The 50,631-nt window shown below is 34.2% G+C and overlaps 4 protein-coding genes across 8 annotated transcripts; 1 reads left to right on the top strand and 3 right to left on the bottom strand.

Moving 5' to 3' along the window:
• Positions 1-5,955: 5,955 nt before the first annotated feature.
• On the bottom strand, positions 5,956-10,536 carry LOC109153326. 5 transcript variants are annotated; one of them, XM_019301225.1, is made up of 7 exons: positions 10,229-10,536; positions 9,727-9,976; positions 9,047-9,546; positions 8,377-8,520; positions 8,055-8,295; positions 6,770-7,270; positions 5,956-6,690 (listed from the first exon to the last, which is right to left on the bottom strand). In XM_019301225.1, the coding sequence occupies exons 3-7, from the start codon at positions 9,518-9,520 to the stop codon at positions 6,347-6,349; spliced, it is 1,704 nt and encodes a 567-aa protein (XP_019156770.1). In that variant the 5' UTR covers positions 9,521-9,546; positions 9,727-9,976; positions 10,229-10,536; the 3' UTR covers positions 5,956-6,346. The 5 variants fall into 5 exon arrangements, with proteins under 5 accessions (XP_019156770.1, XP_019156769.1, XP_019156768.1 ...); XM_019301224.1 differs by having other exon boundaries at positions 9,047-9,520; positions 10,229-10,535; XM_019301223.1 differs by having other exon boundaries at positions 9,047-9,523; positions 10,229-10,534.
• An 11,918-nt stretch (positions 10,537-22,454) lies between these two features.
• LOC109152830 (lectin-like) lies at positions 22,455-25,065 on the top strand. Its single transcript, XM_019300488.1, has 3 exons — positions 22,455-22,797; positions 22,932-23,050; positions 24,600-25,065. Exons 1-3 carry the CDS (start codon positions 22,564-22,566, stop codon positions 24,973-24,975), a joined length of 729 nt encoding a protein of 242 aa, XP_019156033.1. The 5' UTR covers positions 22,455-22,563; the 3' UTR covers positions 24,976-25,065.
• Positions 25,066-26,809: 1,744 nt separating this feature from the next.
• On the bottom strand, positions 26,810-27,949 carry LOC109152673 (protein PHLOEM PROTEIN 2-LIKE A9-like). The gene is made up of 3 exons (XM_019300323.1): positions 27,812-27,949; positions 27,607-27,713; positions 26,810-27,355 (listed from the first exon to the last, which is right to left on the bottom strand). Exons 1-3 carry the CDS (start codon positions 27,866-27,868, stop codon positions 26,983-26,985), a joined length of 537 nt encoding a protein of 178 aa, XP_019155868.1. The 5' UTR covers positions 27,869-27,949; the 3' UTR covers positions 26,810-26,982.
• Positions 27,950-43,560: 15,611 nt separating this feature from the next.
• On the bottom strand, positions 43,561-44,347 carry LOC109152858 (probable BOI-related E3 ubiquitin-protein ligase 3). The gene is made up of 2 exons (XM_019300527.1): positions 44,021-44,347; positions 43,561-43,925 (listed from the first exon to the last, which is right to left on the bottom strand). The coding sequence occupies exons 1-2, from the start codon at positions 44,285-44,287 to the stop codon at positions 43,614-43,616; spliced, it is 579 nt and encodes a 192-aa protein (XP_019156072.1). The 5' UTR covers positions 44,288-44,347; the 3' UTR covers positions 43,561-43,613.
• Positions 44,348-50,631: the final 6,284 nt, after the last annotated feature.

Genomic DNA, 50,631 nt, shown 5'->3' with positions numbered 1-50,631 from the left:
GATCCGTCGAACGTGGCTTGCTCCGGGAACTTAAAGTCGCCCGGTAACTTAAAGGCCATGATCTTAGCGGAGAAGGGTAACGCGGTTAGCAGTGCTCGTCCGGGGGCCTTGGTCCTTCCTTCTACCTGCTCTTTCAGATTTTTCACCTCTTGGGCTAGGTTGGCCATTTCGACCCTCTCTTGGGTGTGGTTTCCTGTCGATTCCGCGCTTTCGCTAACCCCTGACTCGGCGGGTTGATCGTGGTCTCGGGCGGGCTGCCCCACGCGGCGAGCCACCGTCCGGCCTTTCCCCGCACGGTTACGCTCACGTGTGCTCTGCCGACCGTGAGTTTCTACCGGAGCGCGGAGGGGTTCTCTTCGTCCCAGCCGTTCTCTCGCCGACCGTCGCTCGACACCGGGGCCTAGCCGAGAATGAACGGACTGGACGGGTTGACTCACCGCCCGGCGGGTTGACTGTCGATTGTCCGGCCTTCGCGGCGGCGGGGGGTCTTGTTGCGGTATCCGAGTAGCGGATTGCTCCCGTATTCCCCGACTTGCCTCGGCAAAAGCGCGTCCTATCGCGTGTAGTTGATCCGGGGTGAGTGGTACCGCAGTCGGCTGTGTATTTACCTGCGGTGTTGGTGGTGGTGTTGCGTCGTCTTCCCGGCTTCGGGTGCTTCTTCGATTCAATTGATCTCTTAGGTCGGCTCCTAGCCCATTGCGTTGGCTCAATTGCTCTTGGCTTCCTGTCATGGTAAAGTCTTTCAATTCCCCACGCCCAGGACTCTTCTTGATGATCTCTGGGACCCGCTTTGCTCAGAAGGCACGCGACTCTTGGTTCGATCCCCACAGACGGCGCCAGTGATGGTTTTTGGGTTTTCGAGCCCAAGGAGGTCCAACACAACCTTAAGCTGGAGGATACACCTTTCACAAAAAGTCTAGATCTTTAGTGAAGTATGATGCTCAATAGTGCTTTCTATTTCCCTCTCCGGGTTCTCCAATCTGCCTCTTACAAGGGTGGAGGAGCCCTCTTTATAGTGGCTCCTCCTCTACTGACTTAAAGGCTCATGATGGCCGACTTAAAGATTACATTCAATGCGCCGAGCCGTTGGGCGACGTTACGGACTCTGCCAACGGCTCTCTCTGGCTAGTAACTGGCGGACCGAGTCCGACTTTTAATGCCTCAACGGCTCCTTGCCTTGACTGCTCTGAAGGCTCCCTCAACGGCTTTCCGGACCGAGTCTTCCCCTGGGCCGGGCCTGGACCGACTCCTCGTCCCCGTTTGGCATTGGGCCGTCCTTCCGGGCTCTGAGCTGGGCCTCCCTCTTTGGACCTGGGCCGAGTCCTGGACTCGGCCCATGCATTCTTTCTGGGCCTCTTTTCTTGGGCCGGGGTTCTCACCCCATCAGGGAGTTTCCAATTTTAGTCCACCTTATTTTTTTTTGCCACTTTATAACTACTATTATTGAATGTGTTACACTTTTAGTCCCACCATTAGTATTTCCATCAAGATGCCGTGTAATCTAGGGGTATTTTGACCTTTCTTTTCATCCATGTTTGACTAAAGAAATGAGAACATTAAACCTAAAACCTAAGAAACCTCGCCGGTCCATGTTGGAACGAACGAAACGATGTAGCTTTGACTTCCCATTCTTATTGTTCGAAGAGCCATCTTCGAATATCGGAGTACGAGGACGAAGCGCCTGGATTAAAAGAGAAGAGACAAACATAAAAGACCAAAATACCCTCTGATTATACGGCCTCTTGATGAAAATATTAACGGTGGACTAAAAGTGAAACACATTCAATAACAGTGATTGTAAAGTGGCAAAAAATTAAAGTAGATTGAAGTTGGAAACGCCCGTAGAACCAAAAATGAAATTTACTCAAAAAAACAGATATAAAATAAATAAAATCTTGCGTGTTTAACAAAATAGTATATTAGTATTCCGTAGTACAGTAATTAGAAAGAACTAAAAAAAAAAAAAAATTACAAATAATGTTTCGATGGGGAAACAGTAAAAACACAGGTAGTTACAGGGGTATAAAGGGGTTTTCACTTTTGATCACGGCGGCTGATGAGACGCGATGCAGACGGAGAGGGCAAGCTCGGCTTCACGGCACTGGTGGCGCTTGAGGGCGGTGCCGCCGCTGGAACAGAGGCTGCGGACGGCGTCCGACTCGTCGGGACAAGCCTCTGCCACAAGACACTGGGCCAGCGATCGGTTCAGGTGGCGGCACGCTATATCGCGGTCCAGGCTCCCCCGTATGCGGCGGTGGCAATCCGTTAAGGCTTTCAATAGCTGATCGCATTTTTTTAGGTTAAATCCGCTGGCCGGCGATGCTGAGCCTGAGCCACCGGCTGCGAACGACATGGCGGATTGGGAGAATTTTTAACACTTTCTGTTCTAATGCTCCAAACAACACAGACATTCACGAGATCCCTTCTTCAGCTTTCCCTTTTATTTTTTCTTTTGCAATCATAAAGTCGATAGACATAATTAAACACAAAAAGTTATTTATGACTAAATTAAGTATTAATTCTGATAATAACTTTTTTTATCAAACTAATAAAAAGAGTTAATTTCATTTTTGGTTTTAGATTTTTATGTGACAATCTACTTTTAGTCTTTTTTTTTTTAATTAAAATATTATCTTTTAATCTTAGTATTATTTTTACATTACCAATTTTGATCATCTATCAAAAAATTTATTGAAATTTAGTTAAATACAAGTACATTTTGATTAGAAATGTCAAATGGGCCAACCCGCTAAGTTTTGGACTAGCCCTACAGGATTTGTGGACTTGTTGGCTTGGGCTAAATGATTTTTTATTTTTTATTTTTGAGTTGAGTTGACCCTAACCCTACATCGAGCGCAAATTATGCTGTGCAACCGAATGCACCTTGCAAGGTGCATACGGTTGCAAAACGGCGCCGTTTTGGTTAAAAAAACGCGCGTCCCACTTAAAGAAGAAATCAGGTTCGATTCCCGGCAATAGCATTTTTATATATCCAGAAATTCATAACTATATATCCATAATTTCATAACTATATATCCACAATTTCATAACTATATATCCACAGTGAATGAATGAAGTAAAAATCCACAATGAATGAATGAATGAAGTAAAAATCCACAATGAATGAATGAATGAAGTAAAAATCCACAATGAATGAATGAATGAAGTAAAAATCCACAATGAATGAACTAAATATCCACAATATATGATTGAACTAAATATCCACAATGAATGAACTAAATATCCATAATTTCATAACTATATAACCACAATTTCATAACTATATATCCATAATTTCATAACTATATATCCACAGTGAATGAATGAAGTAAAAATCCACAATGAATGAATGAATGAGGTAAAAATCCACAATGAATGAATGAATGAAGTAAAAATCCACAATGAATGAACTAAATATCAACAATATATGATTGAACTAAATATCCACAACGAATGAACTAAATATCCATAATTTCATAACTATATAACCACAATTTCATAACTATATATCCACAATTTCATAACTATATATCCACAATAATGCTATTACTGAGAGTCGAACCTGATTTTTTTTTTTTAAGTGGGACGCGCGTTTTTAATCAAAACGACGTCGTTTTGAACCGTATGCACCATGCGCATGGTACATTCGGTTGCACAGCATAACTATTGCTACATCGAGTTGTTGGGCTAATCCAACGGGCTAAATCACTAAACAAACATTCTATTACAAATAGAGTAGGTTCACACACACACACTATATATATAATGTGTGTGCAGTATATATATATATATATATATATATATATATATATATATATATATATATATATATAGTCTGTGTGTGTGTACAGTGTGTGTATATACAGTGTGTGTATATAATGTTCGTAGTGTATAAAAGTACATTATTTTATATATATTATCAAATAATGTACCTTCAATACACAAATAATGTACATTTAGTATATTAAATATGTACTCTATATTCATGGTCCAAACAAGTTGTATAGACTATGGTCCATCCAATAATTATTGGATATTACACGGGCCAGCTCAACAATTCATGAGTTGGCGCAACTCAATACAATAACCCAATAGGGCCAACCCAATAAGCTTACTTTTTTATTGGATTGATCTTTTTGGATTTTAGCCCTGCAATTTTTAGGGCTTATTGGGCCAGCCCATTTGTTCAGCGCTAAATTGACATCCCTAATTTTGATCTTCAATTATGATTTTTTTTAATAAAATAAACATAAAAATATAATAAGTCAATGCACTTTGTATTAAAAAGATCAAAATATCATTCTATTTAACAAAATTTCAACGATTTTGTTGATAGAGGACTAAAATTGGTCATGTCACAATAGGATCAAAATAGGATGTTCTAATAAAAAAAGACTAAAAGTAGACTGCCACCTATAAATCTAGGACCAAGAATGAAATTAACTCCTAATAAAAATATAAAATTAGTAAAACCCTGTAAACTTTTCCAAAATCTAGGTTTATTTTTGTTTTGAGTTCTACTACATACACTCCTAAAATTATACTTCATTTATACTCTCTAAAATGACAAATCAGAATTAGTTATTTTATCATGTATATCCACCAAAAAAACATTTACATAAAAAACATGTGAAAGAAAATACAAATTAAGAGTTTAACCTGCGGATTTCTAGAGACGCAAATCTAGAAAGATGCTAGGGGATGCCTTCTGTCGAGGGGATTAGGTTCCTTTTTTGTTGTTTTGCTTTCTGGGGCGTAGCCTTCCTTAGTACCCAAAAAAGATAAAAATAAATCTTAGTAAAAGTACAAGAGTGTATTTTACTATCCTTGAAATTATTCTAGTCCGTTTACATATCAACCACTAATAATTAATAATTTTTTTACTACATTTTCCCAAAAAATAAAAATAAAATTTTAATATATGCATTCTCAAATCTTACTCCCTCAAATTCACTCTATAATGTGACGAGCATTAATAAACTATTTTCATCATATAGACTCGGCTTAAATGTCTTAGGACAAAGGAATTTAAACATTATTCCTCGTTAGACAAATAAATCAGTTAAGTAATTTTTGTTTTGTTTTTTTTTTTTAATCAATCCTCCTCTTATGGGTTGTTTGGTAGACATGAATTGCATTGCAATTCCACCATAATTCTTTAGCCATTCCAATACAATGTTTTGTTGGAAGAATTACGACTCCCTCTTTTTGTTGAATTGCAATTCATGGAAGTACCAGAGTACTGTCAAAGTGGGCCGATCCGCCCCACGCGGGTTGGCGGCCCCGTGAGCCGGCGTGTGATTTTTTTTTTTTTTTTTTTTTTTTGTTGAATTTAAAGTTCAAAAAAATATGCAAAATCTACAAATACTAACATTGAATTTGCCATCCAATTTTAAAGTCTAACAAAAATTAATATTAATTCAAATTTCAAGAAAATAAGTAAAGTCTACAAATAATATTAATTTTTGTGTTTACAAATTAAAATAAAATTACATTAAAAAATAAAAATAAATAAATAAATATATATATATATATATATAGGGCTTGACCCACAACCCGCGCGGGCCGCGAGTCTTAGCGGGCTATCTTTTTTGCGGCCCTAACGCACCCCACAGTAAGGCGGGTGCGAGCCAACTCGCGGGTCTCGATCCACTTTGACAGTAAGTACTATGGCCCCATGAATTGCAATTCAATAGTTGTAGAAAAAGAAAAAATAGATGAAATGACGTTACTACCTTTGGTTGTTATTACTATTATTATTATTACATAAGGGTATTTTAGTCTTTATACCATTTCTTTCCTTCTCAATTCCAATAATTATATTCTTCAGTTCTTCCCTATTTGAATTCCTACTTTATTTCCCCTTATTCTTTTTCCACCAAATTACAATTCCTTTTCCTCATAATTCTTTCCTTCCAACCAAACACAAGAATGCTAAGAAAAAAAAGAAGAAAATGTGTAAACTTTGTGGGATATTTCCTTGCATAAATAAACCAATATAAAAGATTCATATAATAGAACCATAATAATGCCTATACAGAATTGAAGCACAATACAGTGAATCGCATTGAGCAGAGCATAATACTGAATAAAATGTCTGCAATTTCCCTATGAGAGAGAGATCATTTACAGACTCTTAAACTGCTGAAATATCATCACATATCACAGTCCAATTGACTCCAATGCAGTTATGGTGGATCCATACAATTACAGGTACCCCTACCTACTTCCCTTCCAAATAATGCTTCTCATGCATATTATACATCTTACGCGATTTACAGAATAACAGAGCGGGATATGGTACGATGAGAATGCAGTTCGATCTCCAAAAAATTTGCTTGAGAAATCATGCCTGGGGTTCATTATGCTTCCTTCGTTTCGGCCCAGGTTCGCCCAGCTGCAGAGACACGGAAATTTGATCGTCCATCGCGTTTCTGATCACGCAGAGGTTGATTCGTTCGGTGCTTTCCCCTTGTTTCTTCCCTCGGGAAAATAGGGACGTGGCGGAGCCATTCGGAGCGTGCCGGTCGGATTCACTTTCTCCCCGGGGAATGTGGAATTCTTTGTGCCGGCCCAGATGAAGGTCACCGTCAATGGGGACTTGTTGGATGTTTAGATTAAGCGGCTCCAAGTTTACCCCGATAGAACCAATTCCCCCTTGCGATGCAGCCGTCTGATCTTTTAACGCATCTATTTTGATCAACGGGAGAAAAAATTCAGAAAAAAGGAAACGGTGAAATGAAACAAGACGAGGATGAGGGAAACGGACCTTGAAGACCTTGATCGGATGTTATGAGATCGAGTTCCAAGAGATCGAGGAGACGGCCCAAGTCCACTCCACTCGTCCAATTCTCAGGAGGTTGACCAGCTTTCAGTTTTAGCCGCCCTCGATTAGCCGTGCCGCCCCAGATGATCCCAACAGGTTGTGGCTTCTCTCCGTTTTTGCGAGTTAAAAGAATGAGACTACCACTATCACCTTCTAGATCAAACGTCTGTTGGTTCTCACCAACAACGAGGAAGTCGGTGAAGAAACATATTTCTTTTTCGTCGTTGTATTCTAGGGCATACGCCATTACGGTCCCGGTAGTCAACCCCGAGCTCCTTCCAACTTTCACCACTTGCCTGCCGATGAGGCTGGCAATGGGAGACTGCAAGTCTATTTTATACACATCGCCTATTTCACCTACGCCTCTCACGGATGTAGTTACGTTGGACATGTCAAAATCTTCGGCAAAAGGAATAAAAGCTCCATCTGCTCGAACATATGTTTCTGTGGAACACAAGACATGCATGAATATCAAAACCTCATCAGAAAACCTTTTTTTTAAGGTTAAGTCATCCAGGCAATTAAGACAGACCAGAAAGTGTTGCTTTCTTATTATGTTCACTAATCGGATAATAAGCTTGGAGGGTGATAGATTTTCTATTTAGGATACGGTGGAAAACAAATGATTTTTCAAAACCTCAAATTAGACACTTCTACTGAATCTAATTTTGTGGTCGCTTTCTAATTATACATTGACAGTTCACAATCAAGATTCAAGAGACAACTTCTTAGCAATTGACACGGAGATGGGTAGGGAGAGAAAGATCCAACTTTTGGGTGGTTAAAGTTACGAGATTAAGAAGAGAAGAGAAATTAAAGAATGGACACAGTTAGTAGGGCATTTAACAAATTGGCTCACAAGTTTTTTTTTTTTTTTTTTTTTTTGTCAGACCACGAGGTGTCCTGAGCAGACCCTAACTGTAGGAGGCACCTTTAAGCCCGTATCATACTCAGACTAATCCCCGTTCGCACCGGACCGGCCCAATTAAGGGGCAAGTGCTGGCCAGATTGGTTTTTCCATACGAGAGGGGGTTCGAACTCCCGACCTCTCTTAAGGGACGAGAATGCACGGCCACTCACGCCAACCAAGCTAGTTACTCACAAGGGTATATTATTGAATGGCATTTCAGAGTTCACACATTCCTAAAACTAGGACTTTCTCTCCTAAAATAAGGGAGATCCCTTCTATCCCAAAATTTAAAAATTAAAACTTTCGAAATTCCTTTACCTGGGTTTTTTCCGGCAAAGATTCCGTACCAAAGATCATCAGTTATAAACGAGGTTGCTCTCTCCACGGCACCCAAATACACGCTAGGTCCAAGGTTTGGTGGCAAGGGATGAAACATTTTCTGGCTCGGATAATCCAAATTGACAGCAACATGGCGATTAGTAAGAAAACCAACTTGGCGGCTTCCTGTCTGGCTTCTTACAATAGCACCCAAGGTTCCATAAGTCTCTTGATTTGCCACCTAGCAGCGTATACAATGGTCAAGTTTATCAAGACAACATTTTCGAGAATATAAATCAAAACAAATCCCCCGAGCAATTACCTGGGACCCAGAACCAATGCACGAATCGCTTCCACGCAGGCCATCAGCAAGTTCTGTGTACAATTGTTCCTTTGGTGTTGCTGCAGGTGCACCATAGTATGAGAATTCAACAACGTCAATATCACACCATATGCCCCCTGGTCCCTACTCAAATAAGTATTCAATATACTCAACCCTCAAAGCATACACAAAGGATGGATTATTTCAACTCTTTTTAACACACACAAAATAAAATTCTATATGCATTCTAATGTTATCTAATCTACCGAGGCTAAATCCACATGAAACAAGGAACATCCATATAATATATAATTAACATTGTTAAGAGTCTGACATTGAAAATATATGGGTTTATAAGGCCATCGGTTAGATTAGCAAATTGATCAGATTATCTTTTAGTGTGATTTGGCACATACTTATAACATGTTGAGTGACATTGGCCCAATCATAGATTATAACATGTTGAGTGACATTGGCCCAATCTTAGATTATAACATGGTATCAGAGCATTTTCGATGCACTTTGTGAGTGCAGTTCCAGTTGAGTGATCTTAGCCCAATCTTAGATTATAAGAATGAAAACCTTTATTCATCAGCACTATTTTTCAAAAATGCAATCATGTTATTATAGTAGTATTACAAAAGCGGAGACAGAACCAGATAGCTTATACCTGAAGAGCAGCTGGTAGACATTGAAGACGACTGAGCCATTGTCTATGGAGTTTTCTGGCAACAAAGACGAGAATAGCAGGTATATCAGTCAAAACGCCTTTCCTGATGCGAAATCCAACCGCAGTGCCAAGACTAAACTGGCGTAACATATGGCTATGAAATGCCCTGATGGTCATAAGTTCAAGCAAGGTTGAAGCTCGCTGGCCCGACGGAAGCCTCCCAATAGTCTCCGGTAAAACCCCCTTCTGAAGGTTTCCAAAGTAATTCTCTCTGTCCTCGGCTACATCTAACCTGCTCGGCCACGAAAAGTAAGCTGCATTGCTCTCGTAGAGTTGACCACCCGAGGCAAAAATTTGTAGCGGTGGAGAGCTTGACGAAAACTGATTGCAACAATTTCTCTCCAGATCCAACAATGTTTCCTCCGATTGCTTAGATCTAGAGTTGAACCTTAAATCAATCCCCGCCCTGTCCATCTTCTAGAACCAACAGAAACTTTATGTTAGAACAACAAAACAGCATATCATTCCTTCTATAGCTCGGGATTTTACTTCTTAAACAATAACACCACTCGTAATAACGCTTGACAAAGAAAATTACATCCTATAAATGATCCAGAAAAAACCAATCCTGAACATCATAATACAATGAAGATAGATTATACAATATAATTGGTTCTCACCATATGCAATCAAGAAGATGCACCAGGAATTTACAGAAACAGAACTTCTGGTCTCCATTGAATAAAACTGGAGCCTTTAACCATTGCTAAGAATCCAAGAAACATAGTTGAACAAAAGCAGCAATGTCCAAGAACCAATAAATATAGCTCCTTCAGGGGAGATTCAAGAGAGAAAAATGTGCAGTGGCAAATGAATGGGGCCCCGGATTGGACAAACTACAAACGAAGGTATGCCCAAGTACTGGATATTCTGAAATAAAAAGACAAGAAAGGCAACTGTTATACAAATCAATATAGATATATAAAAATAAAGATAAAACAAGGGAGCAATTCAGAGGCTGTCACAGTTTAAAACTATGAACTGAACAAAACCCAAATTAGAAATCAGCAATGGAGTTCAATCCCATCATACAAACACTAGCAATACTACGAACTGGGCAAAATTCATAACCCAAATCCCATAAAAAATGAATCTTTGAATGAAATTCACCGGAAAACTCACCAGTCGGCAATGGAGTTGTTGAGAGCCCCCCAGAGATTTTCATGCCCTAAGCAGGCAGGGATGGAGCTGTGAAGAAGACCCATTTGATCAATCAGTGAAAAATGGGTCTCTCGATCGTTAGGCCCATTATTGGCGGTCGGCAGTGAATCAAGAAACAGCCATTTTATATATGATTAAAAAAGTTTCTGTTAAGGATTTTGCCAGTGGTCTATTCTCCGGATCTTCTATAGTTTCATAATTAATAATAAAATAATTTCTTCTATAATTAATTGCGTTTTCTATGTCTAATTTTCTTTTCTTCTTTCTCCCTTTTCTGGTCTCACTTTCCAGTCTCGGCCCCTCACATTTGTCACCCCAGAATATGAGTGAGTGATAACTACTGCACCCACATAATAACCTTTTGATATGAGCACTGCCCATTCCCAATTGTGATTTTTTCAGATAAACATAACTTATGTGGAAGAGAGAGAAGAAATAAACTCCTCTGTAAAGTTGATTTGTCGTGAGGTATGTCAGGAGAGAAAAAAAAAAATGAGAATCGCAATTATGTGAGTGGACTCAACATACCGGGCCCAGTCGGGCTCGTGCAATGCAAGCGCACGCTGGCGCTTCAGTTCATTTTTTTTTGTGTCAGACTTTCGTATTTTTTCTCTTTTTTTCTTATTATTAGGCATCTTACAAATCACAAAAAGATTATTATTATTGGATGGAAAAATTTGAACTTAAAATTTTTTAAAAATATTTTAATTTAATTAAAAATGTAAACAGGATTATACATTTAATATTTATTCTAGACAAGCGGAGTAGTGACAAAAAATTATTATTTTAGGATTGGTAAATTGTGAAGAGTTGTGGGTCCAATCATTTAATGTGTGAGGTGGTGATAAGGTGATTGACTTTTCTACTCTGATGCATTGCCAGCTTTTTTGTCGATATTTGTATCACTGTTTTTAAATTTATGCTGACCGTGATTGTTCATTAAGATTTTGTACCTGAGAATTTTTTGAAATTGCAAAGTTTTTAGAGTGAGTAATAAAAATGGAGAAAGTATGTATGATCAGATATTATATATACTAATAGAGTTAATAATATTTAAAAATAAGTTTTTAAAATGAGTAATAGTATATTTATTTTTATTTTTTATTTCTTGCTAAGATGTCATATTTTGATTTTTTTTTTAAATTGGTTATTAATTTTATTTAATTATTTTTTTATTTAATAAAATTTGTATGGTAAAAATTTATGTGAGACTGTCTTACGGATTCTTGTCCGTGAGACAGTCGGGTTAAGATGAAATATAATACTAAATTAGAAATAAGATGTTTATTACTTATATGAAAAAATGTAATACTTTTAAAAAAAATATAATACTTTTACATTTTGATATAAAAGTATTACATTTTCTTTTATAAGTGCAACATTACTTATAAGGAAAAATATAATACTTTTGATGAAAAAAGTAATACTTTTACATCAAAATATAAAAGTATTACATTGTCATCAAAAGTATTATGTTTTCCTTTATAAACTAAGTAACAAATATTTTATTCATGATTTAGTATTACATTTGCATATTGACTCGACCTGGCTTAACCCGTCTCACACAAGTGTGACCCAATTTGTATATATTACGAGAATTATACTCCATAGAAATACATCTATTGTTTTTCTTTTGTAAGATATTTTCATCATTTCAATCAAAATAAAATATTATGTGTGCAATATACTAAACACATTTATAAAGAATGGAGTGGTTTGTAAAACGGGGGAAGAAAATAATGGAGAGATTTGCGAATGAAGGGAATAAAAAGGTTGTAGTCTTATTCTAAAAAAATATTACGAGTATTTGTAATTCATTTTCCACGTAATTTTCTCCCTCCAACCAAACGCCCTGTGAAAGTTAGTATTGACGCCCTTGAGAGAGTATTGATGCCATGACTAGTGCACTTGTAAAAAAGGACATAAAAAATCTTACCAAATTGTATTGCAATCTTTATAGCATGAATCAGGGTTGTCCTTAGGGTTGGGGTTCAACCTTGGAAGAATGAATTAGGATTCCAGTGCACTATGGACATTGGTTCATGTGTTTGTATTTTGTGTTATGACTTTTTATATCTTGCGTGATGAAATATTTTACTTTATGAGTATGAATTCTGCACATGGAACAAATTAGTAATTGTGTCTTATGTTATGAATTTTTGTGTCTTGTGTTGTGAAATTGTGCCTATGAACACAAATTATGTACATAAATCATATTTGAAAAATAAGTAAATATATAACATGTGTATGTGTCTTGTGTTATGATTTTTGTATCTTGTGTTATGAAATTATGTACCTTACGAGTATGAATTATGTACCTCATCTTTTCAATACAGCTATGTGTCTTGTGTTGTGATTTTTTGTGTTTTCTGTTATGAAATTTTGTACCTTAAGAGTGAATTATGTATCTAATTGTTTCAATCCATGGTCCATAATGATATATGGACACTAGTCTATGATATAAATTGTCATTGTGATGTGCATGGTTTCCTAGAGTGTGTTTGGAAACATGGAATTTTCAAGACCCAGTGTTTGGGTAAAGAGTGAAAAATGTGAGTCAAAGAAAACAAGTTCTGAAAAAATACTATCATTTTCTTGAAAAATAACCTCCCCTCACTTTTGGGAAGCCATTGTCGCAGCCGCCGCCACGACGTACCGCCATCACACCACCACCCCACCACTACCACCACCACCACCACTCCCACCACCGCCAGCGCCAACACCATACCACCGCCGCCAGCGCCAACACCATACCACCGCCGCCACTGCCACTACCACCACCACCACCATCACTACCACTACCACCACCACCATTTATATTATTATTATTATTATTATTATTATTATTATTATTATTATAAATGTTGTTGTATTCTAAATAAACAAAACAATTAAAATGTCTAATTATACAATTTTGTTCTTTTTCCAAAAAATAATCAAACACATGCACCAAAAAAGTTTTCAAAAATGCAAAAAGCACTAGAAATGAAAATGTCTGTCCCTTCAGGGACATTCGATAAAATTAAGACTAAAAATAAAAATAACTTATTTTTCAAAAAAATATTTTTCAAAAGTCATTTTTCTTGTTTTCAAAGTCAGCCTAAGTCACACATTCTTCACTAAAAGTGTCACTACTCTCTTTACACTACTCTCTTTTCATCTCATTTTAGACTTTAGTTTAATTAATAATGGTTGGTCTGGTCCTTAACGATTGTGTTAACTTCGTTAGTCAATTTAGATATTGGACTATTTCTTTTGTTCGTAGGTCTGCCAATTAGCTTGCCCATGTTTTCATTAAGGTATGCCCGCATGGGTAGCTCAACTGGTCATAGAGGTGAAACTTTGGAAGAATGACCAGGGATCGAGTCTCACCAGCGATAGTGTGGGAGCAACCCCTCAAAGTGAGAGGGGTTCCTTGTGCGCAGTGCGCACCGGTCTAGCCTCTGTGGTTCATATTCAGTCAAGTCACCATGAGAGTGTGGGGGGCCCTTAGGGTTGGGGTTCAGCCTTTTGGAAGAATATTTTCATTAAGGCAGTTGGTAATCAATCTAGTAGTCCTATATACTGGGATTCGTTTACCCCTTTGTGTATTTTGCATCTTCTTTATTAATATATTTCGTCGGTTAAGAAAAAACGTAAATTTTAATTTTAGTCTTCCATAATAATGATATATCCACATTTAATTCCATCATTTCAATTGGACCACTTTACATCTTTGATTTCAAATTTTTTGCCATATATACTTAGAACTAGGAAGTAAACCTAGCAACAAGAAAATAAAAATAAAACTACAAATGGTAAGATTAAATTTGGCAAAAAAAATTATAAAATATATTGAAACAAAAAGATACCATGTGCTCAAATTTAGAAAGTATAATACTTCGTATAGTCAAAAATTAAAATTGAAATTAACTCTAGCTTAGTATTAATATATAAAATTTATATATTTAAAAACTATATTCAATGTATAACTAAACACAGAAAAATGACATTTGTAATTTACTTTAAAAACCAAAGAAAAAAAAAAAGAACCATTAGTTTATATGATGGATTATAAACAACATAAAATAGGATAAAGAAAGCATTATATGTTGGGGACAACACACTCAAGTTGGTCAGACAGTTAGTTTGATAATCACGTACAAATGTTTCAAGTTCGATTCTTTATAGAAATTGACGATTAGTTTTCTTGGGAAAAAACCTTATCTGTTTTACTTATATTTTTGACATAACAATAAATTATTATTTCACTAATAGATCAAATATTTTTTTCCTCTTTAATTATTATTATTATTTTTTTTTTTGGTCCCCAATTAGTGAAAGATTATTACTAGAGTTTGAAACATTTTTCATTAGCAATAGCATTGATAGAAAAGTAGAGGGTAAAAACAGGCCCCATACTTATTTGCTCCCCCAAAGGTTGCACTACACAATCATTCATCAAGTAATTCATTTTCCACTTGTCAGCATTTGGGGGTGGGGGCCTTATCTGTACTCTTTCATATGCATGTATGCTCAAAATGCCATATATATCTTGATATTTTTCATTTCTGCACTGTGATGACAAGAAATTGGTCACCCAATATTGCATTCTGGACCTTTTTGATCATGCCAAGGAAAAGGCAAAAGAGCTGCATTATCATATTTTTTATTAAATCAATGGATGGATGTAACCACACCTTTTTTTAGTTTATGCATGGTGGTAAGTACCATTGTACCATACAAGTTGCAGCTTTAATTTGTTTGTATTTTTCATGAAATTCTTCTAATGTTATGATGGAACCCATTTCTTCTTTGATATTTGATGGGGTTATACGGATAAGCATGTTTGTTTTTCTCACCATATAACGGATTCTCTAGCTGACTTTTTGAGTGTTTGGCGACCATTCGAAGCGTCTAACAATCTCATCTCTCAGCAGTAACTCTACGAGCGTCATATATCAATCTATCCCATCTGTCTCAATCAACTCAATATAAATGCATGTGGCACGAACAACCTGATCGCCTAGTGCTTGGAGGTCACATGTTGTCCAATGACGAATTCTTTCCATATGTCCCCAAGGGATCGGATATCCTATAAAGGGTAGCACACAACTAGTGTGAGGATGTCGATCACATGTTGTCCAATGACGAATTCCTGTCATATTTCTTAAGGGGTATCCTATAAAGGCCAGCGCGCACCTCAGTAGAAGAGACATTTAAATTTGGAACTTTCTTAGTATTCTTGTTAGGTTCCCAACCTAGCTTAGAAAATCATTCATCAATATAATCTTTTTATTTACTATCTTTCGCATTACTCATTAGTATAATCCATGTATACAGTAATTTACATTATTAATATTCTTTCTATTCATAGATGAAATTAAAACTCTAAATAATTAAAGAACAAAAATGAAGGCATAAATGCCCCTATTACTCCATCGTTTCATATATTCTAATGCCAACTTAAAAAAAAAATAAATTATTTAGACTAGTGGGAGAGGAAGACCTAGTGCAAGACTCATCAACACCTCACATACATTATGGTATCTTGGTATTGGAATACCCAACCAATCATGCATCCAACATAACTTGTTGCATGTAATGAGGGAGGAATTGAATTTCACTCTATTCAACTTAGATACTCGTAATACCAATTTATTCGTCATAAACCTCTCTTATCTCGTCATAAATCCTACTTTCCACCATTATTAGTGGCCAACTCCTCCATGATAGACACACCAATAGTTTGACACCCGCATCTGCAGCTCAATTGATCAAGTTTTTTACATTTTTAGTCCCACGACTATGGTGTCACTAACAATTTCGATCCACGATTTTTAAAACTTGTAGAATTGATCCACGACTATGACTTTCTTAGCAAATTTGATCATTCCAATGCATTTTCCGTTCAATTTTTGTTGAAAAATTTTACTCCTCATTTTAACATGGGTAATATTATTTTTTCTATCTCACAAACTAATGTCATAAATAAATAAACAAATAAACGCAGCCAGTGGTATGATGACTGAAATTAAAAGTCGTGAATCAAAGTTGTTAGTGACACTATAGTCGTGGGACCAAAAGTGTAAAAAACTCTCAATTGACCATAGGGGTGAAGTTTGGAAAGACCGAATAGTTCCACCATTAATGCTTCATTACTCCACTCCCTAAATTGCACATACTCAAGAAATCAAAAGTGGACTTAAAACAATAAATTACAATCGGATCCCGCGGCGAGAAAATTTAACCTCTTGTAGACAAAACACTAAATTACAATAACCTCCCTTCAAACAAATTTATAATTTTAATTTTAAAGATAATTATTATATTTTTCCCCAAGTTTTTCATACCTAACATTACCCAATAAATTCACTCAATAAGCATGTACAGATAAAAAATTTAGCAACAATATAATATCCACACTCATCATATAACACAACATAAAATTTTAGACTTAAAATCTGGACGTAACTATGACAATAATGAACCTCGATATCAACTCATCAGCCACATAAGTTTCGACAACGCAATAAATGCTAATTGACAAAATAAATATTAATTAAAACACATAACAAACATGAGTCGAAGTCAACAACATCATTAGATATGTACCTAATAAGAAGAAAAGATTGTAGCTAGTGATGTTATTGGCACATACAATGAATTGAAATGGCATCAGCATGTTGTGAATGGTGGAGGGGTAGGAATTGAAATTGAAGAAAAGTAGTGGAAATGGCATTAATTATGGTATATTTTGAGGCTTGTCCCCCTCTACATTGCTCTCATTTTGTCTGAATATATTCATTAAAAAAAAAAAAAAAAAAAAAAGTAGAGCAGGGTGGTAGAAAAATTCACAGCTTTTTAATTTTGTGTTTGTATCTCCCCCTCAGCCCACAGCTCTGTCATATCACCTTTATTTATCCCAACGCAGCAATGCAAGCAGCATTTAATTGCCACTGTCTTTTCATTATCGTTATGTATCTTTCAATCATCAAATCATCATCCCTGTGGCCTGCCTCTGCTTCCCAACAAACGTGTAATGCCACATAAATATTGCCAAATGTAATGCCTGCACTGTTGCTTATAAATTTAATATTAATAAATCACACTATTATCGTTTTCTCCTCATATTGTAACAGTAGATGCTGCATTATATATATTGTAGGTCACACTGTCCTAATACAACCATATATTCACCGCTAGGTCTACCCTATAAATGTCTCACTACAATTATTGACCATATACCCAATCATTAACATCAAACTTCGTTTAATTTTGAACATAATTTCCATACTGCCGGTCTGACGGTCTCTTATTCCCAAAAGGTATGTAAGTCATGGTAACTCAACTAAATACAGATGCTAGACCTTTGCTTATTGGGCACAAGGAGTCCCTTCCTTTGAGAGGTTGCTTCACACTATCGTTGGTGAGATTCGATCACCCCCTGTGACCAACTGATGAGCTGCCCATGCGGACAATCGAACCTTGATCTCTTCTCCCAAATATTGCTTACTGAACTATTAAGTTAAGCTCGTGTGGGCATATTTTACTTATCTTGATAAGGTGGAAATGAGATGTTTGGTAAATGATGAATTCATCTATTTTTTTCTATATTTAATTAATTTTACAATATAAAGTCATTCACACTATGCTAAAAGAGTGTTTGTGATCAATTTGATTGGTTGCGTTTATATGTGAAATTTATAAAACATATTGTAATTTATGTGCCTAAAAACATACACATATAATATGATATAAAGATATGCAAGTCATATTGTAAGAGTTTAATTTGCATGCAATATTAATTACTCATAAATTCGAATATATTCAAGCTGCATATACACTAGCCATGTAGACATGTAGTAATTCATAACATGCATGCTAACGCTTTATCCACCAATAGTTTGCTTTTTGTAAAACGAAGAAATTGTTTTTACCAAATATATAAAAATATTTTGTAAAAAAAATAAATAAATTTCAGTTTGATTCTCTTAAATATGACTATAATTAAATTCAAATGTTTCAAATGAGAATCAAAACATACAAAAGGAGGAGTGATCTAAACCTTATTAATTAGTGATCATCTTCATCATCAAAAGAGAAGAGTACGTCTATTCGGGTTAAATTCGAAATAATCCTATACTAGTAAAGAAACGCTGGATGTTGTATTTTTTTTTATATATATATAAAAAAAAAAACAAACAAACAAAGAAAATGCGTCTGATTTTCAGCAATTATACTGTGGACCATGGTCCAAAACGACAGACACAATAGTGTATCTAAACTGACATTGTCTCACGTATTATTTTTATTATATTATCAAATGAAACTGCAATTGAATTGAAATGAAATGTAGTTGTGTTGAAATGAAACTGCAGTGTATACAAAATGAAACTGAATAACAATTTCACATATTTGAGTGTATATTGTCTACCTATAATTATATCAAAATAATAGTTTAATTGTGTTGAAATAAAACTACAATACATGTATATTTAATGCCTGGACCATAGTACATTGTAGACCGCGGTCCACAGTATAATTTGCATGCCTATGATTTTCTACAGGGCTATAAAGTTAAAAACATTATGAGTGCTTTGTTAAATAATGGGCTAATTGGGAAGTTGGGCCCAAGATGTTATATTTTTATTACTCTTCTCCCACAAAATTTTTTAGTACTCGTATATATAACTGCATGAATATCAATAAATATGACGTCAAAAAACCTTATTTGTCAAACGGGCATAGTTGTAACTCTTCTAAATAAGAGGTTATAGTGGGCATTGACTTTTTGTACAGCTGTCAATATTTCTAGTTCCTCCAATAACCAATAAGGCATCTTATTAAATTTGTGCTTCCTCCAAATGATTTTATCTTCATGATCCTTAATGGGTACCGAAATGCTAAGGATCTTTAATTTGCTCTATCATCTTCATTAAAGATGTCTCTCAAGATTTCATCATCCCAGCCACTTTTATGCATGTTCATAAGGAAATAAATTAAACCTTCGCCTCCCTGAGCTCAATTCGCATTGCAGTTTTAATGAAAGGGGAATCGGCATTAGGTATTTTTGCGTAGATTTGACAAGAATTGGACAAAATTGTGTAAATTCAAAACCTAATTTTGTGTAAAAGTTTAAGTGTCAATACCTTCTTTTCAAGTGTAAATGTTAAAAAGAAAGCAAATGTAGTATTTCCTTCTATTCACTCCTAATTTTTTAAAAGTTGTGAAGAAGGTAATAATAAACAATTTTTATTACTTCCAATTTGTCTTCCAGACATCGAGGTATTGACACGGCATTCAACAATCTACCAAAATTGAAACACGTCCATCGTCATTGTTGCCTTCGTCATCTACAAAGTAACGTGATGACACAGTTCCAGAACAAGAGGCTGAAGTTGTTGGTTTGGGAGGCAGGTAGTTCTGTAAAAGAACGAGATTTCGACTTGGCAATGAAAACTATACAAGAGATGTTTCCAAATGCATATCAGTACTTAGCAGAATTATAACATGTTAACGAATTTAATTACAACTTTTAAAAGTTTAGGATCGAATTGACTTCGATATCTTATAAAGTTTAGGGCTTATTTTACACATTTTCCGAAAAAGTATTAATACTCCGTATTAACTCTTGGATTAAAAAAATACAATTGACCCAATTTTTACTTGTAAATTACTTGTTATTGTAGGTTATGAGGACGTGGCTTCAAGGGGGTTGTATGGATGTCATATGTATTATTTTTATTTGTTTAATATTTTATTTACTTCAATAAAATAAAATTTATAAAAATTAAAAATGAAAGAAAAAAAAGTGAGTTGTCCTTGGACCTTCATGATTGCCCACAATGGACGGCTATGCTTGGAAAATCCAAATCGGAGGAGTGAATAAGTCCATTTTATGAAAAATAATCCAAACCGTACCATAACGAAAGAAAGAAGGATGAAGACAAACCTTAAAATTGATTTGTTACCTCCCGAGGGTAATAGGATACTTGTAGCACGCGTCAGTCTGTTATGATGAAATGACTTACAGTAATATAGTTGAACACTCATGCTATATTACTCTCAGTGAACTTGAATAAACGGTGAGCACTTCGATGTTTTATCTGAAGTTTTAGGAAGAATTTTGAAGAAGAGAATTTCTATAGGAAGAAGGAAAAGCAAAAATGTTTTGAAGTTCTTAAATCAAGACAACTTTAAAAAAAATAAATAATCAAAATCACACTTTGTGAAAGAGAGCATCTAATCTATACAATTCAAGCTCTTTTTAAAATGGACTTGTATTATTGTATATATATATATATTAGTGCAAACCACTTCTCATTCCAATGTGGGACAAGCTATTTTCAAGCCTTTCCACCTTCATTTTCAATTTGAACCTAATGGGTGTCGGTCTACTTTGACTCTTTGAGAATTAATTTTTTATTTCAGTATACAATATATATATTAATTTTTCGTCTCACACAAAAAAAAAAAAAAAAAAAAAAACTGAATTTACTTTGATTCAAATAAAAAATGGACTTTATATATATTTATACTACAAAATAATCACTTAAAATATCATTTTTGTTAAAAATTTTCATTTACAACTTACAACCATGAAGTTGTCCTCGTCTATGCTGCCATGGAAAAGAATGACGGTCATTCTTGCAATTGTTTTTTCTTCACTTTTTATATCTATGATGTATAAGAACTATTAAAGGTGAATACTTTCACGTTTTGTAAATATTCTCCTAAGCATATATACACAAGTTTAATTGGACCACCATATTAACTGACTGGAATTCTGCTTTAATTTGTAGAATTGGATTCTGTATTACCTTTTGCAAATGGACTGGTCCAGTTATTTTTTTTGACAAAAATAAAAAAATAGAAAAGGAATATGACTATGCCAATAAATATTCACCAATAACATAATAAAAGGTAATGCAGAATCCAATTCTCCAAAGAAGGAAAATACGACGACGTTTATAGTGTTACCCTATAACGATTTAAACGATTGGTAATCCCCAAGGCCTACAGTACAATAGAATTCTAGTCATTTAATACCCTAAACTGTTGGATGTATAAGTTCTGTGAGGTAATATTGTATATTTTGGACATTTTATTCAGTATAAATACTATAGTAAATGATAGTTATTTGTTATAGTATTTTGACTTAATTATTAATTTATTATTAATTAGTTGATAAATATTCTTTCTAAAAGGTTGAACCTCAACCCTAAGGGCCTCACACTCCGGCCCGACAAAGCATGTGAGAAGATGTAAATCATGATAACTCAACTGAACACATAAATCATAGGGGTACGACCTTTGCTTACTGCGCACAAGGAGCCCCTCACTTTGAGTAGTTGATAAATATTTTTAGTAAGGGCAGAGGTATCTTTGGGGATAGGGGATCCTTGTCCCGACTCCAAAGTTTTTAATCTAGTCTAGATATGTATATATATTATTATAATAATGATTATAAAAAAAAATTTCTTTTGCATCCCCTCTTAAATTTTGTAAAGATATATACAGACTGATAAGAAGATCAAAGGTTATAGTATATAGGAGTGCACTCAAGAGAAATACACTTTGTAGTATTGATCATTAAAATTTAATTTGTAGTGTTGATGAGTGCATTCTGTAATATTGACGGATGGGCTTCAAATTTTGAAGTGCACCATCACTAGGTGCACTTTTTTTGAATACTACTGATTCTATGACAATACAGTATCTATTCATATATAATTACTTTCTTCACCAATTGAAGCACAAAGAGTCAATTTGCTTCACTTAGGCTCGATCGCACAACCTCCCATTTAAGGGAGTAACTTGGTGTCACTGTAGTGGTCCTTAAAAATTTAAACCATTTCTCGATTTGTACGTATCATCCTTGCGCATGGGCCATCACTAAGTGCACTTTTATTTATTGATCATTGCATTTTATAGTGTTGATCAATATACACTTCAAATTTATAATATTTACCAAATTAAATGTCGCAGGCTTTTTTTAAAAAACAAATTTCCTTGATTAAAGTCATTGATATTGAAAACATCAATGGTTGAGATCAGTCTGCAGTTTTTATAGCTGTGATTTGATTCTCACACACACACACACATATATATATATATATATGCGCGCGCTTTCTCAATACTTTTTATTTTTTTTTTATAGGAAAAAGTAGTGATATTATAACTAAATTAAACCATACTTTATTAATATATAATGTGTTTATTATAAACTGTGAAGCTTGCTTTACGAAATGGCGCCTATAAAAAAGAAAAATTGGGAGAGCTAGTGGGATACTGGGAAAGAAGAGGAGAAAAAGATGGGGTCAGGGTATTCAACAGATATGGAAGAAAGCAGAAGAAGTATGGGTGATGAAGGAGGAAGGAAGAGCAACACAGAAGTGGATGATGATGATGATGATGATGATGATGATGGTTTCCCCCACAATTATGAGGCAATTCTGAGAGACGCAGACGACTTTGTTGATCGATCCTCCAAAGAGAAGCTGTTTGAGCAGTTGTATGCTGGAGTTTTCTTGGATCAAAAGAAGAAAGTAAGTGTGATATGCATGCGATATGATGCTTCAGATCAGATTTTATTTTACTTTACTTTTGTTTTTTTCTTGTAATGATGGATATAAAACCTGGATATATTCTACCTTTAATACTGCTGCACTGGTATACGCAGAAGTACTGGGTGGATAGAAGGTGGAGAAAGAATTGTTTCATATTGTTTGCCAGAGATGTATCTATTACTTGGGGAGAAGACAAACGTTACTGGCATTGGCCGATGCACCAAGAATCCAGGTAAACATGAAATTGCCTTATTTTTCATGCTCTCATCTCATCGATTGCCTTCCTTATTCGGTACTGAGTTTGGCCCGGTCTTGATCGAACCGGGCTTCCTCTATACGTTTAACCTCTAAATTTGAGAGTCCCTCACCTTTTATGGTGATTGTAAGATGAGATAAATCATAATTTTTTTTTTGTTTTTTTTTTTTGTTTTTAGAAGAGATCCTAGTATTTATGTTTGATTATTTGTTGGGTCACTATATTTCACATTCAACCTTTTGACTATTAAGTTATATATATATCCCGAGGAAAGGACTTCCTCCACGGAAGATGAGAAGTTTGTCTGAGTTAAAACAAATTTAATAAATATTTGAGATAAATTTAATAAAACTAAGCTTCCACGGAGACTTGGAAAATGTTTTCGAGAATTTTACAATAAATATTTTATTTTTTTTAGTGTTTACCTTTTTTTTTTTTTTTTTTTGATAAAAATATTATTTGTTATATAATAATAATAATAATAATAATAATAATAATAATAATAAGTGGTGGAGTGATTATAATAATATATACACTTGAAACTAATTTGAAAACATATGAGAGAGATGGCAAATTATATTGTGCAACCGTGTGCACCATGCATGTTGCACACGGATTTAGATTCATAATTTTTATACTATAGATTCGTACTTTCTATACTGTGTGTGCGCGCGCGCATGCAATCTTTTGTAAAAAGTGAGAATTAATCTCAACTGTCCATTATAAATGATTGAGGATTTCAGTAAAAAAAAAAAGGGTTATAATGTGTGTGTGTGTGTGTGCAATCTTTTATAAAAAGTGAGAATGAATCTCAACTGTTCATTATAAATGATTGAGGATTTCAGTAAAAAAAAATATATATATGGTCAAATTTATAATTATTGAAAATTTTTCAGTTTGCAATATTTATAATACTATCACCGCCTATTTACCTCTTATTTTTTTTTTAGCAACCTTCATTTGTTGGTATATTCAAATGGATAGATCATATTAGTCTTCACTTATTTATACATACACGTCAAAGGTCTAACTACAAAACTATTGGAATTTGGTTCACTTAATGTTATATTATATTTTTAGGAAATGTTAGATTCCCGTATTTAGTTAAAATTGAGGTATGTAATATAAATTTGTTTGGTTGAAGAATTATTATTTTTTATCTTATAATGATTATAAATTTCAAAATTAAAATAAATAAATAAGGCAATGGTAAAATATAGAATAAATAATTAAAAAAGAGTTTAAGCTTGAGGAACATTGTATGTGTCTATAGGTCGGAGAAAATTTAATGAGTTAAAATTATACGGAGTAAAAATTAGTAAAAAGTAAGGGAATATAAGAATACCTGAGAAAGGGAAGACTAAGCTAAAAAATTTATTAAGAGGTTAAGTTACATTCCTTAGAAAAATTACATAACTTGAACTATAAGCTATGAGAATTTTTGTTTCAAAAACAAATATAATCTTAGTTATCTTATATAACTTGAATCAAATACCGGCTAATGTTTTACTGCTTTAAATTTCAGTGAAATCAGTGTTCCAGTGGCAGAACTGCTTAACGTTTGCTGGCTAGAAATCCATGGAAGATTTGATGTATCTAAACTTTCGCCGGAAACAACATATGAGGTCATATTTGTAGTGATGCTGAAAGATCCGGCATATGGATGGCATATTCCGGTGAACCTGAGGCTCATTCTGCCGGACGGCAGCCGACAGGAGCGTAAAGAAAATCTAATGGAAAAGGCAAGAGGGAAATGGATAGAAATCCAGGCAGGAGAGTTTGATATGCGGTCCATGGCAAAGAATGGAGAGATTGAGTTCTCTATTTACGAATATGAAGGTAGTATTTGGAAGAGGGGTTTAGTCATTAAAAATGTTGTTATCAGGGCAAAGGCGGCTTAAGATCGCTACTCTATTGTGTAGCCTTGGTTCCTTATGGATATGAATACTAATATAATATGTCAAAAATAAAGAAAGTTACCATTATATTTATATAAAAAAAAAAAAGTGAAATAGGCCATTGAATTATTAGTGTTTGGTGTAATGGGGAACAAAAAAAAGTGTGTAATTAAATCATTTAACTTTATAAATTTGAGCATTTTTAGCATTTAGTGTGCTATCCTTAGTTTCACCATCAATCACTTCTACTGCTATTGCTTCTCCACATTCATCATACCAAAAGAAAGAAACCACTATCATATCATACACCCAAACCGCGTAAAAATATAACAAGGAGACACAATAGGCCATCTCCAAATAAGGCACCAAAACACCATTTTAGTGTAAAAATTTAGTACAACCTTCATACAAGGAAGACATCAAATTGTACACCAAAATGGTGTAAATGAATAGTGTTACACCAAATCTAGTGTAACACTATTCGTTTACACTATTTTGGTGTAGAACTTTTTAAAATTTTTTTGCTAATTGTTTTTTTTTTTTTTTTAATTTTATATTATTAAAAATAAATTATAAAGATTTAAAGTTTTCATTGAGACGTTTAAAACGAGATCAATAGCGACTATAAAATAATTTAAAAAATACATAAAAACATAAATTTCATTTTAAAAGATTATTATTAATTCAAAATTATATTTTATATTAAAATAATTAAAGTAAACAAAATTAAAGTTTTAAGTTATAAGATTACAATTTATTTTAGTGTATGATTAGTATTTTGTATAAATGGATTGGAGATGAAATAAAATTTGGTGTAAATGGGTTGTTGATGAAAAAAATTTAGTGTAAAAATATGCTGATAATATTCATTTTGGTGTAAAATTTAATATTTTGGGTTGGAGATCACTAATCCATCCAATCAAAGTCCAAGGCTATCGGGGAGTACAAAATCACAAGCATCTCTTATGTTGAACCTTAAATGTAAGAAGAGAAGAGACCGACGTTTGCAGAATGCAACGAAGTGAGAGAGAGGGGAGTGAGACTCATCTGTCAATGTGAGTGCACGATTGCAAGTTGTCTTGACTGTATTGTAGAGAGGTTGTCGATGAAGAAGAATGAAAATGTGTTTGGATAGAGTTGAATATTTAACTCATAATAAATTGATTTAAATTTTAAAAATTACAAACATAAAATGTCATTCATTTTACCTGTTTAACTTAAAAGTAACCTGCTGAAATGTTATCTGGACAAATTTATAAAATCAAATGATTTAATTGTATATTTTTTTGTTCGATGACCTAATTAAATAAACACTAATAATTTGGTGGTATATTTGATCTTTTTCCCTAATTTAAATGGTAGCAATGGAGTTTCCCTCTGATCTAGTGCACCAATGAGCCCAAATGCAATTGCAAGCTTTTCGTTGTGCACGTTTAAGGCGGCGGCATACTAGAAATTGATGATGTCAATTGTAAATCGAGTCATCGCATTTCACATTATTCTTTTTGTCTTTTTAAAGCTAATATATCGGGAATATTAGAATGACAACATTAGCAAGCAAGTCTTGCAAATTTAATTTTGTCAATTTTATGGCAGCTTTTGTCCCTTTTTTATCAATAAAAAAAATTTAAATATTATTATATTATATTTTGAAAATAGTTAGAATGGTAATGAATTTATAAATATTAACATATGAAAATAAGATTTATTTTAAAAGTGAAAAAGTATTATAGAAATATAGGTGTATCCTAATATAATTATGGGCTTGAGTGGTTTGTCAGCCAACAAGAAGCAGATATAAGGAAAAATTCAATACATATTATGTGACGAGTATACATATGTTTAAGAAAGTATAAGTATCATTATTCACTCAAAATCCGAAGGGAAAATTCATGAGACAATCAAAGATTTCACCTTATTGCAACACAGCACAATGGGCAATCAAATACATCCATGATTTTTTTAATCTTAAAAGAATTTAAGATGAAATTGGAATTTATTTACCAGAAATTAAAGTTCCCTGACAAATGCCTTGTGAATCTTAAGTCCACCTTTCCACCTCCCAGACCAAACCTCGTACAGCCCGAAGTAAACCTTGTCGTTGTCGGAACCGCCGTCCCCCGGCGGCGCGACGATCAACGGCGTTTCCGGGATGTTGAATATTCCTCCTTTGTTATTCGCTAAGTTCATCTTTCTCCATATAGGCTTTTCCCTTCTTTTCCCCATAATGTACACCGGCGAGTTGCTCCACCCGAAAGCGTCCGGCGTCAACGACACTTCGAACCCAACCTCGTACGTCTTCTCTTTCATCTCCGGTTTAAGCTTGATTGAACCGGTCACTTCTAGCCAGCATACTTGTATTAGCTCTGCTACCGCACTATCCCTGCTCAAATCAACAACAACCCAATTCAAAATCTTGCCCAGATAGCCCGTTATCTCACTGGTTCAGTATGCAGTATTTGAAAGAAGAAAATCTTGTCCGGGTAATCCGGTTGAGGCAAAACAATGGGAGGAAAATCAGGGTCGGGACGGGGAAAATGCCCCTGTATATTCTCAGTCCCGTTGTCATTCCTAACATGATAGTTGCCATTCCTAACATGATATAAAGATTTATATTAATCTGTATATACTTACGGGTTTTTTGTGAGATCGCCTATATTTTTCCAGTAACGCTGATCATTTCCCCAGATAATACTAAGAGCACCAGGAGGAACTGAGACGTCATCCTTTCCATTTGTGTCCTGCAATATAATCAACCATGGATTCATGAAAGGGAAGAGATTAGGGTTTATAATACAATGAAAGATAATAGGGTGAATGTTAATTAACTCCACTTTACCTTTCCGTACTTGATTAAATCAGGGTTTCCGTCGGAGTGGGGATTGGTTGAACTCATTTTGAGCGGAGTAGAAGAAAATCTCTGCTAATGTAATGTATAAAGAATGAATGTGTGGAAATAATGAATAGAATTTTGAATACTTTGCTTGGCCAAGTCCCCATATATATAGAGAGAGAAAGGTTTTTGTTCACCTAAGTTACTTGAATATGAAGTTAAAAATTCACAACTTTATTATATGTATGCAAAAATACTCATGAAAAAGTTGCCGCAATTGTACCTAACATGACCAAGCCTTGTTTTTATTAATGTTTTTTGGGTGACGAGGAAAACCCGCATCCATTATTTAAAGGTGTGCACTGGGTAAATGTTTAAGTTAAACTTATTCTTTATTCCCTTAAGGTACTAATGTAGCATGAAAAAGATTTTTATTTTTTTAAAAAAAGTTACAATGATAACAATTGAGTACACATTAAACTAATTTTTACAAATTATAAATAACCTTAAGTTTTTCTTTTAGTACTACTGACTTTGTTACAATATAATGTAATTTTTGTATCTGTGTTCGATCCTAACTACTTTCTCAATCTACCGAAGCACAAATAGTTAATACGAGCCACTAGACCACAAGGTCATGGACATATATAATCTTAAATTAAACCCCATTAAGAAAAGCACATACATAGAATGGAAGCGGAAGGAATAATAAACTCTAAATAACAATGGCAATTATGACAAATAATAAAACTAGCTAGAATACCAAATTAAATACGATATTATGGGGTTGACAATTATTCATTTATTTATTGAGGGAATAAAGTTCCAATTTCGAGTGGTGATGAAGGGGGAAGGAATACTGAGTAATGGATTACACTCACATCACACGTTTGGCACCCAAAAGTTTTTTTAATTAAAAAAATGTTTTTGTTCACACGCTAAGTATATATTCGATTGCTATATATTTGATACAATTAATGGTATAACCGACATAAACAGCTGCATAAAGCCCCAAGTGCGATTGGGTGCTGGGAATCAGCTGCTACTACTCTTGTCAAAGCCGTTATGCCTTTCACATGTGGGGTAATTTTGGAGGCTAATCGGAAGGTTCTAAAGTAGGGCTGCGTAATACAACGTTATAAATGAGAATTTTTAATTCTCAAAGTCTATTCATGAAGTTAAAAAAAAAAAAAAAAAAGAAACTTCAAAATGCTTTAAAGAAATTTGTGCTTTACATTGTAAAAATATAGTATAAATTTTTATATTCTAAAGATTATGAAATATATTGTTCGTTAAAAGACTCTCTCTTACCCATGCACATATTCAAAATGAGTTTTGTATGCTTGAATCGTGTGCACATGGATCCTGATTACAAGAAGTAATTTTTTTTTTTTTTTAAAGAAACCTCTTAAATGAATTAATACTTGATAGATTCATGAGTTAATGTTGATTAATTTCAATTTATATGTGTTTAATTTTGTAACCTCGTGTTTTATTTTCAAATTAAATACCAAATAGTCCGCACTGGCTTAGCTCAATGGTTCGGCGGCGGCAGTATGGGGATTATGCCTAAAGTGAGTAGATCCATTGTGTGCTCCGGCATTTGGCTCTGTATGTTGAACCATCGAGTCACGTGATTTACAAATGCTCTGTCAAATCGGAATGTGGGGGCCTTGGGGTTGGAGTCAATACCTACCTCCACTGAGGCTCAAACTCACAACCTCCCATATGTGAGTACAACTTGGTGCCACTAGACCACAAGGTGTTGACTTTAAAATGATGTTTAGAGTTAAGCAATGGGATGATGTTAACTATTTGAACAAAAAATAAAGACTTTAATTAGATAAATGATAATAAGAAGAATGAATGATATATTATAAATGATAAGAATCAAAATCATTGAAAGTTTGTAAGGATGAATTCAATTTAAAATTTCAATGACTTTTGTAGACTTTTTAAAATAAAAAGTTGATAAAAGTTTATGAATGTTTTTTACATAGGCTCTCAGTTTGGCAAACCCTGCTGAAAAGCTATAAGTTAGGAGTTGAAAGCTGAAAAGCTATAAGCTCAGAGCTGAAAACTGAAGAGCTGTTAAGCTAGCTGTTATGATTGAAAGTGTTGATAAAATTAGCTTTTTAATAAGCTGATAAATGTAAAAAGACTAAAAGGACATCTTCATAAAATATAAATTGATTTGTTTACATATTAAAATTTAACATTTTCTCTTTAAAAAAAATTAACATTTTGAAATAAAACTATTAGCATAATCATTGATCTAGCATCTCATAATGAAGTAGCAATATTGTTGCAAATATAATAATAATAATAATAATAATAATAATAATAATAATAATAATAATAATAATAATAATAATAATAATAATAATAATAATAACAATAACAATAATAACAATAACAATAACAACAATAATAATAACAACAATAATAATAACAACAACAGAATAACAACAATAATAATAACAACAATAATAATAACAACAACAGAATAACAACAATAATAATAACAACAATAATAATAACAACAATAATAACAACAATAATAATAATAATAATAACAATAATAATAATAATAATAATAATAATAGTAATAACTATAATAATAATAATAACAATAATAATAATAATAACAACAACAACAACAACAACAACAACAACAACAATAATAATAATAATAATAATAATAATAATAATATTCGCGGTGAAAGTTGCGGATAAAGGAGGAGAGAAAAAAGTTTTAATTGGGAAGGGTAAATTATGTCATTTCTTTAAATAATAAGGATAAATATGAAAAAAAAAATAGGAAACTATGAGCTTATTTTGAGAACATTATCAAACGGAGCTTATAGCTTATTAGTAGTTTAAAATAAGCTATAAGCTCTGCCAAACAGAGCGAGACTTTTATAAAGTCTTACAAAGTTCTAAAAAGTTTTGAACGACGACTTTAAAAAAGTCAAATCAAAGTTTATTACTAAAATATATCATTTTAAAAGTCTACAAAAGTCAGGATTGAATACACCCCCTCAAATTTGTGAGAATGAGAACATGAATAGTTGTGTAGATAAACAAGGGAATGGAATTTATACCACTACAGCTAAAGTCTAAATCATGCTTGAGATAACATATGACTTCAAATTCTCATGCCTATTCTTAGAATTACCACGTTTCCGTATATAGTTATGTATGTTATGCTCTTTCTCGAATGGGTTTACATGACAATTGTAATTGTTGGTGTTAAGTGCTTTTGAAAGAAGAGATACACCATGTATTGGATATCATGAAAAAAGACCTATAGCAAAATTTAAACTACAGGACAACATTACCAAAGTTTTAGTTTCTTTGTAATTAATTATAAGCAGGTGTCAAACAGATCAGTTTAGGTAACAAAAAAAAGATTTCATCATATGCCCTACCAGTGTAAATGATTATATTTTCAAATACAGTATACATCATCCGACATATAAGTAAAAAAACTAAAATGGGAATTCACTACTGGAAATTATGGAATTTCCGACTATCTGAAAGTGATCTTAAATCAAGTTGAAAGCAAAAAGTAGTCGGAAACAGCAACAAAGGTTTTTCCGGATACCAAAAGTGGTCGGAACAAGGCTTTCGACTTGATTTAAGATCACTTTCAGGTGGTTGGAAATTCCATAATATCCAGCCGTGGAAGTAGAAAAACAAATCTACATTTCAATAGAATCAGGGGCGGAGGCAGAAATTTTTTTCACGGGGGGCGAAACATTAAAACAAAAGAGATAGTTTGAAAAAAAAATGAAACACTTAAAAGTATAGCCATAAATATTGTTGGATATAGGCGAAAAATAAAACACATCAAAACTTTATAAAAATATTCATAACATATTATGAAACATAATTAATTTGATAAAATAATTGGAATAGAAAACATATTATAAATTACACATCTCATTAGTGATATAAAAGAATATTATATATATGTGTGTGTGTATGAAAATCTCACCATTAATTAATATTAAAAAAGTCATAAACTCTGATCCGATATAGTGAAAAGCCCAAATACAACACTACACGGAAGCCAAGATTCAAACCCCTAACATTACTTAGAATTACACGCGTGCTTTGCCATCCAGTCTAGCTTATTTCATATTAACATCATATGTTTTTTTTCTTATATTAAAACCTGTACGCGCGCGCACACACATACACACACATATAAGGGTTATATATGGGGTGGGGGAAGGGGCATGTGCTCCCACTGTCCCTACTGTAGCTCCGCCCCTGAATATAACACAATCAAGAATGCGAAAAAAATAAATAAATAAAATAAAAAATTGGGATTTATACACATAGAAAAACAGTATGTAAGATAAAAATGTTTTTTTTTTTTTTTATTATATATATACCCTAAGGAACCAAATGAGATATATACCCTAAGCAACTAATGATTATGAGAAATAACATAGGCTTCAAGACCAAGATAGGCATGCATGTTTACAGGGAGTGAGTAGTGGCCAAAGCAAAAAATTTGTTCATGGGGTAAAAAATTAATATAGTTTCTAACAAACAATATTCAACAAACTCTCATAATCTCTCATTATCTGTAGAGCATCATTGAATTCAACGGTCTTTTTTCATCTTTTACAATGAGATTCTGGCAGCTTCTCTCTGGATTTTGAGCTTTGCCTCTACCCTCATTCGTAGAAGTGTTTGGGCAGCTTTGATTACTTCTTCAATCATGACTTTCTCTGCAATCTACAACGTCTCTCTTTCTTGTTGTTGCTTTAGTGGGTCAGCATTATAATTAACTCCCTGATTTAGAAGATGATGATTTGCTTTGAAAATGAGATGTGCATAACGTTTCTTCATTTGGGCAGCACGTAGAGCGTTAGTTGGAGAAAACTGAGCAGCAACAGTAAGCGAAGCAGTGCAACCTTCATAAATGGGGGCAGTAGTGGCACATGACGATGAATGATCAGATCTACAACTTTCCTTTTTCCTTGTGCAATGACGGCGTTTTCTTCTGAAAATCCCATCCACCTCGATTTTGTAGACAACCTTGTTCGGAACTTTGATGACTCTTAGGTTTGTTTTGGCATTCCCACTCTCCTCTGCGAATCATCGTCGTCGGGAGAACCCTCTCGTATCCTTGCGTTAAACTCTCACTATGGTAGTCCATTCTTCGCCGCCTCTTAATTTCTTTTCCGTCATCATCTACTTTTAAGTCATCAGAACCACGCTTCTTCGATTCAACCTTCTTGTCGTGAGTGACGAGTAGATTCCTCATCATCTTCAAACCCTTTTCCCGTCTCCTTTCCTTTCGTTGAATGAAATTATGATCTTTAGATTCGCTAGCTCCAGATCAACTAGCGTCGTCATTGCTATGAAATCACCCCAAACAAATCTCAGAGAGAGTGACGATATGACTGAAGAGTGCGATTATGGAAGCCTAGTCAATGAAATGAAGAAAGTGATGATCGAAACTAGTGAGAGCGATTTCCTTACAATTGAAATTAAGAAACTTTTAAGAAGATACAAACCGATAGAGTAACATTACTTTACTAAGACATGCAAGCATGTTTACGTGGGTGAGCAATGGTGAATGCATAAATTTCTTTTGATCATTGATGGTGTCGAAAATTAAAATAATTCCAGAAAAATTGAAAAACTAAAATTGCAAACAAGAAGAAAAAATTCCAGGTCAGATTTTGTATAGTCATCAAAATTGGAAGTCAAAATGCAAAATTACATATACCACCCTAAAACTAGTTAGTTTTTAACAAGCAATATCATTCAACAAACTCTAAAAATTTCTCATTATCTGCATACCGTCATCGAATTCAACAGTCTTTTTCATCTTCTTGAATGAGATTCTGGCAGCTTTTCACTAGATTTTCAGCTCAGCCTCTGCCCTCATCCGTAGAAGTGTTTGTGCAACTTTGATTACTTATTCAATCCTGGCTTTCTCTGTGATCTCCACTCTCTCTCTTTCTTGTTGTTGCTTCATAAGGTAAGCATTATGATTATCTTCCTGATTTAGAAGATGATGATTTGTTTTGAAAATGAGATGTGCATAATGTTTCTTCATCTGGGCAGCACGTAAAACCTTAGTTGGAGAAAGCTGAGCAGCAACAGTAAGTGAAGTAGTGCAACCTTCATCAATGGCGGCAGTAGTGGCACGTGACGATGAATGATCAGATCTACAACTTTCCTTTTTCCTTGTGCATTGACGGCGTTTTCTTCTGAACATCCCTTCTACCTAGATTTTGTAGACAACCTTGTTCAGAACTTTGATGACTCTTAGGTTTGTTTTGGCAATCCCCCTCACCTCTGTGAATCATCGTCTTCTGGAGAATCCTCTCGCAGCCTTGCATTAAACCCTTACCCTGGTAGTCCATTATTCGCCGCCTCTTAATTTCTTTTCCGACATCATCTACTTTTAAGTCATCAGAACCACGCTCGCTTCTTCGATTCAACCTTCTTGTTGTGAGTGATGAGTAGATTCATCATCATCTTCAAACCCTTTTCTCGATTATCTCTTTTCCCGTCTCCTTACCTTTCATTGAATGAAATTATGATCTTTAGATTCGCTAGCCGTAGAACATAGCGTCAGCATTTCTACGAAATCACCCCAAACAAATCTCAGAGAGAGTGATGATATGATTGAAGAGCGCGATTTTGGAAACCTAGTCAAAGAACTGAAGAAAGTGAGGATCGAAACTAGTGAGAGCGCTAACCTTACAACTGAAATTAAGAAACATTTAAGAAGATACATACAGATGGAGTAACATTACTTCACTAAGACATGCAAGCATGTTTACGTGTGTGAGCAATGGTGAATGCAAAAATTTCTTTTTATCATTGATGCGGTCGAAAATTGAAACAAATCCAAAAAAATTTAAAAACTGGAATTGCAAACAAGAAGAAAAAAATTCCTGGTAAGATTTTGTATAGTCATTAAAATTTGAGGTCAAAACGCAAAATTACATATACCACCCAAAAATTAGCTAGTTTTTAACAAGCAATAGCATTCAACACACTCTAAAAATATCTCATTATTTGCATAATGTCATTGAATTTAATAGTCTTTTTCATCTTCTCGAATTAGATTTTGGCAGCTTCTCTCTGGATTTTCAGCTCGGCCTCTGCCCTCATCGGTAGAAGTGTTTAGGCAGCTTTGATTACTTCTTCTATTCTGGCTTTCTCTACGATCTCCAGCCTCACTCTTTCTTGTTGTTGCTTTAGAGGGTCAACATTATAATTATCTCCCTGATTAAGAAGATGATGATTTGCTTTGATAATGAGATGTGCATAACGTTTCTTCATCTGGGCAGCACGTAAAACCTTAGTTGGAGAAAGCTGAGCAGCAACAGTAAGTGAAGCAGTGCAACACCTTCATCAATGGCGGCAGTAATGGCACGTGATGATGAATGATCAGATCTATAACTTTTCTTTTTTCCTTGTGCAATGACGGCGTTTTCTTCTGAAAATCCCTTCCACCTCGATTTTGTAGACAACCTTGTTTGTAACTTTGATGACTCTTAGGTTTGTTTTGGCATTCCCACTCACCTCTGTGAATCATCATCGTCGGGAGAACCCTCTCGTAGCCTTGCGTTAAACCATCAGTATGGTAGTCCATTCTTCGCAGCCTCTTAATTTCTTTTCCGGCATCATCTATTTTTAAGTCATTAGAACCACACTTCTTTTTGTGAGTGATGAGTAGATTCCTCATCATCTTCAAACCCTTTTCCCGATCATCTCTTTTCCCGTCTCTTTTCCTGTCGTTGAATGAAATTATGATCTTTAGATTTGCTAGTCCCAGATCTTCTAGTGTCGTCATTGCTACGAAATCACCACAAAGAAATCTCAGAGAGCGTGACGATATGATTGAAGAGTGCGATTTTGGGAACCTAGTCAAAGAATAGAATAAAGTGAGGATCGAAACTAGTGAGAGCGCTTTCCTTACAACTGAAATTAAGAAACTTTTCAGAAGATACAAACAGATGAAGTAACATTACTTTACTGAGACATGCAAATATGTTTACGTGGGTGAGCAATGGTGAATGTAGAAATTTCTTTTGATCATTGATTGGGTCGAAAATTAAATAACTTCCAGAAAAATAGAAAAACTGGAATTGTAAACAAGAAGAAAAATTTATAGGTCAGATTTCGTATAGTCATTAAAATTGGAAGTCAAAACGCAAAATTACGTATACCACCCAAAAGCTAGCTAGTTTTTAACAAGCAATAACATTCAACAAACTGTAAAAATCTCTCATTATCTGTGATAGTACTAATTCCCGATTGTAAAATGTAATGTACCGTATGTAAATGTATGAACAAGAAGAGAAGATAGATCCAAAGGGGCTCTTTTATTCAATGTATTCTTTGTATGCTTTCTAAAGAGATGAAGGAGGATTTTGTAGAGAGAGAGGGTGGAAAGGGACCAAAAACCCCTATCTTAGAGGGCCAAAGGCCCTTTTATAGGCACACGGAGGTGGCGGGTTTTGACCCGTCACCTTTGACTTTGACCCGCCGACCGGTTCCCGAACCGCTTGACCACGACCCGACTACAAAACGGGAACTCGGACGTATCGGGCACTCGAACTCGGGGTATATAACCTATCAATATGCATAGCGTCATTGAATTCAATAGTTTTTTTCATCTTCTCGAATGAGATTCTTGCAGCTTCTATCTGGATTTTCAGCTCGACCGCTACCCTAATCCGTAGAAGTGTTTGGGCAACTTTGATTACTTATTCAATCCTGGATTTCTCTGCGATCTCCGTCATTTCTCTTTCTTGTTGTTGCTTTAGATGATCAACATAATAATTATCTCCCTAATTTAGAAGATGATGATTTGCTTTGAAAATGAGATGTGCATAACGTTTCTTCAACAGGGCAGCACGTAAAGCCTTAGTTGGAGAGAAAGATGAGCAGCAACATTAAGTGAAGTAATGCAACCTTCATCAATGGTGGCAGTAGTGGCGCATGACGATGAATGATCAGATCTAAAACTTTCCTATTTCCTTGTGCAATGACGGTGTTTTCTTCGGAATATCCCTTCCACCTCGATTTTGTAGAAAACCTTGTTCGGAACTTTGATGACTCTTAGGTTTGTTTTGGCATTCCCACTCTCCTCTCCGAGTCATCGTCGTCGGGAGAACCCTCTCGTAGCCTTGCGTTAAAGTCATCAGAACCACGCTTTTTCAATTGAAGATTCGTGTTGTGAGTGATGAGTAGATTCTTCATCATCTTCAAACCCTTTTCCTGTCTCCTTTCCTTTCGTTGAATGAAATTATGATCTTTAGATTCGCTAGCTCCAGATCAGCTAGCGCCATCATTGCTATGAAATCACCCCAAACAAATCTCAGAGAGAGTGACGATATGAATGAAGACTGCGATTTTGGAAACCTAGTCAATGAAATGAAGAAAGTGATGAACGAAACAACTAAAATTAAGAAACTTTTAAGAAGATAATATGGATGGAGTAACATTACTTTACTGAGACATGCAAGCATGTTTACGTGGGGGAGTAATTGTGAATGCATAAATTTCTTTTGATCATTGATGGTGTCGAAAATTAAAATAATTCCAAAAAAATTGAAAAACTTGAATTGCAAATAAGAAGAAAAAATTACAGGTCAGATTTTGTATAGTCATTAAAATTGGAGGTCAAAACGCGAAATTACGTATACCACCCAAAAAACTAGCTAGTTTTTAACAAGCAATATCATTCAACAAACTCTAAAAATTTCTCATTATCTGCATAACGTCATCGAATTCAACAGTCTTTTTCATCTTCTCGAATGAGATTCTGGCAGCTTTTCACTAGATTTTCAGCTCCGCCTCTGCCCTCATCCGTAGAAGTGTTTGTGCAACTTTGATTACTTCTTCAATCCTGGATTTCTCGGCGATCTCCAGCCTCTCTCTTTCTTGTGTGTTGCTTTAAAGGGTCAACATTAAAATTATCTCCCTGATTTAGAAGATGATGATTTGCTTTGAAAATGAGATGTGCATAACGTTTCTTCATCTGGGCAGTACGTAAAGCCTTAGTTGGAGAAATCTGAGTAGCAACAGTAACTGAAGCAGTGCAACCTTCATCATTGGCGACAATAGTGGCACGTGACTAAGAATGATCAGATCTACAACTTTCCTTTTTCCTTGTGCAATGACAGTGTTTTCTTCTGAAAATCCATTCCACCTCGATTTTATAGACAACTTTGTACGGAAATTTGATGACTCTTAGGTTTGTTTTGGCAATCCCACTTACCTCTGTGAATCATCGTCGTCGGGAGAACCCCCTCGTAGCCTTGCGTTAAACCCTCACTATGTAGTCCATTCTTCGCCGCCTCTTAATTTCTCTTAAGGCATCATCTACTTTTAAGTCATCAGAACCAAGCTTCTTCGATTCAAGCTTCTTGTTGTGAATGATGAGTTGATTCCTCATCATCTTCAAACCTTTTTCCCGTCTCCTTTCCTTTCGTTGAATGAAATTATGATCTTTAGATTCGCTAGCCCTAGATCAGCTAGCGTCGTCATTGCTACGATATCACCCTAAACAAATCTCAGAGAGAGTGACAATATGATTGAAAAGTGCGATTTTGGAAACCTAGTCAAAGAACTGAAGAAAGTGAGGATCAAAACTAGTGAGAGCGCTTTCCTTACAACTGAAATTAAGAAACTTTTAAAAAGATACATACGGATGGAGTAACATTACTTTACTGAGACATGCAAGCATGTTTACGTTGGTGAGCAATGTTGAATGCAGAAATTTCTTTTGATCATTGATGGCGTCGAAAATTAAAACAAATCTAGAAAAATTGAAAAACTTGAATTGCAAACAAGAAGAAAAAATTACAGTTCATATTTTGTATAATCATTAAAATTGGAGGTCAAAACACAAAATTACCTATACGGCTATACCACCCAAAAACTAGCTAGTTTTTAACAAGCAATATCATTCAACAAACTCTCAAAATCTATCACTTTCTGCATAGCGTCATTGAATTCAACAGTCATTTTCATTTTCTCCAATGAGATTCTGGCAGCTTCTCTCTGGATTTTCAACTCGGCATCTGCCCTCATCCGTAGAAGTGTTTGGAAAACTTTGATTTCTCCTTCAATCCTGGCTTTCTCTGCGATCTCCAGCCTCTCTTTTTCTTGTTGTTGCTTTTGTGGGTCAGCATTATAATTATCTCCCTGATTGAGCAGATGATGATTTGCTTTGAAAATGAAATGTCCATAACGTTTATTCATTTGGGCAGCACGTAAACCCTTAGTTGGAGAAAGCTGAGCAGCAACAGTAAGCTAAGCAGTGCAACCTTCATCAATGGCGGCAGTAGTGGCACGTGACGATGAATGATCCGATGTACAACTTTCTGTTTTCCATGTGCAATGACGACGTTTTCTTCTGAAAATCCCTTCCACCTCGATTTTGTAAACAACCTTGTTCGCAACTTTGATGACTCTTAGGCTTGTTTTGGCAATCCAACTCACCTCTGTGAATCATCGTCGTCGGGAGAACCCTCCCGTAGCCTTGCGTTAAACCCTCACTTTGGTAGTCCATTCTTTGCCGCCTCTTAATTTCTTTTCCGGTATCATCTACTTTTAAGTTTAAGTCATCAGAATCATGCTTCTTCAATTCAAGCTTCTTGTTGTGAGTGATGAGTAGATTCCTCATCATCTTCAAACCTTTTTCCCGACCATCTCTTTTCCTGTCTCCTTTCCTTTCGTTGAATGAAATTATGATCTTTATATTCGTTACCCTAGATCATCTAGCGTCGTCATTGCTATGAAGTCACCCCAAACAAATCTCATAGAGATTGACGATACGATTGAAGAGTGCGATTTTGAAAACCTAGTCAAAGAACTTAAGAAAGTGAGTATCGAAACTAGTGAGAGCGTTTTCCTTACAACTGAAATTCAGAAACTTTTAAGAAGATACATACAGATGGAGTAACATTACTTTACTGAGACATGCAAACATGTTTACATGGGTGAGTAATGGTGAATGCAGAAATTTGTTTTGTTCATTGATGGGGTCGAAAATTAAAACAAATCCAAAAAATTTGAAAAATTGAAATTGCAAACAAGAAGAAAAAATAACAGGTCAGATTTTGTATAGTCATTAAAATTGGAGGTCAAAATGCAAAATTACCTATACCAACAAAAAACTAGCTAGGTTTTAACAAGCAATAGCATTCAACAAACTCTAAAAATCTCTCATTATCTGCATAGCGTCATTGAATTCAACAATCTTTTTCATCTTCTCGAATGAGATTTTGACAGCCTCTCTATGGATTTTCAGCTCGGCCTTTGCCCTCATTCGTAGAAGTGTTTTGACAACTTTGATTAAATAATGGACCCAGCTAATATGGATTAATCATATAATTAAATAATGCACCCAGTTAATATTGATTATTTAATTATTTAAGATCCATTAATGTTAATTAACTTGTAAAAGAATTTGAATTAACAATAATGTTAATTAACAAGTTCTTTACTCGAACTATTATAATTAAGAATTCTAATTGATATCTAAAAATAAATTTTTAAATTATTATATTTATAATTAAGAATTTTTTTAATTTTAATTAATAAAAACCATTTAATTTCTTATATCTATTTAATAAAGTAATATTAATATTAAATAAAATAGTATACAAATTAACAATGTAGTACAATTGTTGAGGGCAACCCTCAATTGTGTTAGTTAAACAATTAGCTTACAGTCACAAAATTTTAAATAAGACTCTATCGGAAATTATATGTCAATGTTATTTATAAGAGTTACACTGCACCAAATTGTTTTGTCATCAAATTCTGCGTAAAAACATCAAATTCTTTGAAACTTGCAGTGGTCTAGGCCTCCTGAGCAACTAAAAGTTTAGAAAGGGTGTTGGGCGTTGATTGGGTTCGTCGAGTTCAACCTCTGCTCGATTGGCTTACCATAGAGGAATATAATGTTGTATTTTTTGGATAACAACCAGATAGCCAAAATTCTGTCGTTAAGCACTGACATGATGCCAATCAATAGATAACTAACATGGTGTTTAGTTGGAATGAAGAAATTAGAGGAAAAGGAATTGTAAGTCGGTGAGGAAAAGAATAAGGAGAAAATAAAGTTGGAATTCAAATTATATTGTTTTGTGGGGAGTAATAGAATTATTGGGAATGAGAATGGAAGAAATGGTATAAAGACTAACATGTCCTTGTATAATAATAATAATAATAATAATAATAATAATAATAATAAGAGAAAAGGGTCAAATAAGCCCTTAAACTTTACCCCAAAAGTCAATTAGGCCCCTAAATTTTAAAAAGTGCAATTAAACCATCAAATATGTCAAATGCGTCAATGAAACCCAAAAACCGGTGAATGACCGGTTATTACAGGTCATTTCAATTCCGGTAACGGATTCTAGCGGCCGGTGACGGCTTTGCCCAAATTAAAATGTGGATGATAGCTTTGTTTTTGGGGTTTTTTAACAGTAGCATCACATATATGGCAAGCAATTGACGGAATGTTGTGATATTTCAGTGTATTTGGGTAAGTTTCCTTCTGTAGTTTATAGAACTGCTTCGAAGTTATATGATTCTGCAAGTACTAATTACTGGTTCTATGAATGTGTAGGCGGTTATGACAAGGAGGACAAGGCTGTGAGGGCGTATGATTTAGCTGCTCTGAAGTACTGGGGTGCTACAGCGACCACCAACTTCCCGGTAAAAACATTATTCTTAGCATCATTGTTCCTCGTCTGATGTATTTCGTATCAAAAAAGGAGCTGACATGAATGGTGAAATGCTGTTTTTTGGGCTTTGCCGTCTCCGGTCGCCGGAATTTTTCGCCGGTCGTCGGAATCTGTCACCGGAATTGAAATGATCTGTAATAACATGTCATTTACCAGTTTTTGAGCTTCATTGATCTAATTTGACATGTTTGATGGTTTAATTGTACTTTTTTAAAGTTTAGGGGCTTAATTGACTTTGGGATAAAGTTTATGAGTCTATTTGACCCTTTTCTCTAATAATAATAATACTAATAAAAATCAAGGATAAAAAAGTCTTTTTTCTTGCTTTTTCCCTTTCATTTCCCTACTAAGGGTATTGCAATTTGGTGGACTTGCAATTCCCTCTAACTAAAATCTGTAATTCGGGTGGTCAAAGAATTATTATATAATTAAATTGCAACTACATCTAATCAAACGGCTCAAAGAGTAGTAGGTATGGCAAACTTAATTTGTGTGCATAAATACGTCTAGTGCTTTTTTGGACCCAAAGAGTTGAAGGTATGGCAAACTTAATTTGTGTGCATAAATACGTCTAGTGCTTGTTTGGAATTAACTTCACAAATAAACTACATTATGATTTTGATTAACAATAAAGAACTACAATTGATATTCAGTTAAAAGTAAAACATTAATAGGAGAGGACCAACCACAACATTGTTAACAATTTTGGACTAAAGTTGTTAGTCAACCATAATTTAAAGATAAAAACTCTACTCATATTTTTAATAGTAAATGTCAAGATTTCTATTACAGGGCGTTTGGTTGGAGGGGGGAAATTATGTGGGAAATGAATTGTAATTCCATGGGAATTGAATTACTGGGAATAAAGTGGGAATTTAAATTCCAGTGTTTGGTTGACAGGAATAGAATTACTGGGAATTTCAATTCCAATGTTTGGTATACATGGGAATTGAAAGAGAATAAGTAGTATAAAGTTAAAAATGTCCATTATTATTGTTAGACATTAATTTTAGGTTAAAAAAGGAAGGGGTAATTTTGACTCATCACTATCTTTTTTTCCCAAGAATTAAAATACCAGGGGGGACATGGAATTTTAATTCCATGAAAATGGGGGAATTGCAATTACATGGAATTGCAAAATTCCCTCCAACCAAACTACGGAATTTAATGGCCTTTGGAATTAGGTGGGAATTAAGTGGGAAGGGAATTTAAAATCCCTCCAACCAAAAGCCCTGTAAGTATTTGACTATTTATAATTTTTTTTTTTTTTGAAAATGACTATTTATAATTTAATTACAAATTGTTTGAATAAAATCACGCCAAACTTAATACATGAAACATTGTCCTAGTGTTATTTTTATTGTATAATAGCAGTTGCACCTAAGATTTCTGTGGCAGAAATAAAGGAAACAAAATAAAAGAAGTAAACTTTCCTTTTTCAAATAAGGCAGTAAAAGATAAAATCCATATTTATTATCAAAATTGATAACTTTCTCAATCATTTGTGGTTCAAAAAAATGAAAATTTAATTCACTAGTGTTGAAGAAAAAGAATTTACAGAGAAATCTTTTGAATCTGTGACTCCAATTTACAAGAACACGATCATAAAGTCTTTGACCATGGAGAGAAATCTAATTTTCTACATTATCACAAAAAGGACTAATCCGTAATTCTGTTTCTCTGCTATTTTTTTTTTCTTTTATCATCAAGAAGACATGTTAACGTTAACAGTGGACCCACATACTGTGCAGAGACAGAGATGCCGACACGACAGGGCCGTATTTTAAATTTTGGTGGCCCTGTTCTGGTAAATAAATGTGGCCCTACCAAAATCACAATTTTTAAAATCAATACATGCAAGTTTCGAACCTTTGACCTCCAAGTTAAAATACAATAAATATACATTTTTACCATCTCTTCATAGAACCTTTTAAGTTTAATTGAAAACTCTTAATTTTTATTTCTAAACTAGCTAGGTAAAAATTAAATATTGGACCTATAAAATTTGGGGCCCCTCTAAAATTGGGGGCCCTGTGCGGTAGCCCAGCTTGCACAGCCTAAAATCCGGCCCTGCGACACGACAGCAGCAACACACTCGATTCTCCACGGCCGTGATCGGTGCTTCCGCAGCAGGACTCAGCGTCTTCCTCCACCGGCGCGACGGCGGGGCCGGAGACGCGCTCGTCGTCGGCGGCGACGTGGGCGAGGACTTGCTCCAGATTGGTTCGGAGGGAATGATTCTCCACGCACAGAATCTTCACCCTCTCCTTCATTCTTTGGATCTCTTCGTCTTTCTCCCTCAGTTTCTTCAACATCCCTTCTTCGATCCCTTTCTGCCTCTCATCCAATTCCATCCTCAGTTTCTTCGCCTGCAAAACAAATTCAAGATCAGAAAAACAGATTCTTTAAAAAAAAACACAAAAATTAAAACCTCTGTAAATATCAAATATGTGTGTGTACGTACATGATGCTTCACGATTTGTGTGTTCTTGGCAGAGGCGAAAACAGGGGAAGGATTATAGAGATCGAGGGAATCTCTAGATCGCTTCCCCTGAAGCCGATGACTATTCCCGGCGCCGACATTCACCGCAGTCTTCAACGGCCGAGATCTATTGAATGGGAGAATGCTCTGTCCGGCCAACCTTGGCTTAGTAGTCATAAAATCGCCCAATGGTATGAAATCGGAGAATTCTGGGAGGAGGAGAAGATTTGAATTGGCTTCAACCGCCATCTGAGAGCTTAACCAAGACGAGAGAGAAGACAGAGAAAGAAGAATGGGGTTTACACTTCACACTGCCTTTATTCGCCATTAAATAGGTGTTAAGGTTGCCTAAAACTAAATTGTCCGTTATCTAGTAACGGGAAAATTTTAAATTTTTGCCTTGATCCTCACGTTTGTATATATCTCTTTAAGATCACACCTTTTTCATAAACCAAATATACTATAAATTGTAAGATACTTTACCAGTTGTTTAACTATTTTTTCTTTACTTATTTTCTTACTACTTTCAAATTTTAGTTTTTTTTAGGTGTTTAATATTATTTTAAAATATTTTTAAATTAAATATATAAATTTATATACTTATTTTAAATTTAATATAATGAAAAATTAAATTGTAAATAAATTTAATCAAGTATGGCTAACCGAATTAGATACATTAAAATTCATTAGTGTCTCACAATGTGAAATCTTTGCAAATAAAATGTTTTTGGATCAAAGATCAATTTTAGTATTTTACAATGATGAAATCCATCTTGACATAATGGTGAATTTCTACTAATAAGATGATAGTAATGTAATATAAACCAATCAAATTAATTTATTTTCAAATAAATTAATTAATGTCAAAATTGCGTGATAAAAAAAGAAATCAAAGTCTGTAATAAGTAAATAAAATTCAACCAAGTACTCCGTATTTGAAAAGAATATCTAATACGGAGTAGTAATTTAAAGTCAAACATTTTAACTATTGAATTAAATTACTAATTAAATCCAAGATTTTTTTAAAAAAAATATTTGTGAATTTTTTTTCATAACAATTTATTATGCTTAAAATAATAAACAGAAAAATATTTGCATAATAATTTATTATACATAAAAATAATAAGCATACTAAATTTAGAAAATTTAATTAATTACTAATAGTGAAGACTTTTTATAGGCAGAAATGTACAAGTAAGTGAGAATTTTTTTTTTTTTTAAGTAATGTGATTACCCCATTTTTTTAAGTAATCTTAGATTACTTTGAATTATTCCAATTTTGTCATGGTTAACTAATCCTTATATATTATTCAAAAAAAAATTCTAATCCTTATAATAATAATAATAATAATAATAATAATAATAATAATAATAATAATAATAAAAAATAAATATATGTTTATATAATCAAATATACATTTATGTATATTTATATATATATTTTTTAATATTTAAGCACACGCGCACACACACATATTGTAGTTATATTATTTTTATTTTATCAAATAAAACTGCAGTTATATCAAAATGATACCGTAATTGTGGTAAAATGAAACTGAATAACATTTCATATATTTTAGTGTATATTGTACAATGAAGCTGTAAGTATATTCAAAATGATCATGTAGTTGTGTTTTAATAAAACTATAGTGTATATAAAATAAAATTAAATAACATTTTCACATATTTGAGTCTATAAACATCGAATGAAACTGTAGTTATATCGATATATATGAAACTGTAGTTGTGTTGAACTGAAACTACAGTGTATACAAAATGAAACTGAATAACAGAGTTACTTTTTGCGAAAGGGTGCGGAACGGCGAGAAACGAATGCCGTTTCTTTTCATTAAACAAAACAATGTCGTTTTGATGCGCGGTGCATAATCGAATATGCACCACGGTGCACAATATAATTTGTCGTAATCCTATTAGGGTAATCCAAGATTCTGTGAACCAAACCCCCCTAATGCATTTATTGTGTATCTTTTTCAATAGTAGGATGTTAAATTTTAGTATGTATATATTATTTCTTAAATTTATTCCTTAACAACTTTTTCTTTTACTTTTTTTGAAAACATAACTTTTTCTTTATCTTTTCTCAAATAGTCAAATATTGCATACTCAATCAATGAGTCAAAACCGTACTGTTAGTAATATGCATTAGGAGACTGTTTCTAATACCTACAATTACCATTCCCTATTAACCGTCATCTATCTTGGCAGCAATATAATGCATTAGTTATCTATGTTTTATTCCTTGTAGTGCGTTGATTCTACCGCTTTCTAGTCCCTAATAAGGCAAGTCTTATAGACATTTGGCAATAAAACTTATTTGCTTGATTTAAAAAATCTTGGGACCTATCCTTAGCTAGTATTGACTCACATCCATCAAAGGGATGAATATATTTTTATATTTAAAAAATAAAAATAAATAGAAGTTCCTGTTGAATTACATAGTTGCACAACAAACAATCACTCTACCTCATTTGCCCTACCCTCATTTCTAACATTACAACATCATATCTATGACATTCAAAGGTACCTTACCTACCAACAATCAAGACTCAGTTCTCAGAATCAGTGAAACTTGGGCTACCAAAATCGCCCGAATGCGCTGAAGCAAAAGACTCGGAACTTTCCAGAGTCGAGAGCGAAGAAGGTGAGCCGGAGTCCAACATAAACTCGTCGTGAATTACATGTTCTTCGTCGTAAATCTCTGACGTATCTGATCCAGACCCACCCAACAGAAGCTTGTTTATTGCTCTTTTTGCAGTTTCCACAAACCATTCATCTTCTGGCAGGGCACTGCCAAGAATGAAACATTTAGTTGCATGGAGCCATTATATCGGAAGCTATTTGATGCACATGCCTGGATGGATAACCAGCAAATCGTGCAATCTCTACAGTGAAGTGCATATCTAGCATTAACTGTCAAATAAGAAGTTGAATGCCATGGTTAGAGAGTGGGACTTTCATGCCATAGCCCATAGGTGAGCAATAACAAGAAAGTAAATGCAGCTTTTTAGCATTGAACTGACAGAGCGACTCACGATTTACCTTCTCCAGCGGCTCTTGAGCAGGGCTTCTGAGGGCACCTGACCTGCTGTTTGATTGAAGAATCTTTAAAGGCAAGTAAAAGAATGTTTCATACATATCAGCATCATATATTAGCTCTACACTCTGTTAAAACTTTCCAGTCCAGTGATGGGTAGATACATTCTCACCTCAGACCTATACCCTTAATTCATTAGCTACAAACATTAAAGCAGAAACCTACAAAGAATTATTCATTGATAAACACAAAACAAGCAAAAAGCATTTAAATGATAACTTACACCAGCTTTAGGTTCTTGCAGAAGGCTTTTTTGAGAATAACCTTTCGCCTCCAAGAATAATGGAAATGGATTCTTTGAAAAATGCCAATTAACAAAGTGTCAATAGGTACAATCATGGACGGAGCTAGCTTGGGGGCAGCTGCCCCCACTCCCCCCACCCCACCCCTTTATATATATGTATGTATATTTATATACATATATAGCATTAAATGTTATATAAAATTTATATTTATGTTAAAAGTATTAATTGTTTGAGTAGTTTAATTGGTTGAACTCTAAATTTAATTTTAATAAAAAGTATATGGTCATGGGTTCAAAACTCATTAACAACACTTGTTTATTTTATCTCTTTCATTATTCCTTTCCAAGTTAAATTAAATATTTTTTTAGTCTACTTTTATGAATCATTTAACTAATGTAGTACACAAGTTTATATTATACTTCATATAAATTTATTCGAATTAATTTACTAGTTGATCTACTTCATTAGTCTACTTCATTGTATTCAAATTAATTTAGAAAAACTTAAAGTTGATCTAACTAGAAAAAAATTAAATTTAAAAGTACTTATGATCGAATATAGTCTTATTCAAATTTTTTTTATCTAATGGATTATGTTTCATATTTTGTCATAAATATTTTCACATTTTCACCCCACACAAGTATATTTTTAGCTCCGACTCTAATTATTGTGTAATCTATAAAAAATATTCTATTGTAATTTATAAAGTATTTTGTATTTTAACATTATTATGCCGGTTTGATATTTTTTAATTGCCATTTCTATCGTCATTTAAACTTCGCCCCCACTCAGTTAATTTTTTGACTTCGTCCCTGGGTACAATAGACTATGCTCTGAAGCAATTTCAGGTCCTTTAAGCTGTGAATAACCTTTTTTGTTACAAAATATAGTGCTAACATGTATATTTGCCTGCAAATTTATGTGCCTGATCAGAAGCGAATTGAAACTCTAGAAGCAAGAAGTTGAAAGGACCCATGAATCTAATGGCCCATCAAATTAAAAGATCATATTAGTGGCAGCCACATGATTCAGTTTTGATTTCATAGTAAGTTTGATTAGTACCACACTACCACCTGAAGAGTAAGTACATCTATATCCTACATTAAACCCAAATACTGTTGCAACGTGTCTAGTATCATCAATAATTTTCACATTCATTTTACACCTGTTCATTTTTTAAGTTCATATTGTAGAAATGTATGTAGTACTTGATTTTGTGTGCCTTTTTAACGGAATATTCCATTGCTAAAATTTACACAGAGTGCAGGGTATTAGGAAAAGTAAATGATATAATAGACAGTCAAGTAGGAAAATTAAAAAAAAAAATTACTAAAATCAAATTAATCCGAACCATTCATTTTATCAAATAATTTAACGGATATTTTTAGTTTCCATTATAGACCTAATTTTGTTGGCTTTGTTTTTTGGAATACAAAGGGGTGCTATCCGGGACGGACAAAAACAGACGGCCTATCTTGTCTCGTGAACGAGACGTAAGCTAATAGCGTCCAATTTATCATTGCGCACCAAAATATCACAATCCGGTGGATCAAAAGAAGACCAAATTAAACCATGGTACCATTAGTAGCCAAAAAAGCCAAAACTTAAACAAATAGAATTAGCTAAATAGATTATTTGCTTTTATTAGTATATATATACTAGTATCTCTTATGATTGATGTGTAAAAAATAGGTGCTCAATATTAATATTTTATATTAAAATTTTAAATTTATTTAGATTTTAGATATTTAAATTATTGTAAATAATAATAATAATAATAATAATAATAATAATAATAATAATAATAATGTAAAATATTTTTATAAATTTAATATTTATATTTTAAGAAATAACTAACATATAACCCCAATATATAATGTGTATATTATTATTATTATTATTACTATATTATTATTATTATTATTATTATTGAAAATAAGAAAATATATGGTGGATGCATGTACATGGAAGCAATAGTGGAAAAGATAACGGAAGTTATAACGATATGGGTATATTTGCCCAAAATATTGTATAGTACAACATTTATAGCATAATGTATCATAAAAATTAACGGAAAAAACGGACATCAATGAAGGGTATAACCTTCATCCACACTTATTATGTTTTTTAATATATATATATATATATATATATATATATATATATAGTTGATAGATTATATTGTGACCACTTAAACAAACAGAAGTAGCTAGCTAGCTAGCTCGCTCTAACTCCATGCCCATTTCTTAATATTCTGAAATTGATCATATAATAATTACTCCCTCCGTAGCACCTGCATGCATTATGGTTGATGTCTTAGCCGCCGCCATCGTCTTCATGTTAGCAAACACCCCGGCCATGATGAAAGGCCTGATACAAAAGACCCAGCACAGAGCTAGGATGATTCTTAGCCACCACATCAAAGGTATTGCGAACAGTAGATAAAAGGCCGAAATTACTAGGCCTACTCCCAGCAGTTCCGCATATCTTGCAAAGGTGGGCGTGCATTCTAGAACCAGAATGGCGTTACAGATGAGAGAAACTCCCATCATGATTGCCGCAACGACAAGCTGTTCTATAAAGTGCATCTCATCCTTTCTTCTCATTTCGTAGAGACCAAAGCATAAAGTGACAGCTAGCTGAAGGATTGCTTTGCTCAGCTCTTGCTTTTGCATCAACCCCATTACCAACATCTTCTTCTCTGACTCATCATCCTCTGAAACATTTTCTCGGGGGAAGCTTAGGATGAAGTTGAGGAGGAGGTGGCTCTGATCTTTCACTATATTCCACAACCAGCTGGTGGATGTGAAGATGATGAATGCGCCGGCCGAGAAGGCCGCTTTCGTCATGTGCTCTTCTCCCACCATGGTTGAAAGGTTGCGAGCTAGCTGAGGTTGGTTTGGGGAAGTGGGTGGGGAAAATTTGCTGCGAGGGAGGGAAGAATTTGGTGTATAGTAGGTTATGATGTCTGGTTTCGTAATTTGTAGTGCAGTTTTGAAAGTGACCTTTATTGAATTGTGTATAGTATTAGCAGGTTATGAAGCCTGGTTTGAACCTGATGTCTGGTTTGTTTCGTCATTTGTAGTGACGTTTTGAATTGTTTCGTCATTTGTAGTGACGTTTTGAAAGTGACCTTTATTGAATGTGAGATTTATCTCGCTTTGAAAGTGACCCTCGATCACATCCATTATATTCAAGCATTCAGGCATGCTAGTGTTGAAGGCAACGACTTT

The sequence above is a fragment of the Ipomoea nil genome, unplaced genomic scaffold, assembly GCF_001879475.1.
Source record: "Ipomoea nil cultivar Tokyo-kokei standard unplaced genomic scaffold, Asagao_1.1 scaffold2480, whole genome shotgun sequence".
Taxonomy (NCBI): Eukaryota; Viridiplantae; Streptophyta; class Magnoliopsida; order Solanales; family Convolvulaceae; genus Ipomoea; species Ipomoea nil.
This window is presented reverse-complemented; position numbering and strand designations above follow the sequence as displayed.

Excerpts from the sequence above, each read along its gene's own strand:
- LOC109153326 (XM_019301223.1), bottom strand. Across the intron at positions 8,296-8,376 it reads GCATTGGTTCTGGGTCCCAG|GTGGCAAATCAAGAGACTTA; the intron begins GTAATTGCTCGG and ends ATACGCTGCTAG. Across the intron at positions 7,271-8,054 it reads CTTTGCCGGAAAAAACCCAG|AAACATATGTTCGAGCAGAT; the intron begins GTAAAGGAATTT and ends TGTGTTCCACAG.
- LOC109152858 (XM_019300527.1), bottom strand. The coding sequence starts at position 44,287 with ATGGCGGTTGAAGCCAATTCAAATCTTCTCCTCCTCCCAGAATTCTCC. Across the intron at positions 43,926-44,020 it reads CACAAATCGTGAAGCATCAT|GCGAAGAAACTGAGGATGGA; the intron begins GTACGTACACAC and ends TTTGTTTTGCAG.
- LOC109152673 (XM_019300323.1), bottom strand. The coding sequence starts at position 27,868 with ATGAGTTCAACCAATCCCCACTCCGACGGAAACCCTGATTTAATCAAG. Across the intron at positions 27,714-27,811 it reads ATTTAATCAAGTACGGAAAG|GACACAAATGGAAAGGATGA; the intron begins GTAAAGTGGAGT and ends ATTATATTGCAG. Across the intron at positions 27,356-27,606 it reads GGCGATCTCACAAAAAACCC|GGATAGTGCGGTAGCAGAGC; the intron begins GTAAGTATATAC and ends TGATTTGAGCAG.
- LOC109152830 (XM_019300488.1), top strand. The coding sequence starts at position 22,564 with ATGGGGTCAGGGTATTCAACAGATATGGAAGAAAGCAGAAGAAGTATG. Across the intron at positions 22,798-22,931 it reads TCTTGGATCAAAAGAAGAAA|AAGTACTGGGTGGATAGAAG; the intron begins GTAAGTGTGATA and ends TGGTATACGCAG. Across the intron at positions 23,051-24,599 it reads CCGATGCACCAAGAATCCAG|TGAAATCAGTGTTCCAGTGG; the intron begins GTAAACATGAAA and ends TTTAAATTTCAG.